The 72,089-nt window shown below is 43.8% G+C and overlaps 1 protein-coding gene across 2 annotated transcripts; it reads right to left on the reverse strand.

Annotated features, from left to right (window-relative positions):
• Positions 1 to 907: 907 nt before the first annotated feature.
• Positions 908 to 60,691, reverse strand: LOC309381255 (myocardin-like). Of its 2 annotated transcripts, XR_014173527.1 has the most exons (15): positions 60,413 to 60,691; positions 59,097 to 59,214; positions 44,095 to 44,160; positions 42,656 to 42,714; positions 40,005 to 40,080; positions 37,191 to 37,340; positions 36,281 to 36,420; positions 30,184 to 30,300; positions 27,867 to 28,138; positions 25,092 to 25,239; positions 19,663 to 20,058; positions 10,315 to 10,452; positions 9,231 to 9,285; positions 6,414 to 8,920; positions 908 to 6,298 (listed from the first exon to the last, which is right to left on the reverse strand). XR_014173527.1 is itself a non-coding variant. In XM_081932021.1 (14 exons), the coding sequence occupies exons 2-14, from the start codon at positions 59,149 to 59,151 to the stop codon at positions 8,475 to 8,477; spliced, it is 2,118 nt and encodes a 705-aa protein (XP_081788147.1). In that variant the 5' UTR covers positions 59,152 to 59,214; positions 60,413 to 60,691; the 3' UTR covers positions 908 to 8,474. The 2 variants fall into 2 exon arrangements, 1 of the variants encoding a protein (XP_081788147.1); XM_081932021.1 differs by having other exon boundaries at positions 908 to 8,920.
• Between the last annotated feature and the right edge of the window lie 11,398 nt (positions 60,692 to 72,089).

A 72,089-nucleotide genomic window follows, 5' to 3' on the forward strand; every position in this document is an offset into this window, starting at 1 on the left:
AATTAGTTTCTTCTATCCCAGGACTGACCACAGTCAAATCTTCTCATGTATTTGTAAAAATAAAGTTCGGGGGGGGGGGGTTGGGTGGGTGGGAGTGTGTTTCTGATTGATTGGTGATTTGTGTGTCGCCAAATTCAAGTCAAGTCTTAGCGACCTCATAAATAGATGCCCTTCAGGATGACCTGTCTCTAATCCTGGTCCTTTTCTGGGCATTCCCATTAATGCAAAAATGGTTCAAAGCAGGGATTTTCAAACCTGACAACTTTAAGTTGTATGCTGGCTGGGGAACTCTGGGAATCGAAGTCCACACGTCTTAAAATTATCAGGTTTGAAATCATTGGTTTCATCAGTTAAAGAAAGATAAGAAATGAGTATTTTCTGGGAAAATTGTATTGCAAAAATCTCTATAGAACCGTGATGGCGAACCTAAGGCAGGAGTGCCACAGGTGGCATGTGGAACCAACCCTCTCTGCGGCCACGTGAGCCATCACCCAGCTTAGCTCTACTGCGCATATGCGCACTGCGTGCGCCTCTCTCCAGACAGTTGATTTTTGAGGGAGGTCCGCTGTGCATGCAGGAGACACATGTGGATGCATGGGGGGAGTGGCGCCCCCCTGCAGCCCATTTTTGGTCCCAGGAGGCTACAGGGAGGCCTCCTAGGCCCAAAATGGGGGCCTGGGGTGGGAGGTCATGTGTGTATGGGGGTCGGGGAGTGGGGGGATATTGCACGCACATGTGCGGGGTGCACAGGGGGTGTTGCATGTATATTGCATTATGGGGGTGTCATGTGAGCATGCTTTTGGCACGCAAGGTTAGCCATCACTGGTATAGAACAAAGATTTCTCAAGGTTTTTTTTAAATTTATTTTCAAAACAAACACAATACATAAAATCTTTCTTTTTTGCATATTGTAGAAAGTGTATCAGTTGGTTACAAAAGGCTTTCATGCATCTCTTCCACAGCCATCAAGCATAATTCATATTAATTCAAGTGTTTTAACTCAGATATTTATATGTTACGATCATCATACCTCCATTTACATTTGACTATAATTGTTTAAACGTCCTTCATCATAAAATATACCAAAATTTAATACATAACCACATACTAGCATTTCATTTACTATTTCTAAAATCCTCCAATAACACTGAATCCTTATGTCCTATTCTAGCTAAACATCCATAATATTCAATAACAAAATTTTCTAATCCTTCTCTCCAAATCATTATTTGCAATTTACATTCAATTTCCTTATGTTGTACCCATGCCTATATATACCTTGTTATCATTATGCCTCCTTTATTTGACTATATCATATATCATTACATTTCCCCCTAATATTCAAAACTTAACTATATCTAACTTAGTTATTTTTATTTATTTATTTATTTATTAATCTTTATATATAATCCAAGACGGTTTCTAATCTTCCTTTCATGGGTACCATTCAATATTCATATCCCATTATTGCTTATCACAACACTACACATAGTATACATTATTATCATTATCAATTATTTAACTATATCTATTATCACTAAATTTCACTTAAGTTTAACTAGTTTTAAGTTATACTCTTCCATCTATCAACCTGTATCTTTCCAGTAACGAGACAATCTCATATATTTTGCTGTTTGTGGTATCAGTCCTCTTATCTTCTCTTTAATCAACTTTGTATGGACTCCTCTTAGCAGCTCTTTGCTTATACAGTCTCTCTTGTAATTTCGATGCCCTTCTTCTGGTTCCTTAATCAGCTTATCTTTGATTGTCAGTGGTGTTATCAAAACTATTGCTAAAAAAATTCTCTCTTTAGGACCATAAATTCTTTTATTTTTTCTTCTTCTGTATCTTGCCTTCTGGAGTAAGTTTCCCCTCCATTTAATTCCTCTTTCAATATTCCACTCTTTCCATTTTCAGAGATGAACCAATCACCATAAATACCAATCAGCAGTTTTAGTTTCTTTATATTCATTTTCCTCTTCAGTTTTTTAAATTTTAACTGCCACTTTCTCCAATTGATGAACATCTTCATCTTCCCGTCATATTTTGCTGTTAAATGGACTAAGTCATCCAACTTCTTCTCAATTCTCTCACATGTATTTGATAATTTCTGTATTTCTGAAAATACCTTTTGCAGACTTAAAGCCTCTTTCTCCTGCTGGGATAGCGCCATTGTTTTCAACTATGTAAACACTGTTATTCTAATTAGTAACTTTTAATCACCTCTCTCTGGTTAGGAATACCTCAAAGGAACATCTGTGTCTTCTTATCACTCTCTGTAAACAACCTTGAGGTGCCAGCCGAGATAATCCGTGAAAAAAAGTAAAAGTGTTTCGTTTCCAATACACAAAGCAGTGTTAGTTACAATCTTGCAAGTTTTTTTTTTAAAAAAATGTCTTTTTTGTATTTCAAGTTGAAAAGAAAATCCAATTCTTAAATGAGTTAGAAAAACACCCACAGTAATGACAGATGAGAGTTTTAGACCATAGGTTATGGAGAGTAATGAAAAAAAAAGAAAATAGAAGAAGAAAGCTTAGTCCGTTCATTTTAAAGGTCTTACATATATTCCGTCCGTGAAGATAGCATTGAAAAAAAATAAAAGATAACCCTGTCAAAAACCATTCTAGATTTAATTCCGCCACTTATTTCTTCTGTTCTCCAGTTTGAATTTATTTTAAGTTTTTTATAGGCAGTCACTCTTAAAACAAGAAAATTTCCTCACCAGCTGGAAATACTTTCTCTTTCCATATTCTTCCATTTTGGAGCCGCCCCGACTTCGTCAGCCTTGGCTGGATTTTTTGTCACCGGCTTGAAAACTTTCTCTTGGATCAATCAGGGACTTTGCAATGTCCCTGAGATCAGCAAGATGTATTCTTCCTGTTCACCATCTCTGCAGGACGTTTTAGGTCCATTTGGACCACCCAGTGGCAAAAGTGTCAACTGCGATCTCAGAGCACTTCGCCTCCCCCCTTCCAAAGATTTCTCAAGTTTTCTTCCCCTACTGAGGTTGTCCTTTTCTTCCTGTTGGTTAGATGCATCCATTGGATGTATGTGTCAAGAAAGTACAATTGTGCAATTGAAACATTGCTTTCTTTTATATGTATCACTTATAAATAAGGCAGTGTTGCTCAATCCTGGCAACTTTAAAATGCTTGGACTTCAATTCCCATAATTCTCCAGTCAGCTGGCTCGGGAATTCTGGAGTTGAAGTTCATGAAGTCCATGAAGCTGCCAAGGTTAAGAAACAGTGAAATAAGGTGTTGGCCTTTGATTTATGGTGATGGATGCTCTCCTCATTTTTCTGACTCCTTTCCCACTCCAAGTGTACTCCCATTCCCAAAGCTAATAATGAACAAATACAATTACAGAATTTTTGATTTCTTAAAAACTTTTTTTTAAATCATAAAATACCTATCGTCCTACTCTCATAGATGGTAAAGTGGGTTTGATTGACATGGATCTACACATTCCTACTAAAACAAAAAATCCCAAATGTCTGTTTAAATGATCTTTTGAAATGGCTTCCACACACGTTACAGAGAGAAAGAGAGAGAGAAAGCACAGTTGGTAGGACAATTTGGCACGTCTTAAAAAGATAAAAATAAAAAGATAATTTTCCAGAGAAGAGCAAACGGGGGGGGGGGGGGATTCAGCTGGCAGGCTGCTCCAATCGATCCTTCCCCAATCGATCCTTCTTTGGAGGGGGGTCCACAAAACATATTTAAAACTAGAGAGACTTTGATTTAGCCTCTGCAGCCGCCATCTTGAATCTTTTACCACATTATGCAGACACCCATTTTATACGGAAAAATAAAAGCAACCTAGAAGTAGTCCTCAACTTAAATGACCACAACTGAGCTCAAAATTTCTTTCCTAAGTGAAAAGTTTGTTAAGTGAGTTTTGCCCCATTTTACAACTTTTCTTGCCACAGCTGTTAAGTGAATCACTGCAGTTGCTAAATTACTAACATGGTTGTTAAGTAAAATTGGTTTCCCCCCATTGACTTTCCTTGTCAGAAGATGGGAAAAGATGGTCATGACTCCGGGACAATGCAACCGTCATAAATATGAGTCAGTTGCCAAACATCTGGATTTTAATCATATGACCATGGGGGTGCTGTAGTGGTCATGTGAAAAATAGCCATGTCATTTTTTAAAGTGCTGTTGTAACTTTGGATGGTCACTAAATGAACTGTTGTAAGTCGAGGACAAAATTCACACACATTTGTATTTGCAATCAGGCCTACTGCATTGCCCAGGGTACAGAGAGGAAGAAACTCAGCATCTCCTAAACACACGCACATACCTTTGATACAGGTAGTTCTCGACTTATGACAATTGGGAGCAGAATTTTTGTTGCTAAGCAAGGTGATTGTAAGTAGTTGTTCCCAGGGGTGAAATTCAGCAGGTTCTGACAAGTTCTGGAGAACCGGTAGCGGAAATTTTGAGTAGTTTGTAGAACCGGCAAATACCACTTCTGGCTGGCCCCAGAGTGGGGAGGGAAAAGAGATTTTGCAGTATCCTTCCCCTGCCACACCCACAGAACGGGTAGTAAAAAAAAATTGAATTTCACCACTGGTTGTTCCCAGTTTTACAATCTTTTTTGTCCTCACTTGATTGCAGTGAATCACATGGTCATTAAGCGAACCCAGTTTCCCCCATTGACTTTGCTTGTTGGAAACAAAGCTTGGAAGGTCGCAAATGGTGATCACATAATCCTCGAACGCTGCAACTGTTGTAAATACATGCTGGTTGCCAAGTGCCTAAATTTTGATCATGTGACTATAGAGATGCTGTAGCAATCCGAGTTAGGCTTATAGGCTGCCCCAGGGTGCTTTAAAACACTCTCTGGGCGGTTTACAACACAAGAGTTTTTTGCATATTGCTCCCACAATCTGGCTTCTCATTTTAACAACTTCGGAAAGATGGAAAGCGAACTCCAGGCTGTGGGCAGAGTTTGCCTGTAATATTGTACCTTAACCACCAGGGGCTCTTCCAGGGCTATGAGAGTGATAAGTATGAAAATGCCCTTATAATTTTGAACAGTCATTAAATGAATGGTTGGAAGACGAGCACCTGAAGGGATCTTCTATTGCTGCAATAATTTGGGGTGATTTTATGATCTTGCTCAAACATTAATTTCTCCTCCTGACCAGCAGCCTCCTGGGCTTCCCCTATTTTGCCAGCTTTTTGACTTCTTTGTGTGAGATCTGCAGTAAGAAAGCTCCATCAAATAGTAAAAACAAAGAACAAAACCCCGACAAATATCCACACATCACTCCGGCAGCAAGAAATGGTGTTTATTCAGAAAGTAACCGGGAAACAGGAGAGGGAGGGTTGAATTCTGACTCTCTGCGTTGTGTTGAAAGCACAAGAGACTACCTGATTTTTGAATTCATTTCCCAACAGGAAAGTTGGACTGGTCTGGCACCATTTTAAGCGAGCCACCCTCTTGCCTGCTGAGTTTTACTCCACTTCCCCAGCCTAAAACTGACCTCAATCAGGGTCTCATCAAAAACTGGGAAGGGAGGAAACGTCACAAGCAGATGGCTGGGCAAACAGCTATGAGCTGGGAGGTGGCCTATGTTTGTCCCATGCTTCTCCGTCCTGGTTCTTCCAGATGTGCTGGATCTGCAGCTTTCAGAATTGCCAGCCACTGGGCCCAAAGTTGGCAGTTGCAGTCCCAACCCATATGGCCTATTCAAGAGAGAGAGGCTGCTTTGCCCTGTCACTATCAAACGACATGAATAAATCATTTTATTTCTGCACAGCCCAGCTGGAGAACCCAATGGGGTATAAGCAGTGGATGAAATAAAGGATATTATCACTGGATTGATAGCTCTGCTGAATGAGTCTAAGGATTGGTGGGAAAGGCTAGAAAACCTGATGCAGCAGTTTTGTCTTTCGGAAATGGGTTTCGCTTCTCCCTGGATTATTCTTCCAAATGACAAACATGCCACAAACATAGGCAACACAGATTTTCTTGCTAGCTTCCTCCCCCAGGGCTGCTTGCTTTCTCTAATTAATTTGGGTAATTTTGCATTCATGCCTTATATAGTACCTAGTTAATGTCTCAAAAATAAAGCACCTTTCTTTGATCTCTTGCTGAAAAACGGCTCTGAAGAAACACAGATAATTCACAATGTCAAGGTGCTCATTTAATAGGTATTCATCTTCCTTTCTGCTACAAATTGAAAAATATAACCCCATAAGGTTGAATCTGCAAGACCAGAAGAAAAGGTCAAGACTATCAGAGAAGTTTTCTCAACCTTGGCCATTTGAAGATGTGTGGACTCCAACTCCCAGATTTCTGGGAGTTGAAGTCCATATATCTTCAAGTGGCCAAGACTGGGAAATACTATTCTAGAATAGCCTTGCTCGGTGTCACCATCTTTAAGATGTGTGGACTCCAACTCCCAGATTTCTGGGAGTTGAAGTCCATATATCCTCAAGTGGCCAAGGGTGGGAAATACTATTCTAGAATAGCCTTGCTCGGTGTCATCATCTTTAAGATGTGTGGACTTCAAATCTGGCTGGGGAATTCTGGAAGTTGGGCCTTAAGATTGCTGAAGTTGAAAAACTGTGATAGAGTAAATTATAACAATTGTTGTCCCAAAGGTGTTTGTTCAAGAGGCAATTGGACTTTCTTATTTTTGTTTGAAGACATTTTGCTTCTCATTCAAGAAGTTTTTTCAGCTCTTCTCTTCTGCAGAAGCTTCTTGTATAAGAAGCAAAACATCTTCAAAGAAAACCCCAAAAGTCCAACTGCCTCTTGAAAAAGCAACTTTGGGACACCATGACCTGGATGACTAAGAATCTCTATAACAATTGTTGTTACAGATCTCATTTCAATTCTTGTGCTCCCTCAGATAGTTGAGATTACAGTTGATAATCTCCAACCAAAGTAGTTAAATGAATGCTAGTTGGCAATTCTGGGAGTTATAGTTCCAACAAGGTCTGGAGGACACCCTGTAACTTTTGGGAATATAGTACAGGCACAAATATACCCGAAGCGAATACCTTTACAAAAAAAGTTTTTAGTCACTTTTCATTTGCCTACCTTTTATAGCATTCCGGACAAATAAGCTGGAGAAATGTAATTTGGTGGGTTCCATGTGAATTTTATGACAGTGTGCCCACGTACGTCCTCCCAGACCTGCAATTTATAGAAATTCTAGCAGAGATAATTCAACCAGATTAAACATTTGTTTTGATGTGCCCTATATTTTCACACAGCATGGCGAGCAATTGCCACAATTAACTGCTAATGTTTGGATAAACATATTGGCCTAAATCTCCCAGCAACCTTGGGCTACTGGGACAAAAGGCACCAATGCCATCCATCTCCATTAAAAAGTAGACATCTTCTTACATAACACCCTTAGGGTGCTGTTCCACCACCAGCCCAAAGAATGATTTTGAACCTGTGTAAATATGAATCTGTATGCATCTGTTCCTTTTGTTTCAAAACACCAAGTAAAAATGACAAAAAATAAGAATTAGAAAGGCACAATCCACTGAAGATGGCACCTCCTGTTCCAATGGCATCTTTTTATGACCAGCTATAAAAATAAGATATCATCCCTAAAAGAGATGCTGTTCTTCTCCTACCCCCCATGCCATATTTTCAAGAAACGGGAGGCTGCAGCTCCTGGTGCAGTCTCTTCTGATGGCCCCTGGAAATCAAAGCTTCTCCACCACATCAAGATGGAACAATCCCAATTTGTTTTTCAGAGTTGGCACTGAACAAAATAAGATAGCATGCCCAAGCAAGCTAGAATATGTGCATGTCATTCTCAGGTATATAGCATCTATATCAACATCACTGTCCAGATAGGTCTAGAAATGACATTATGCTTCAACTGATAAAACATGGCCTCTAGGAGAGGTCATGATTTCGAGAATTATTGGTTTCCAAAGTTGGCATCAGGCAAATAATCAAGGTTCAATGCAGCAAATACAACCAACAAGAGTGGTGCACAACATTTTAAATCCTAAAGTGGCACAGAAAGTTGTTAAGAACCTGAGTATCAACTGTTTCATGAAACCAGTTTCTAAAACATGTTTCATTATGTTGTGATGTTAGAAGTTGACATTACAGAAAACCAATACTTTTTTTTTTTACTTCACAGTAAGTTGAAGCCATAATGTCATGGATTTGAAGTGGCTGAATGGTGATTGATCTTCCAAACATTGGTTTTATCTGTCCAAAGTGAATGCTAGGATTTCTGGCATGTCTGGCCATACAAGATGAGTGTAGACCGATGCCATCCAGACAACAATGGCTTCATTCTTCCAAGGGAGCAATTGGACATGTCATTAACAGAAAGAAGACCATGCACGATGATGATTGATGTTAGTATTACTGCCCAATCTAGCTGGATTCTAGTGCCACGATGACCTTTTAAGGATAAAAATAAGATGCTTCCCCTTTTCCATCAAGCATTGGGGACCAGACTGCTGTTTGTGCCCTTACTACCACTGCTCCACCATTAAGTCTATCATGTGGTTGACACCCAAGTCAGAAGAATCAAAAAGGTCTGTACAGAAGATGCTGCTACCAACCGGACTGGTGGAGCCAAGACCTGATGCTGAACCCGAGGTCAAGGCTTCTAGCCAATCAACAGGGTCAAATCCGGCACGGGTCCCACTTCCTTGCCAGACATCTGGAGGAGATGGTGGCATCTCCAGAGAGTCAGGGGAGAAAACAGAGGACAGCGAATCCAGTGATGCAGATGAAGAGGAGGCTGTCGAAAGGAAATCGTAGGGTCCCGGAAAATCAAAGATGGCAGAGGGCACCAAAGGTGGCTCATTGCTGGAGCAGGTTTTCTTCGGTGGTGATACTTCTTGGTGGACCAATGGGGACAAGGAAACTTGATCAGAAACCTCTGAGGTCAAAGCAGGTGCTTGAAGAATGTCAGCTAGAAGCCACAAAACAAGAGGGCAAATTTTGACATAGTAGCACACCCCCACCCCAAACTTCCTAGCTCTAAAGCTAAAAAGCAAAGCTACAGATTATGTTTCCATACCAGGATTTTGCACTGGATCATGTGGTTGTGGCCATCTGAGGAGCAACTGTCTCTTTAACCCACCCTTTCCCAAACTTAGAACTCCTGTTTTCTCAAAACTTATATTGCTCCCTCTTTGTTCCTGACAGTTTTTTCTCTTATTAATTCCTCTATGAGCTAGTCCTGATTGCAGTTTGCAAACAAAACAGAGCCGTCATCTCACCTGTACACATCAGTGGTTCCTCTAAAATCTCTTCAATGGATTGGCTTGGCACCAGCTATAGAAAGGGGAGAAAAGAGAAGATGTCTCAAAAACAAAGCCAGAACATGTTCTGCTACAACTATAATTGCCGAGCTTCCAAACCAATGCTCAAACCAAGCAAATGTCTATGGAGATTCTCAGTCATGCAGGTCATGGTTGTCCCAAAGGTGCTTTTTTCAAGAGGCAACGTTTCGCTTCTCATCCAAGAAGCTTCTTCAGCTCTGACAATTCTTCAGAGCTGAAGAAGCTTCTTGGATGAGAAGCAAAACGTCTTCAAAGAAAAACCCAGAAAGTCCAGTTGCCTCTTGAAAAAGCACCTTTGGGAAAAGCCAATGCAAGCTTTACCCTTAAGCACAGCAGGAGAAGACTGTTCCTTCTCTCTATGGAAATGGAGGAACTCTGAAAAGAGTTGGAGGACTTCAGAAGGATTCATCCTTCCATAACTGTCCATACCATTGTTCCATATTGCTATTATTTAAACTGGAACAAGGAATTAACCTAACCATAGTACACAAAATTGTCTGCTACAACATCCTACATGTCAACGACTTCTTCAGCTTCAACCACAATAATACAAAGGCAAACCATCGATACAAACTCATAAACCGCTCCAAACTTGATTGCAGAAAATACAACTTCAGCAGCAGAGTGATCAACGCCTGGAATGCTCTACCTTACTCCGTTGTTACAGTCACAAACCCTCACAGCTTCAACTTTAACTGTCTACCATGGACCTCACTAAGAGGTCTGTAAAGGGGGTGTGCATAAGCGCACCAGGGTGCCTTCCGTCCCTGTCCTGCTGTCCCCATTTATTCATACCCATTTTCTTTGTTCATGTCCATGTTTATATTTATACTTGCTCTCTTGTACATGTTTGACAAACAAACAAACAAACAAACAAACAAACAAACAAACAGAAGAGCCTGGAGAACTTTGGCAAACAAAAGTAGCCATTTTCTCTAGGACAACCTGTGTGCAAAGCAAAATCAGATCATCTGCAAGAAAGACTGAAAGAGATGCCCCCCCCCCCCCCCCCCAATAGTACCTGAGCCTTTTGAATGGCCTCTTGGAGTTCTTCCTCAAGGGAGCGAGTGGCTGGGGCTGGATCAGGAGGGCTGGCTGTAATCTCAAGGGGCAGCTCCATATCAGAATGGATTGGCTCGCATGAGGTGGGGCATAAAACCTAGTAAGAAAGTGGAAGAAATGTTAAGATTTCTATTTGATTTCTTCTGGCAAAATGCCCTACTGGCTTAATATTACCCATAAAAAACAAACAAACCCTGGTTTCAAGCTAATTGTTTCGTAAGGACTCTGATAAGTGCTAGACAGAAATGCCTGACATTGAGTGAGTGGCCAAGCAGGAGGGTCCTAGAGTTCTATGTATGGATGGGGGTCTTGGGCTGGAAACAGAGATGACAGAGATCAGGGAGGGTGGAGGATTGTGGGGATGAGGGGCAGGTGAAAATACCGAGGTGGGGATAGGCAGGGGGAGATATGGCAGTGGACAGGCCATTCTCAAATACCCTGGTTTTGCAGTTTTCTACAAATCCTGCATTCCAGTTGGCTGTGCTGTTCCTATCTCTGACCATGGAGTCTTGGAAGGCCTGGACATCAGCTATTGTTACTTAGTCAATACTAAGTCCTTCTGTAATAAAGCCAATCTTACGCATGAGTCAATAACGGATGAGAGGATCAACCGGACACGTGTAACAGAAACCTGGCTAGGCAAGGCAGTTCCCTTTATGCAAATGTACCCACTTGGGTTTCAGTTGTGCCATGGCTTCAAGGCAGGGACAGAAATGACCACTGTAAATACAAAAGGCTTGGATTTCAGATGCACTGCCCTATAGATAGCTGGGTATGAGACCTTTTTGTGAAGTTGGGCACCTGGGATCAGATGGTTGGTACTATACCAACATCCCTGTTGTCAGGGGTGGGCTTTGGCTGCCGCTACTGCCAGTTTGCTCAAGGACGCGCTCCGTGTGCATGCACAATATAACAAAAATTGCTCTGCGTGAAGTAGGCGCCAACGTTGCGATGATACGGATATGCGGTCTCGATGCTCTGAGACCGTAGCAGATACCTTTGCCGCTGGGTGGTCCAATCGGACCTAAACCGTCCCACAGAGACGGTGAACAGGAAGAATACGTCTTACTGATCTCAGGGACATCGCAAAGTCCCTGATGAATCCAAGAGAAGTTCTTCAAGCCGGCGACAAAAAATCCAGCCATTAGACTGATTAAGTTGGGGCGGCTCCAAAACGGAAGGATATGGAAAGAGAAAGTGTTTCCAGCTGGTGAGGAATTTTTGCTGTTTTAAAAGAGACTGCCTATAAAAAACTTAAAGTTAATTTAAATTTGAGAACAGAAGAAATAAGTGGCGAAATTAAGCTTTGAATGGTTTTGGACAGTGAGTTATCTTTTTAAATGCTATGTTCATGGATGGAATTTATGCAAGCCTTTTAAAACAAATGGATTAAGTTTTCTTCTTCTATTTTTTTCTTTTATTATTATTCTTTGTAACCTATGGACTAAAATTCTCCTTTTTCACTACTGCGGGTGTTTTTCCCCTTTCTTCGCTAACTCATTCAAGATTTTTTTTTAACTTGGAATATAAAAAAGATACAAAAGGAAACAGAGAAAATTATAACAACAGAGGGAAAGACACTGCTACTCGGAGGCTGGAGGTTTGTGTATTGGAAACAAAACACTCTTACTTTCTTCACTAATTATTCTGGCTTGGCACGTCAAGGTCTCACTGTTTGTTTATAGAGAGTAATAAGAAGAAAAGCATACAGATGTTCCTTTGAAGTATATCTTTAACCAGAGAAAAATGAAAATAAGACATTGTGAATTTATGCTTAATCATGTAAAAACCTTCCAAGCCAGAGTAGCAGTTTGTCAGTTGGAAATAATGGCACAATTTCAACAGCAGAAAGAAATTTTAAGCCTGCAAAAGATATTGTTAGAAATTCAGAAATTATCAAATACATTTGAGAGAACGGAGAAGTAGTTGGAAAACCTAGAGCATCTAACAGTAAAATATGATGAAGAAGTTGGAGATGTTTATCAAGTGGAAAAAGTGGAGGTTAGAGTCTTAAAAACCGAAGAGGAAAATGACCATAAAGAAATTAAATCTGCTGATATCCATGGTGATTGGTCTGTGTCTGGAAATGGAAAGAGTGAAACACTGAAAGAGGAATTAAATGGAGGGGATCTCTACCCCAGATGGCAAGATACAGAAGAAGAAAAAACAAAAGAATTTATGGATTTAAAGAAAAAAAATTTATTAGCAACATCATTGATAACACCACTGGCAATTAAGCTGATTAAGGAAAGAGAAGAAGGGCATCGAAATTACATGAGAGACTTAATAAGCAATGAGTTGCTAAGAAGAGTCCATACAAATTTGATTAAGGAGATGATTAGAGGACTGATACCACAAATGGCAGAAGACATGAGACTGTTTTGCTATTGGAAAGATATAGGTTGATAGATGGAAGTGTATAATTTAAAACTAATTAAACTTAGTGAAATTTAGTGACAATAGATATAGTCTAATAAATAATTGATAATGATAATAATACATACATATGTATTGTTATGATAAGTAATAATTGGATATGAATATCTGAATGGTACCCATGAAAGGAAGATTAGAAATCTTTTGGGTCATATATACAGGCTAATAAAAAAGAACTAAGTTAAATTTAGTTAAGTTTTGATTATTAGGGGGGGAAATGTTATGATACAGGATACAGTCAAATAAAGGAGGGATAATGATAACAATGTATATATATGTATTGGTACAACATAAGGAAACTGGATGTAAATTGTAAACAGTGATTTGGAAAGGAGGATTAGAAATTTTTGTTACTAAATATTATGGATGTTTAGCTAGAATAAGGATTCAGTGTTATTGGAGGATCTTAGAAATAGCAAATGAAATGCCAGTATGTGGTTATGTTTTAAATCTTGATATATTTTATGATGAAGGGCGTTTAAACAATTGTAGTCAAATGAAAATGGGGGTATGATGATGGTAATATGTTTAAATATCTGAGTTAAAATACTTGAGTTAATATGAATTATGGTTGATGACTGTGGAAGAGATGAACAAAGGTTTTTTGTAACCAACTGATACATTTTCTACAGTATGTAAAGGAGGATATTTTGTGTTGTGTTTGTTTTGAAAATTTAAAAAATATATTTTTAAAAAATTGCTCTGAGTATGCGCAGAAGGCAAAACCAAGATGGTGGTGCCTATGGCTCCGCGGAGAGAACCATTCAGGGGTGTGGCAGGTTTGGATTGCTGCCAGTTCCAGCGACCCAGGCCGCCAAGTTACTACTGGTTCGGCTGAACCACTAGGAACCCACCTCTGCCTGCTGTGTTGCAGACTACCTGTTTGTGCTAAATCTGCTGCCATTCTTGCATTGAGAGATCCTGCTCATGTCACTCATGCATTAGTCAACTCTTTGTTGGACTTCTGCAACTCACTTTTGCCCCTGAGGACCTTCAATTGGTTTAACAAACAGCAGCTTGTAGTAGTTATGGATGTGTCACAATCCTTCCATGTAACATTTCTGGTTCACAAGTTTCTAATGGGCTTCCAGATGCAATCCAAGGTGCTGATTGTAAAGCTTTGAATGGCAGAAGAGCAGACTATTTATGGTAGCACTAGGTTATCTCTGGTTATGATGACCCATCTCATGCTCTCCCAGACTGCATAAGCTTTAGGTGCCTTCCTGGTGACAGTAATATTTGATGGGTCCTAGGAGGTATACCTTTTCGTACTGTCCATGGGGTTTTCATGGCAAAGAAAAACCATGGCTATGGTTTTTTCACTTGCAATGTATGACTGTGAAAGCTGGACCATAAGAAAGATTGAGCGCCGAAGAATTGAGGCCTTTGAACTATGGTGCTGGAGAAGACTCCTGCGAGTCCCTTGGACTGCAAGGCGATCCGATCGGTCAGTCTTAGAGGTGATCAACCCTGACTGCTCTTTAGAAGGGCAGATCCTGAAGATGAAACTCAAATACTTTGGCCACCTATTGAGAAGGAAGGAGTCACTGGAGAAGAGCCTAATGCGGAAAAGATTGAGGGCAAAAGAAGAAGGGGATGACAAAGAATGAGGTGGCTGGATGGAGTCACTGAAGCAGTAGGCGTGAGCTTAAATGGACACCAGAGGATGGTAGAGGACAGGAAGCCCTGGAGGAACATTGTCCATGGGGTTGCGATGGGTTGAACACGACTTCGCAACTAACAACAGGAAGGAGGTATACCTTATCTCTGGCAGCCCCCACCCTTTGGATTGATCTCTCTCCTGAAATTCAATTAGTCTTGATTCTGTTCGCCAATTTTTCCTTTGGGCATTTGGGTTGGGCTGTTAAATCTCTCTCATCTAGCTGGAGCATGGTGGATTTGATGGCCCAGGAAATATGTTCTACCTTATCTGTGTTATTATTAATTATTGCTTTTCATTGCTTTCATTTTATGTTAGCTGCCAGGGTCTCTTTGGAGAGTTGGGTGGTGTCAGAAAATTATTCTGAAAGGCTCACCAGCATGTGAACTTTTAAACGATCAAGTTAACCTCTCCTTGCCACTTTTCCTCAAGGAAATTGCATTTTTCCTCTCTGTCTTGTGAAGCTCTGAAAACAATCTGGCATTTTAACTCTTTCTAGCTTTTCTATTCCACAATGGTGCTATAGATTTGAGATTTGGGGATCATATTTAACCATCCAAGTCAGATAGAGGAGGAGTGAAAAGATGTATGACAGGTTAGTGAGCCAAACACAGGTCCAAAGGGATACAAAACAGGGGTGGGCTTCAAAAATTTCAGCAACGGGTTCTCTGCCCGGTTGCTGGGAAGCTGTGGCCTAGTCCGCCTCCTGCACCATGGTGAGGGGGCCGTTTTCACATTCCCCAGGCTTGGGAGGCTTTGCTCGAGAGTCTGGAAGGTCGAAACTGCCTCCCCAAGGGTTCCAAGGCCCTCCGGAGGCCAGAAATGGAACTTCTGAGAGGCCCGGAACTTCCCCCCACTCCGAGCCTCTGTGTGTTTACTTCACATCCAAAATGGATGTGTGGAAACTCCGGTGGAGGGGTGGGAGGGGTAGGCAGGGCCAGCCAGGGGTGGGATTTGGAGGTTCTCCGAACTGGCCATAACGTTAGCTACCGGTTCTTCCTAACCCAGGCGAACCTGTAGCAACCCCGAGCAATCGGAAGAAGGCAGATATAGATTGATCTCATTCGTCCTGGCATCCAAAGAGGAGACCAACAAGCAACCATTTCCAGAAGTCAGAAGACCCTACAAAGTTGGGTCCCACCGTGGTAACCACCAAATGTAAGCCACCATCACCCTAAGAATAGACTAATACAGTAGTTCCCCGGCTGTGATCTGCGAACCTTGGGAGCTCCAATGTCATTACAGGGTGTGCGTGAAGGCCTGAATAAATGATTTAAAAATTCAGTTAAGTCTTGGAGGTCCGTGGCCACAAAAGGTATTTAGTGGTGAAGAAAAGGTTGAGAATCATTAGATAATAGATACGGGAGCAGAATCCCATTTAATAGATGACCTAAAGAGATTTTCCAGTCTCTTTTATTGATGGGTATGGATCTCTCAAATAGCAGATCTGACTCCTCTTGGGACCTGTCCTTAAAGGGGTGGAGACCACTCTTGAATGAGGTCATCTTAACATTGAACAAGGGTTTTTGGGGACCTCAATGCTGAATAACTGGAACCTAGAGCTTTCTTGTCTATGCTGACTACAAGAGTGGAACTAAGGATGTCATCTTGGGTCTCTGGGAAGATGACATTGTGTCACTGAAACTGGGAGCCCAGGTGCCTTGGGGATTTATTGGCAGATACACCTGTGGGGCAGTTTAACTGCTGTCATAAATATTAATATGACTGGATATTAAAGCAAAGTGAAGATGCTCCTCCTGCATTTTAATCCTGAAAAGGCCAAACTACACCTGGGGTGAGTCAGAGAATGGCCCAACTGATCTCCTACAAAATTGTCCATACTTTAAAGTTACCCAGGTTGATTAACACTGGTAGTTGGTAGAACTTACAGCTGTTTATTTGATGTATAGTAGTTATAGATTTGTTTTCAGGTCTTCAGTGTTTTTCCTGCTGTACTGCAAAGCCTCGGTAATGACTTAGCGTGTCCCTTTTCTAACCTTTCTAACTCTCTAACCATGTAGCTGTTCTCAACCTATCCGGTTAATTGCCCTGACCTCTTTCCTGCTAGGGAAGCAGTGGCTCAGTGGCTAAGACGCTGAGCTTGTTGATCAGAAAGGTCGGCAGTTCGACAATTCGAATCCCTAGGGCCACATAACGGAGTGAGCTGCCGTTACTTGCCCCAGCTTTTGCCAACCTAGCAGTTCGAAAGCACGTAAAAATGCAAGTAGAAAAATAGGAACCACCTTTGGTGGGAAAGGAACAGCTTTCCGTGCCCTTCGCATGAGTCATGTCGGCCACATGACCACGGAGACATCTTCAGAAAGGGCTGGCCCTTCGGCTTTGAAACAGAGATGAGCATCGCCCCCTAGAATCTGGAACGACTAGCACATACCCTTTCCCTTTCCTGCTAACGAAGAAATTAATCTCCTTGCCTTAGAGAACTAAAAAGTTAACCTTTTGCTCTCACTAGCCACATTGCTAGTTTCTCCGTGTCCATGAATTGACTTCTCACACAATGTGGGGACCAGGAAGTACCTCTCACACATACTTTTACTGATATGAATACACAAATGTTAATTCTATGATTGATTGATCTGGCACTGTCTCCTTTCATTGGATGAAGGGGAAGGGGACTTTGAACTAAGAGAAGGGCATTAAAGGACTACTCAGTATAGACAAAAGTCATGATGAATGGCCTCTCCTGTCAAAATTGTCGCTGAGTGGAATGGGAGCTTCCCTATGTAAGTACATTAGCGACCACAATGGGTTTCAACAGCTTGGTCCTTAAATGAAATGATGTCTAATTGAAACTGCAACTGCACTGACCACACTTTGGGCACACGGCAAGTGGCCCTCGTGTATGGTTGTTTTCAGCATACCGCCATCCCGACTGCATTTTATGATGGTTTTCTGAAAACTGGCATTTACTTCTGATTTTGAGCAAAAATGACCCGTTATAAAAAAAACCGTTGGTTTGGTTAATGACTGCCATAGTCACTTAACAACAACACCACAAAAGGTTGCAAAATCAGGTTGGTCACGTGGATGACCAAAGTTATGAGCGTCACAACTTATGATCATAATGGGCAGGTTCTATTATGGCCATAACTCAAGAACTATCTATATAGCTAGAAGATCGCTAAAATAATTAAGGGACTTAACTATCTTAAATTAATTAAGATAATTAATTAATATAATTAGGGACTAATTATCTACCTTTGTTCCAACCCTTGCTTGGAAGTAAGAAATAGCCCAAGGTGTAATTTCATCTACTTGGAGATCAGGTACAGTGGGGGAAATCACATGGGTATCTTTGGGGGATGGGGAAAGTAATGACAGACCCATCATGATGTCATCACACACAAGTGTTGTGACTTATGTGATCTGCATCATTTGCACACTGATGTCCCAGCACACAAGGCACTAGCATAGCTTCTTATCAATATCTACGAGATTTCCACAACTTGATTCTGTTAAGGATAATTTATTTAGTAATAAGTGAAAATGGAATAGCTTCCCCCAGTTAGGAGCCTCTTGGAATCTATGGAGCTACTTGGAAGTAAAATTTACTTTGAGAAAATAGTTTTATTTGAGAGGACAGAAATGGCAACATCTGCAAACTGAAATTCACCTAGTCTGCTGACTTAGACATACAACATATTTTGTGTTACATTGCTTACGTTATTTAATTTTCTTACGTTTCTTATGAAATAACAAACACAAGAGTTCCCCCAGAAATGTTTAATCAACACTTTAATTCCTGGGGTGTGCTGGCCAGCAGCCAAAATATTTTTTTTTGGGGGGGGGGCACCAAACCAAGGAAAGGTGTTACAGAAGGCTGCATTTCCTGGATTTAGAGTGAAAGATTAGTCAGTCAAAGGATTTTCATACAGGAAATCAAAAAGCATCTGTCATTTCTCAGCTCAGAGGGAAGATGAGTACTTCCGGGATTGGGTGGGGGGGGGGATCATGGAGGAATCAAACAAGTCAAGACTGCATGGTTCCCGGTCCCCAGTCCCTTTTGACATGCACATATCAAAAAGGGTCGAGGGTTCAGTTACTGTCATCTTATTATTTATTGATTGTATTAAATGTAGAAGCTTTGGTGGCACAGTGGTTAGAATGCAGTATTGCAGGCTAACTCTGCATTCCACTGCTAAGAGTTTGATCCTGACCGGCTCAAGGTTGACTCATCCTTCCATGGGAATTATGATGAGGATTGTTGGGGGCAATATGCTGACTCTGCAAACCGCTTAGAGAGGGCTGTAATGCATCATGAAGCAGTATATAAGTCTAAGTGCTACTGTATTGCTAGAAGGTCTGTCAGGCTCCCAAATAAACTTGGGCAGTTTACCTAATGAAAAGAAAGGATAACCCTTAAAAACCAAATAATCTGGATTTTGTGATGCCTCTGGGTTCCTCTCTTTGATGTATCCAGGCATGAATAAGCGAGCAGACTAAATAAACGAATGGATTTTAAAACGCTTGGAAAGTCTTTGCTGCAAGATAGGCTTCTGGTTGGTTTTGAAGAGGATTAGATAGATTGATGATCTTTGCTCCCCATAACTACATGAAATTTTCATATTGAGTATTGTGTGCAGGGTTGGGAAGGGTTAATGTCATACTCTGATTTTGGGATCTCAGGAAGCTTCTGGTGGACCCTCATTAGAAGCAGGCTGCTGATCTGCAGACTCCCGCTGATATTCGTCGACTCTTACAACCCTTCATTCTATCAGAATTGTTTTCCAAGATTTTCTTCGATCCATTAGATTGCTATCCCTTTTACAAGCAAAGCCCTATTACTGTGAGGGCGAACCTACAGCATGCGTGCCAAATGTGGCATGCAGAGCCTTCTCTGCTGGCACATGTGCCAGCGCCCCAGGTCAGATCTCCATGACGTTTCTTTCATGAGCTTCTGTTTACCTGCAAACGAAACAAAAGCTCACAAAAGATCTTACCTCTTGCTGGTGTTGGGATTCCCCGCCTCCTGCCGGCCAGCTGGTCTTTGGGGCTCTGCTGTGCATGCGCCAATGTCCATGCATGTGTGCATGTCCGCACAAGCATGCCTGCGCATGCGCACATTCTCACACACCTTTCAATTTGGGCATGCACACATGCACAGTTTGGGCACTTTGTGTCTAAAAGGTTCATCATCATTGTCCTATCACGTGGTTCCTTTTCAGTCTAGTCAAGGAAAGATGGCTTGCTTACCATGAACCTGTCTTCGGTGCCTCCTCCCTCCTTGGCGCACTCTCTCTTGGGGATGTAAGGAGGGGGTGGAGCCTCCTGCCGGCCAGGTGACTGCAGTGCTCCCTTCCGGCGATTCTTGATCTGCTTGTGCACCTCCAGTTCCTCTCGTGGGTCGCTGTCGTGATGCTTCAGCTCTCGATGGAGCTTCAGCGCCAGATTCTCCACCACCCGCTGCTTCTCCTGCAGGGCCTGCGGTTCTTCTTCCAACTCAGGAGGTGCTAAGCGGGCACTGGGGAGTGGCGCAGGTGGGGGCTTCACCCGTGCCACCTGGTAAGGCTTGAGACGTTCCAGCAGGGCTGGCTTGGTGCCCGAAACAGGGAGGCCCCGTTTACGGAGCTGCTGGCGGAGTTCAGAAACCTGAGAAGCAAAATCATGGGCACAAATAATGGAAGAGCTGGTAGATTGCAGCTATTCCTCGACTCACCATTCACTTAGTGACAATTTGAAGTTATGACAGCACTGAAAAGGTGACTTATGACAGGTGGTCACACTTATAACCGTTGCACATGATCAAAACTCAGGTAGCTGGCAACTGGCATGTAATTTATGATAGTTGTAGTCTCCTGGGATCATATGATCACCATAAGTAACCTTCCAAGCAGGCTTCTGTCAAAGTTAATGAGGGAAACCAGCTTTGCTTAATGACCACATGATTCACTTAACAACTGCAGTGATTTATTTATCCACAATGGCAAAAAGGTCACAAAATGTGGCATGTCTCACTTAACAGCTGTCTTGCTTAGCAACTGAAATGTTGGGCTCAAATTGTGGTCTTAAGTTGAGGACTATATTAATCAAATGCACAGAGAACAGGTTAAAGGTGGTCCTTATGACTGGTTGCTTAGCAACTGTTAAAATTACAGAGGACCCCTCCCCCCCCAAAGATAGTCATGACCTAGTTCCAATGGCTGCACCCCCTTGCATTCTCTTTTGGGGAGCTCGGAAACCATCCCGCACTTATGGTTCAGGGGTGGGTTCCTGCCAGTTCTAACCTCTTCTACAGAAGAGGCTCCACAAATCTACTGTGCCGTTTAGAACCGGTTCCAGCTCCCTCCCCCCACCCGTTCACACCACGCTTGCCCCACCCACCGCTCACTGATTGGCTGGCTCACCAATCACTCCGCCCGCCTCTAAGAGTCTTATCTAAACCTTAAAGTCTTAAAGCTGTCAAGTTTGAACACCCCTGGGTTTTTTTTTTCCTAAAGGGTTTGGAGTGCAAGGGTCTTGTAACTTGACAGCTTTAAGACTTGCGTGCTTCAAATGTCAGAGTTTCTGAGCCAACACTTTGGTTGCTAAGCAAGAGCGTTGTTAAGTGAGTTTCACCACATTTTACAAGTTCGCCATGCCCACACAGTCACATGACTGCCAAACCACTCCCACCCGGTCACATGGCTGGCAAGCCACTCCCACCCAATCACATGGCCGGCAAGCCACTCCCACAAAGCAGGCCATACCTATAGAAGAGGTTCTAAAAAAATTTGAAACCCACCACTGTTATGGTTGCTTGCAGTGTCTTTATAGCATTTTTTTTGCTGGAAATCAATGTTTATTTCCGGTTTCTGGCAAAAAATGCCTATTGGGGAAATGGGTTCACTTAACAACTCTGGCAGTCAGTTAATGAACATGATAAACATTTTAAAATTGGGCGTGGTAAGGTCCACTTAATAACTAGTATGACTTTCATAATTCTGAGCCCAATTACAGAAAGGTCACCCTCGACTTACGACCATAATTGAGCCCCAAATTATGGCCACAAAGTGAAAAAAAAACATTTGATAAGTGAGTTTTGCCCCATTTTACGATCTTTCTTGCCACAGTTGTTAAAGGGATCACTGCAGTCAATAAGTCAGTAACCTAGTTGTTAAATGAATCTGGCTTGTCCATTTACAGTCAGAAGGTCCCAAAAGTGACCTTGGGATGACCTGGGGATACAAAGCAATAGTGATGAAGTTGAACCAGTGGCTTAAATGTCTGGATTTTCATCACATGATTGTGGGGATGCTGCAAAGGTCGTAACTGTGAAAAACACTTGTCACATTTTTTGGTGTCGGTGTAACTTTGAAGGGTGACAAAATGAACCGTTGTAAGTCGAGGACTACCTGTACCTCTATTTATGATTTGTTTCATGCATTTTTATTCTGCTTTTCAGTGAAAAACCTTCCGCAGAGCAAAACTAAACATCCTGGCACAGGAAACAAAAAGGTATTAGAGGAGTGGGAAGCCAAAGGAAGGGCTGGATGGTAGAGTTGTGGATTCATTGTGCTCCCTATTTCCACGAGCAGTGAAAAAAATATCCTGGATTGAAGGCCACATCAGGGAATTGTCTTTGACCTCGGCGGAGGGTGGGGGTGGAATGCGGTCAGCTTGACATCACTCATCGAAACTCCGTTTTCAGCCACGACAGCTTCCTGGAGTTGCCAGCGAAAATGGAGTGGCCTCCCTAGGCTTTATTTTCGCTGGCAGAGGGCTCCATAAGGCCGCCGCGACAAAAACAGAGCATCGGCTGGCCGTGTGTGGCCTCCCTGAGTCCCATTTTCACTGGCAGAGGGTTCCAGGAGGCCATTATAGCCGAAAAGAGAGCTCCATTTTCACTGGCAAAGGCACTGGGGGCTGTTTCCATGGTGGGCCTGCAGACCAGATCTAAGCACCCCATGGACCGGATCTGGCCTTGAGTTTGACACCCTAGTTTAACTGATTTCCCTCCACATGGTTGAAGTTTGGAATACAGGACTCCTGTGGCTCTTCCCAACTCCACAATTCTACAATTAAGGGGCCTCTAACAAAGCAAGCAGAGCAAAAGTGATCAGGCGGGGCCATTTTGACGGGGACAGGCAGAGGGAAGTGTGATAGAAATCTGCAGGCAAACTGCACTCAGGGACACCATGCCCCATGTTTGAAAGTGCTCCTGCTGTCGCATTCTTGGTTTCCACCTTCAGTGTCTGGCTGTCAGATTCTCAACAGTCCTGGATTTCAGCTGTTGTTATAGAATAGCAGGTCGGCATGTCACAAAGCCTCCATTGTTCACAAACTTATCTTGGGAGGAGGTTGTGCATCCCAGGGGAGGGGAGGAGTGATGGATGTTGTCATTCATGAATTGTTAGAGCCTTTCAGAGGCTTCTCTTAGCAGATAACCAGGTGTGACGTGCTCTGGCTGAAGGGAAGAGTTGGGATGATTGCTGGGGTACCAGCCTCCTCGTTGCTCAGCAGCATTCTGTGGCTGGGTTAGTAGTCCTCGACTTACAACCATTCATTTACTGAGCATTTGAAGTTACGACAGCGCTGAAAAAAAAAAGGCTGGTCCTCGCACTTATGTCTTTTGCACCCACCACTCTCACAGTCACATGATTGCAACTCGAGTGCCTGGCAACCAGCTTGAATTTACGACTGGCGGCAGTGTTCTGCAGTCACGCAATCACAATTTGCAATTTTTTTCTGTCAGTTCCCAGAATCAAATGCTCATTTGGAAGATTGCCGGGTTCAAATATTTCACAACTTAACAACTGTGGATTTGTTTAATAATTGTGGTGATTCACTTAACGGCTGTTGTAAAAATGGTTATAAAATCAGGCTCGACTCAACGTACAATTTAGGACAGATATTCTGATCCCAATTGTGATTGTTACACGGCCTGTATTCTGCTTCTGGGTTTCCATGGTAACCAAGGCAACCATCAAAGTATCTCGAGCCGTTGATGACCTGAGATATGTTGGAGATTGCCGGACAGGCCACCAGCACTTCCACATTGCTGCCTGCAAACTAGCTGTGGTCTCCAGTAAGCACATGCATGCACAACTGATACACAGTAACACACCACAAATGTGGATCCTGATCTTTCACAGAGAACTGGGGCTTGGGTTCTCTCTCACGGCAAACGGAGCTGGAATACCCATTTTGGTATATTTCCCAATCTCTTCCCAATTGTGTCTTTTTTTTCCCTGGGAAGAAAAAGAGGGGAAATACTGAAGCCACAGGTCTTGTCATGGATGAGGGGTCCCCAACCTTGGCAACTTTAAGCCTGGCGGACTTCAACTCCCAAAATTCCCCAGCCAGCTTTGCTTAAAGTTGCTAAGGTTGGAGACCTGTCATGGATTCTCTTTCCTTCCCCAGACGGTCCTGAGAAGGTCAAATTCACTCCCTGGCTTGCTTTTTCTCAGAAATCAGGCAGGAAATGATATGATAACCGTCATATCCTCGATGCAGAGAAAAGACAGACTGACTGTACAACGTCAACTTAAACATGACTAAGCAAATTCTATTGGTTGTATTGATTTACTTATTAGTTCCCTATTACCTCTTCTCCTCATAAACGGTAAAGCTAAAGGTTCCTCATGCATATATGTGCTAGTCGTTCCTGACTCTACGGGACAGCGCTCATCTCCGTTTCAAAGCCAAAGAGCCAGCGCTGTCTGAAGACATCTCCATGGTCATGTGGCCAGCATGACTAAACACCAAAGGCGCACGGAACGCTGTTACCTTCCCACCAAAGGTGGTCCCTATGTTTCTACTTGCATTTTTGCATGCTTTCGAACTGCTAGGTTGGCAAAAGCTGGGACAAGTAACGGGAGCTCACTCCGTTATGTGGCATTAGGGATTTGAACCGCTAAACTGCCAACTTCTGATCGACAAGCTCAGCGTCTTAGCCACTGAGCCACCGCGTCCCATTTTTCTTCTCCCCATAGGACATATTTAGTTATTATATTTTGATCCCACCTTTATTATTGTTATAAATAACTCGAGGCAGAAAACATATCTAATACATCTTCTCCTCCTATTTTTCCCTCACAACCACCACCCTGTGAGGTAGGTTGGGCTGAAAGTGACTGGTTCAAAGTCACCCAACTGGCTTTCATGCTAAGGTGGGACTGAAACTCATAGTCTCCTGTTGATTGGTCCAAAGTCACCCAATCGATTTTCATACCTAAGGAGGGACCAGAACTCACAGACTCCTAGTGATTGGCCGCAAGCCACCCAAACTGACTTTCATGGCTAGATGGGACTAGAACTACGTTTTTTAGACCAGGAACTTTAGGCCACCAGATGGAACTGGCTCTCACATCTGCCCACTTACAGCATTTCCCTTGTGTATTTGTCATATAATATATGTGGGCATATGCAAAATTTTGTATTTATTTATTTATTTTGTCATGTTTATGTAGTGTATATCGGAGATGGTAACCCTTTGAGCACTGTATGTAACGAAATTTCATTTTAATGTATTCCGATTAGCGTATATTCAAAGTGACAATAAAGTTATTCTATTCTCTATTCTATTTGTGAATGGGGTGAGGGTTCTTCCATGTCGATAGCTCCTGAGCCTTTTATCAATACTTTGCCTGTAATTTGCTTAACACCAAGTTAGGAGATTTGCGTTGATAAACACCCAAACCTACCGTGAGCTCTTCTAAGTTGGCAGGCAAGAGTTCCGGTTTTGGTGGCAAAGGTGAGATTGGGGTGGCCGGAGAAGGAAGAGGGAGTGTTGGAGGCCCACTTGTGGGAGCCGGAGTCCCAGGGAAATTCAAAAGTTGCTCTGGACCATTGCTGGGTTAAAGAGAGAGAGAGAGAAGCAGAGAAAGAAAATAAGCAAGGGTTCTATTGCCTCTAGACAATTTTACCTCAGACTATAAGAACAAAATGATATTTGTTCACCTAGCAAATGTCTAAATATGTTCAAAATTGGGCAGCATACAAATTTAATTGAATATTATTATTATTATTATTAGGGTTAGCATAAACTGGAAGCCGTAGGTTTAAATTTCCACTTAGTAAAGAAACTGAAAGGCTGCTTTTAAACCGATCAGTGGCTCCCCACCAAAGTCCCTCACAAGATTATTGAGAAGAACAAATGTGGAGGAAGGGAGCCATCCATTCTTTCCAAGGTTGTTTGAAGGAGGAATAAAAGAGGGTTCTGTAAAGACAAATAAAACAATTCACCAAAGCAACTCTAAGCCAGCCTTCAACAGTTCTCAAGGCAGAGGAGAAACTTCCTAACATTAAGGATGATGTGGCATTCCCATCTGAAAAGCTCCAGAATAAGGAGTGAAGGATAAGATTTCAGCAAAATGAAATATTGTCTTACATGTGTCCAAATGGGAACAGAAATTTATTACAATACATGTACAGGTAGACCTTGGCTTATAACCTTTTGTATAACGACAGTTTGGAATTACAACAGCATTAGAAATGGTGCTTTATGGTCTGTAAAGCACTCCCGAGACGCCACTACAAAATCTTGCTGCACCATCGTTGGGGTCATGTGATCACAATCTGGATGCTTGCTATCTGTTGCAATCTGGATGCTTGGCAACATACAGCTTGGTTGCCAAGCGTCCTGAGATCATGGGATTACCATTTCCAATCTTCTCTGCCAGCTTCCCCAGAAAATCAATGGGGAAGCTGGCAGGGAAGTTTGCAAATTCAAGAGCACTCTACCTCATCTCTGGGGGTTGAAACAGCTGCCTTCCGAGGGGAGCTGAATTCCTTCAATGAGGGGCACATGAGGTAGATTTTGTAACTTGTGTACTAACATATATAGATGTTAGGTTTGTATTTTAATTTGACTTATTTTCTATGTTCAGGTTCATTGCAGAACTGGAATGTAGGAGAACTTTTATCCCTTAGTTGTATGGATTGATTAGATAGCTTTTAACATTCCAAAATTGAAAAGGTAATTTACAGAAGGATATCTGGAGACTATCTCCTGATAAGAAAAATGTTTCTTTGTGTCAACTGGCATCTGGTTATCTAACTTCTAACAAGCTTTGTCGTTGATTTACTGTGCAAGGAGGGGGGTTACTCTTATCTTGATTAACTAACTTTCCTGTTTCATTTTTCTTTGTTGTGTTAATTATAAAAAGGAATGTAAGATGGGCCTTGAGGTTCTTTCTAGTTGTTTCTAGAATTGGTGGATAGGTATTCAGGTTATGCTAATCACAATTAAGTCCAACTGCAATTATTGAGACTTGTGTGAATTCACCATGACTAATTTCAGCAGATGCTTCTCTTGAGTAACTAACTAATTCTGAATTCTGGTACTTAATAAAAATGGTCAGTTAATTTAACACTGCTTTTTGCACTTCTGGGGCATCTTTCCCCAAAGCCAAAAGTCAAAGAAATAAAAATAGCGGTATGTTCCTTGCTTAATTGGAAAGCAACACACACTTTAATCTTAATTGGAGAGCAATTCCTTGAAGTAGAGAATAAGTGGTGAGTCTCTGGGGGAACTTAGCAAAAGAAATATACATGCTTTAGCAGCACCCAACAGCAAGCTGTGTGCCATGAATCAAGAGTGAACCCATGGCAAACAGGGCACCATCTGCAAGATGGTAAGCATGGTCAAAAAAGTCAAGAGAAGTACAGGTAATAATTGCATAGGAATTTGGCCAGCCTCTTTATTTCTTTATTTTGTATAGCTGCCCATCTACTCTGGCAGCACACAATCATAAAACATTTTACCAGTTAACCATGATATAAAAAGAAAAATTAAAAATTAAAGACCAAAAAAATTCCTCAACTTACAACCATTCATTTAGCGCCTGTTGCAGGCCTGGCCCCCTCCCCCCCCCGCCTCTATGCCATCCCATTTAGGCACTTTGTTTAACCAAAGCATGTGCACAGACTGCTGAGTGCATGTGTCGACAGGGCCCGCTCACATTTGTGAACCAATAGGAAAGGTAAGTGAATACCACCCCTAGGAAACTGGCATATATTTACAACAGTTGCCATGTTCTGGGATCATAGGATCACCATTTTCAACCTTCCCAGCTGGCTTCCGGCAAGCAAAGTCAGTTGGGAAAACCAGATTTGCTTGATGACTGTGTGGATTCTGCAGTGATTTGCTTAACAACTGTGGCCACAAAGGTCATAAAATTGGATGTGACTCAGTGAACAACTACCTTGCTCAGCAACAGAAATTCTGGTCCCAATTGTGGCATAAGTTGAGGACTACCTTTAGCCAGGTAAGGGCCCCCTCACCCGCTCACGACACATAACTATGCCTTCTGAAAGGCCAACAAGGGGAGATCCTAATTTCAGGAGGAAAAAAATTCTGGAGGACAGGCATGAGGGCAGAAAAGGAATGTCTCCTCTCCACTTTTTGGATCGTCCTTGCAGATGAACCTGCTTGCAAACCATACCTGTGGAATTCTCAGGGCAAAACGAAGACTTACCTGGCGGGAACGGCGTGGAGAGCCTGAACGCAGAAGGTTGCTGGAGAGGTGGGCATGGGCTGCTGCTGCTGATTCAATATCTGGAGCTGCAGAAAAACCTGCTGTTGCTGCAGGAGATGAGCGTAGGCGGCATCCATGGGCAAGGGAGCCTGCTCCCCCTTCTGATCGGGAGGCATGTACTGGTGGTACTTCAGCTTCTTGACTTTGGGCCGGGGCTCCTTGGCCTTTTTGGGTCGAGGTGCCTTTCTGGCCTCAGGAACTTTGTGTAAGGCCTAGAGAGCGGGATTGAAAAAGGAAGGAAAGTAAAGATGGCTCAGGATGTCGGTGGACCAGAGCAGGGAGAGAAACTAGGGCTTCTAACTAAGATACCTTTAAGGTGTGCGGACCTCAACTCCCAGAATTCCCCTTGCTGGCTGGGGAATTCTGGGAGTTGAAGTGCACATGGGGAATTGTAGGAATTGAAGTCCACACACCTTAAAGGTATCACAGTTGAGAAACGTTGGTCTGGAATCTGGATGAAGGGTAGAAATTACATCTTCCTTTTTTATATATAATAGTTAATAGGTTTGTGTTTATGCCTTCTGTGCTTTTCTTGCTAAGCTTTGATAATGTCTTTGTTTTCCCTTTTTGGCTCCCTAATAATGTAGCCACTCCCACTCCATTCAATTGCCCAGATCTCTTTCGGTCATACGTTGAGGACTATCTATACTGAAGATAATTCAGGCACACCTTTTCCTGAGGCCCAGCATCCTTAAGTAGGTTTCTCCTCATATCATAAAGTAGTAACCTCTCTGGTACACACACCTACTACTTAGTGAAATTGGAGATACTGAGAAAATAAATTGGGGGAAATTTGACTCAATTAGTGCTTAAAATTAAGTAGAATGCCAGGGGGAAGTTCTTAGGGCATTTACAATATTGTAACAGCCCATATGGATGAGCCTCAATTTTTTAATGTCTGGACTTCTCCATTTGCTTCCCGGAGTGTGGAAAGCCAGGATGTACTTTGAAATAAATAAATAATACACGTGCCTAATGCAAACAGGCAAACTTTAGCAAACTAAGTCTCAGCATCTCTCCTTGACTGTCCTTGCCTGCCAGGGGAGGCTTCGGATGCTGAATGTGTGACTCTTGTGCAGCAGGGCCGAGAGGAGGGAAGGGGATGGAAATATAACAACTTCCTAGCAGGAGCGTGAATCCTGAGGCACCCCAGATGTTGTTTTCATCCTCCCTGAAAATTGATCATGCTGCTTGGAATTGCCGGAAACTGTAGCCCAGCAGTATCTATGACTTATTCAACAAACTATAATTTTTACAAAACGGAAGGGAGAATTCAGGACAAAACTGGCCTATAGAGGCTGGAGAAATTTTAGTTAATGTAGTGTTTTGCAATTTGGAATGAACACCAGGTTACCTTTTATTTTCTGACTACATTCAGCTGACAAGAGAGGGAAGTTTGGACAAAATCAGCACAAAATCCTCTCCTCTTCTCAACTCTCCTCTCTCCCTTTTTCCTTTCCTTTCCTCTCCTCTCCTCCCCTTTCCTTTCCTGTCCTGTCCTTTTCCTGTCCTGTCCTGTTCTTTCCTGTCTGTCCTATAACTGATTTGCAGAGGTTGTCAGAATTAATGGTATTCTTCCTTGTGGCTACTCATAGCCAGCAGCTGCTGTGCTTCCCTTTACAGAAACGCCTTCTCAACAATAATCCATGCAGAGTGGAGTAAAAAAACACATTGTGCCAGTTAAAAATCAGAACATGCCCTGCCATCATGAACTAAAATTAGTTAAATTTTACCCACAAATGAAGCAGGAACACCAGGGGAAGGAGAACAGCTTCCCCTCCATAGAGAGACTAAAAAAATTAAGATGGAACAGTTTTGATGAAGCAGCTGCAGCCAGCATTTTGACATGTATCCATCCTTCTGTCTATCTCTCTGTCTTCAATTATCTCCCTCTTTCTCTCTCTCTCTCCCCCATCCACCCACCCATCCTTCCATCCTCTATTTTCTTTCATTTATCTATGTATCTAATATGCTTACCCCGGGGACTGTTACAATACAAGAAGAACGAAACCATAAAAAATATTAAAATAAGTATTTTTTAAACGAAATCAGATAAAATGTGATCCCTTCCTGCAGATATCCATGGTTGCAACAACCCCATAACTCCTGGAGGGACCCTACAGCACATCCACTGCAGAGCCTTGCAAAATCATGCCAGCAGGCCATGACTGATCACTTTCACTGTGAAAAATGGTGGAAAAGACTTTATCCAGCAATATTCCCACTGGGCTCCTCTCTGCCAATGACCCATGCCTACCTTCGGGAGTGAAATTGTGGGCTTGAGGAGGCTTCCCCCTTGGAGAGAGAACTCAGCATCAGAGGTAGATGAAGTGACAGCAGGCTGTTGATCCACCAGGACTGGGGGCAGGTCCAGCTGCAGGAAGAAAGATAAAACTCAAAAATGCTGGCTCTTACACATACAGTACTGAATTGAATTTATGTTTTACTGACAAAGAAATAAAGGGAGACTAGTATAGATCTATTTCAAGCTATTTAGCTCTATTTAGAACCTGAATCCCAGAAGGGTATGGCTAGCTGATGAGAGCTAAGTAGCTTGAAATAGATCTATACTAGTCTCCCTTTATTTCTTTGCAGGTAAAACATAAATTCAACACACAAACACTGTATTTTTCAGAGTACAAGATGCTTCAGAGTATAAGATGCATATTAGCTTTTGGAGAGGAAAACAAGAAAAAAATTGTTTTGCCCTGCCTACCAGCATCCATCAGTATTCATCTGGTGCATTTTATACTGCGAAAAGTATGGTAATTTGTTGCGAAAGTGACTGCCTGTGAAGGCTCCTGGATTGGGGCTGAAAGATGAAAATGGAAGCCATATGCTGGGTCCCTTAATTGGGTAGACCAGGTTGCCCTGACAAAAAACACTTATACAGTACTGAGTTTTGCACAATAACCTTGTTCTTTAACTGTGGTTTGGTGAATAAACCAGAGTAGTGGGTTCATATAAAGTAAGAACCCAACAGACCCCATGTTGGAACCCATTACCCATGGTTCCTAAATTCCCTAATTGCTATTATTTCATGCCAAGGATATATGACAGTTTAAGATGGTAAGCATTGTGGATGCTCAAAAAAAATGGCTGCCATGGGGTGAATGCATATTCACAGAATATGCCTATGGGTATCATGATGGCTAACACTTATTTTTATTTTGTAAAACATTTGCACATAGAATCCAAAAATATTCCTGGAAAGCAAGTTGATTTTCATCACCAATACTTTCTTTTGTAGCCTGCCAATTTTTTATAACTTGTCTTAAAATTAAAATATGTTAAATATGAAGATTACAGGTAGTGTTTGACCTGTAATCCTCTTACAACTGTTATAGAGCCCGGCAAGCATAAATCATACTTGTCATTAAGCAAGCCATCATGTGACTGACCCAATTTTATGACTTTTGTTAAGCAATTGTTAAGCAAATATGCAATCATCAAGTCAACGGCAGGGTCATTAGGCAAGTAAGATGGAGCAGCTTTGATGGAGAAGTTGCAACCAGCATTGTTCTCTCTCTTTCTCTCTTTCTTTCTTTCTTTCTTTCTTTCTTTCTTTCTTTCTTCTTTCTCTTTCTTTTCTTCTTTCTTCCCCTCCTTCCCTCCCCCCTCTCTCCTGAAATGGGTGGGGTTTTTTGCTGAAAACCAGAAGTAAACACCTATTTCTCAGAAAAAATATAGTAAATATGTGGTCACATCACCTCAGGATGTTGCAAATGGCTGTAAATGCAGATTGCTGATCCCATCATGGTGTGTGTGTGTGTGTGTGTGTGTGTGTGTGTGTGTGTGTGTGTAAGCTTAGCTGTTGAAAGTGAATCCGGGATGGAAGTACCTTTTGGGGCAGTCCATTATAAATTCCATAGTCGCTAGGCAACTGGTTGTAAGTTAAGGACTATCTATATAAATGAGACAGGAAATATCAAAGAGGTATTTGCCACATTGGGGATCTCAGCTCCGAGTTCAACAATATTTCAAAGTGTCCTGCAGAGGGCAGCAGTTTACCACACAGACAGACAGACAGACAGACAGACATATATATACACTCAAATATACATACATATGGGCACACATGTGTGCGCATACACACACATACACATACAAAACCTTAATGTATACTTCAATGCCACAGGCCTCTTTCCTGGCTTTTAATAAAACTTGATTTCCATTATTTAAGTTGAGGAAAGGAGTAAATTGACCTACTTGAGACAATCTCTCCTCCCAATACTTTCTGCCTGAGCTGTCTAATTAGACAGTTGGCCTGCTCTAGATTCCACCAATTAAACAATATCATTTGATGGGATCCTTGAAATGGGTCTCCTCTATTGCAGGGCCTGCCCTTTGGGACAGACATCCATTTGTCCCCTCGCTTACCCTGTTTGAAAGGTTTTAATAAACCGGCTTTGTCTCCAGGTTTAGGCTCTTATTTAATTCTACACAACAGTATGAAACACAAACACCCCTCTTTTCTTTGTTATTTTTGGTTTTTTCTTCTTGCTTTTAATATTGGATGCTGCCCAGAGTCTTCATTTGAGCCAAGAAAATAAAGCAAGACTTCTTTAATTTAACAAAACCACAAAGGGCTTCCTGTTAACTGAGCCCGGCCACTGCATTTTTATGCTCATTAGAGCCACAGCCCCAAGATTAAAAAAATATGAGTAAATAAAAAATGTTGAGGAATTAATATTGTGGTACTTGGAAGTGAGCCATGAACTTTAGCAGTCATTTTTTTTCATGATGTGTGGAAAGCAGTGGCATAACCAACTGACCCTAGACATTTTAATAGTTTACACTATTTTCTTTTATTCATACAGTATAGGTAGCCCTCAACTTGCAACCATTCTTTTAGCAACCGTTTGAAGTTACAATGGCACTGAAATAAATGTCTGGTCTCACACTTACTATTGTCACAGCATCCTCAAAGTCACGTGATCAAACTTTGGATGCTTGGCAACCAGCACATTGACAATTGTTGCAGCATCCCAGGGTCATGTGATCACCGTTTGCGACCTTCCTTGTCTGCTTCTGACAAGCAAAGTCAATGGGGGAACCTGGATTTGCTTAACGACAGCTTCATTTATTCATTTGTTGCTTGTATCCTTACGATTTATATTGTTTCCTGATTGCTTATATGACTATCATTAAGTGTTGTACCTTATGATGCTTGATGAATGTATCTTGTCTTTTTATGTACACTGAGAGCATATGCACCAAAGGCAAATCCCTTGTGTGTCCAATCACACTTGGCCAGTAAAGAATTCTATTCTCTGTCCTGTCCTGTCCTATCCTATTCTGTTAACACCTTCCGTGTGATTCGCTTAACAACCACGGCAAAAAAAAAAAACCAGTCTTCAAATTGGGCACAACTCACTTAACAATTGCATTGCATAGCAACAGAAATCCTGGTCCAATTGTGGCCATAAGTTATGGACTGCCTGTAATTCAATAAAACTTCATGAGAAACTGCAGCTGAATAGAGAATTTTCACCAGGATGTTCGATTAATCTATTTCCATCCTTCAGACTGTCAGTGTCTTTGCTTATAGGCATTAAAAGCAACAGCAGCACAGCGCATAAAAGATGTTAGGCCAGCTAGAGAAGAATGCAATGTTCACTTCTTCTTCTTTTTTAATGGTGAAAAAAAAAACCCCATGGTAAACAGCAGGATTATTCCAATTCATAGGATGCAGAGTCTGAAGTGGTGCTGGGAAACCTCCACAAAAAATTATTAGAAGTGGAATGAATGCCACAGCCCAAATAGAAAGCCTTACATACTGCAACATTTTGTGGTAGAGACCCACCTGCGCTGCTCCATCTGGACTTCAATCATTTGTATTAATGCTAGAGGCCACAAAGGCTATCACTCAGTTTGTCTTCTCCCCATATCACACTGCATTTACCTTCTTCCCCATAATTTGAACCCGGCTGTTTAATAAAGGTGAAGGTCAGAAAAGCCCACCCATGACTCACAGTTGTTAAAGTGAGCTGTACAAGTTACACTATCACTATTTTGGTTCATTGAGGGGGGAGGGAAAGAAGTGGTAAAGGAAGGAGGGAGAGAAAGAGAGAGGAAGCTAGGAAAAGTGGAGTTCTAGTCTTGCCTTAGACTTGAAAGAGCCAGTTGGATGACTTTGGGCCAATCACCAGTAGACTGTGAGTTCTAGTCCCTACTTAGGCCTGAAACCCAGTTGGGTGACTTCGGCTCTGTCCCCCTCTCTCAGCCCAACTCACCTCACTGTTGTGGGAAAAATAGGAGATGGAAAGTGTATTAAGTCTGTTTGTGACCTTGAATTATTTATAAAAATAATAAAGGGGGGGGGGGGAATTAAATAAATTTGAAAACAAATAATATATTTGGGGGGGATATGGAGCAACAATTCTCACTGGAGGCAGAAATAAAGACCTTTCTCTGTGCTCTCTAAATGAACAAGTCACATATAAGGAAATCATATATGTCAGGATATTCTAGGAACCAGTCAGAGCAAAGTGTCTTTGTTTATGGAAGAAAATATAATGGTTAGTCACATAAGGCAAACACTTCCACTAGTGTTCCTCAATCTCAGAGCTCTTAAGATGTGTGGACTTCAAGTCCCAGAATTCCCTAGCCAGTGTGTTGGTAACTGTTCCTATGGGTCAAATTTAATGATTATTGCTGAAAAAACTTTTCTTTTAGGTGTTGACCTCCTCTGTTTGCTGAACACAGAATTGCTATTCTGCAGCAGTTTCTATTCTGTGAAAATCTTGCCGTTTGTACCTGGCACTTCTCTATTGATATTCTGCAGAGCTATTAAAATGGTGTAATTTAATTGATTCTGAATGTGATTAAGGGATTTTTACAGTGACCAGCCTGTAGCTTTATTTTTGTTAGAAATTGTTGCTGCCTGTGGTTTTCATTATTAAATTTTGGTTATCTAATTGGAAATGGAATGGATGCAATCCTATTAGCACAAACTATTTGGAGCATCAGGCGATATATATATGTATGTATGCATGCATGCATGCAGGGGTGGGCTTCAAAAATTTTAGTAAAGTGTTCTCTGCCTGGTTGCTGGGTGGGAATGGCCTAGTCAGCCTCATACACCACGGCAGGGGGCCTCCTCAGGCTCTGGAGGCCTTTTTCCTGAACTTCCGCTAGGCCCGTTTTTCACCCTCCTCGAGCCTCCCTGCGCGCCCTGCACTTACCTACATTCAAAATGGGCCGCATGGGGGCTCTTGGGAGGGGCAGGCAGTGCCAGCCAGGAATAGGATTTGGGGGTTCTCCAAACTGCACAGAATCTTAGCTAGAGTGTCACTGCGTTAATTGGTTTGCTAGCCGAACTGAACTGAATAGCTGAACTGAAAGAGTTATTGCGCAGGTCATAAGCTTATCAGCAATGATTTATTGTGCATGCTCATCACACATTCCAGAGACTTCTTTCTTTTTGATCTTTGTTCGTCTGCCAGGAAGCTGGGTGACAAACTGCTTCTGCCAAAATGTAACAATTAGATAGATTTGTTTTATTTCTTATTTTTGTATTAAAAGTTTGTTTTTCATTAGAACACGTTTTCGGGTTTTATTTATATTTTCGCTTTCTTGAAGAATATGCCTGTTTGGAAAAGCCACAGTCTAAGCCTCATTTAGTTCAGGGTGAAATATTTCCCCTGACATAGAGGTTCTGCCAAACCCCTGCAAACCCCCAGCAGCCCCGCTCTGCATGTATGTATGAGTGTAGCTCTGTTTGTGTTATATTTTATTACACTGCCTCTTTTATAGAGATATTAGAAATAGTTATCGTGCACACCTTTTAATGGACATCCCAGGATATGCAAGTCATTTTTATCTTCAAGTATTGCTAGCTGATTTAGGAAACTCTATTTCCTTAGCTATGGCTCTGTTACATTGCATCAAGATCCAAAGTAGATTCTGTTCCAAAAACATCAATTCTTGTTCCTGGACAAGAATTTTAAACTTGGGGGTTTAGGGTTTATGGAGTAAGACACAATATGGATTCTTAATTCTATTAGCCACAGACAGCATGGAAGATACAAGTTGGGGTCCCATAAAGGCATCATCCTAGCTTTAAGTAGTTTCATGTTAGCATACTTCACCCAGCGTTTCACAACCTCAGCAACTTTAAAACATGTGGACTTCAACTCCCAGAATTCCCCAGCTGGCTATGGGATTCTGGGATTTGAAGTCCATATGTCTTAAAGTCACCAAAGTTGAAAAACACTACTTTTAGTCAGTTCCTCCAAATAGCAAGGAGCTTCCCACTGTATCCTGGAGCTTTTCAACTTTCATCAAACAATACTTCAACAAACCACACAAAGACACACAGAGAGATATGTCTATATATAGAAGTTGCTTACTTGAAAAACTGCTTCTGAAGTGGAAGGATTTCCTTGACCACTTCCTGGAGACAATGCGAAACATGGGGAGGAGGAGGAAGAGGAACTACTAAGATCTTCTTCAAAGTTGAAGGACTCTGGGGTTCTACAATGGGCTGCATCTGAAGATGGTGTTGGGGGGAAAAAAGAGGTAGAAAGGCAGGACGAATTACTTGGGACTCACAGTAGAGGGAAAGGAAAATGCTATCCTGTTTCTTTATTATCTACAAAATATAATTTTATATTGAGCTTGATGAACGATTTATCTACGTCATAAATGTCTAATCGTTCTGTTCTTGGAGATCTCACAGTCATCAAAACTTATTCTGGGCCATAGTACAAGAAGTTCTTGACTTACGACCACAATTGGGACCTGGATTTCTATTGCTATACAATGCAATTTTTAAGTGAATTGCGCCCAATTTTATGATTTTTTTTTTTTGCCATGGTCGATAAGTTGTAAAGTGAATCATGTGGTTGTTAAACAAATTCAGCTTCCTATATTGTTTTGGATGGTTGTAAGCCAGCTGGGAAGGTCACTAATGAGGATCCCATGATCCTGAGATGCTACAACTCTTGTAGTTGCCAGCCACCCAAATTTTGATCACATGATCCTAGGGATACTATGAGTTGTAAGTGCAAGGATTAGTCATAAATATCTTTTTTCAGTGTTGTTCCAACTTCAAACTGTTGCTAAATGAATGGTGGGTACATTTGAAGCTTTCTTCAATCACAAGATTATAATTCCAGTCATCTCACCCCATTACACCCACTCTTTTCAATCTTTTAAATATGCTTCCTCCCATACAATTGGGAGTAGCTATGAAAGAATGAAGCTTGCATGAGGCTGTGTTCTCTCCTTCTTCTGAAGTACTATTAACAATGCCATTACCTGCCACCACATCCGTGATACCAGGCTCCAGGGGGAGAATGTTTTTCTTCACCAACTCAAGTGGCCCAGGACGATGCAAGATCTTCTCGCTCAAGTCTTCGGCCAAGCGAGCCTTCTTTTCCTGCAACTCGGAACGGTCCTCTTGAGACGCTGAAATGGAGGAACAGAGGGAATTCAGTGTTCATGGAAAGCAGATGAGGTAAAATCAGAACAACCTGGCTAGATCTGAGGGAAATTTTACCTCATGTAGAAGCCTGAATCTAAAACAAGATGATCGCAAATAATTACAAAGGATTTTATCATCCCCTGGGGATTATTCAGAGTACATGTAGTCCTCGACTTATAACCATTCATTTAGTGACCAAAGTGACAATGGAGGGAAAAAAGTGACCTACTTTTACAACCATCCCTGCATTCCCAGTCACATGATTAAAATGTGGGTGTTGGCACCCAACATGTATTTACGACAGTTGCGGCATCCCAGGGTTGTGTCAGATTGTCATTTGCGACCTTTCCAATTGGTTTCTGACAAATAAAGCCAATGAGGGAAGCTAGATTTGCTTAATGTTTGTTTGTTTATTTGTTTGTTTATTTGGATTTATATGCCGCCCTTCTCCAAAAGGACTCAGGGCGGCGTACAACATTAAAAAACACACATCCCAAAAGTTTTTTTTTTTTTAAATTAAATCCACATCCAAAAAACAAACCGAATTTAAAAGACAATACATTTAAAATAACTTAAAATTAACAGCTTGATTTACTTAACTGTAGCAATTCACTTAATGACTGTGGCAAAAAGGGTCATAAAATGCACAACTCACTTAAAAATTGCCTTGCTTAGCAACAGAAATTTTGGGCTCAATTGTAGTCGTAAGTCAAGGGCTACCTGTAGCTAGAAACACTGATGGGATTGTTAGGTGGATATTCTATTCTGACTTTCATTTAGGAATTCAAGATTGTGCACAAAGTAGTTTCTTCTCCAATTTTTCCCCTCAACAATAACCAGGTGGCCTTTAAAAAAGGCTGGCTCAAAGTGAACATTCATGGCCTAAATCTGGATTTTGGTTTAAAGGGGGGCAAAAAACTTGTTTTTCTCCAGAAAAGTGAGTTAAATTCTCCCTAAGTGATTTCCAGACGTCTAAGCTAGTTCAAATTAGAAAGTAAAAGAGAGTGAAAGGCAGAGCTTCAGATAGGCAGGGGGAAAGAGGCACTGAAAAGGATGGGAGGGTTACCTATTGGTGAACCTTTTCAGCACCGAGTGCCAAAATGAGCATGCATGCATGCTGGAAACTGGAAGAACAGCCGCCTGATGTGCATGCATGCGCCGGGAAGATGATCTTCTAGTTTCCGGTGTGCGCATGTGCGCTGGCCACTTAATATTCTGGTTTCTGGCATGCATGCATGCAAAGACCCGCTGGCTGGTATGCATGCATGCGCCAGGAACATGATCTTCTGGTTTCTGGTCTTCATGCATGCCAGAAACCAGAAGACCAGGTGGCCAGTGTGCATGCGTGCACCAGAAACTGGAAGATCATCTTCCCAGCATGTGCCTGATGAAGACCAGGTGGCCGGCACGTCAGAATCTGGAAGGGCAACGAGCGTCAGCTCACATGCCCAGAGAGATGGCTCTGCATGCCACTTCTGGCACACGTGCCATAGTTTTACCATCATGGCTATAGGACTTATCATCCACCCCTTAAGGCCGAGCATTTTTTCCTCTTGGGGGAAGAAGGATTCCTGATATCAGAATATATCACTGAGCCTGAAGAATGGGAACTCCTTTCACTGTTACCATTAGGGAGTCAGGAGTGGAAAAAAATGAAGATCTAAAGTTCCTTCTCATCATCTTAACCTCATTCTTTGAAGGAGCAACACCTGAAGTTGTTGGAAGAGAGTATAGAGAAAACTGGTGGAAGAAGAGGTTTTTTCTTTTTCCCCTACAAAATTTAAGAGCAAAACTCATTCTAAATCTCTCCCCTTGTTATTTATTTATAATGGTGCATGTATTCATTTGATCAGGGCTGTGCTGAGAAATGTTCTCACTGCCTAAGCGCTTCCCAGAGCTATGATATTCAGCAGCGCAGCAAGTGGAAGCTGGAAAGATGGGGCACTATTAAAAAAAATCTTTCTTGCCAGCAAAGAGAATTGGGACAACCTGACCCTACCCCTTGCCGCCGCCCCCACACCCATATCACTAATTGCAAAAAGGGTTTGCAAACAGAAATAAAAGTATGAAAGTACTTTTATGAAAGGAGGTTGCCCACCCTCTGAGTTTTATAAATGTTGCCAATGCACCTCAAAATTTGCTACAAGAATGTCCTAATTTTTATTCCCATACTTGCTAATCAAACACAAATGTTCCGCTTAGAACTATGGAGAAATCTGAAAGACCAAAACCGCGATTCTCTCCTGGAAATAGATTTTTTTTTAAAAAAAAGGAAAAGAAGGATCTGGCAGGACTCTGAAGATAAGTAGGTGAAAAATGGGTTCCACAAAAAAGATTTGGATTTTGTCTCAGAGTTTAAAAGCTATTTGCCTGCGTTTACACAACTCTGTATTGACAAAACATTAGTGTCTTGCTCACATAATATATTACGCCTAAAAAAATCCAGTATCATGGCTTAAGGTGCTAGCCTGAGTCATACAACATGCTAAGATAATGGTTGTATTCTCACAACACAATTCCACAAACTACTCAACCCATGCTGAACCTTGTCTAATATGTTATACAAACCCAACATCTTGATTTTCAGATTATGATGTGGGATTGGCAGAGAGGTTTGCAATCTGGACAGAAACTGTGTTTTTCCCTACCTTCAGCCTGCTGGCCCTTAACAGAGCTGGTCTTGTGAGGCCGGGGTGAAACTTTGAGCTTGGCAGTCTCATTGGCCTGAGAGAAGCAAAGGAAAAAACTTCGTGACACAGCCAATATGCCCTGACAATTTATATATTACTAAAACCAGTGACGTGCTGTGAGGTTAATGGCTGGTGAGGCCGGTGACATCATCAGGAAGGCGGGGAATGGGACCACGTGTGCTGGAGGCACACATTTCTGCCTCCGCCCTCCGCAGCTCCCGGGCGCGCACGGACGGAGATAGGCAGAATGGCGCCGATCCGATCCGGCGGGCGAGCGACCGAGGATCGGGCTGCCTCGCTCGCTCTTTCGTCCGCCCGGATCGCCTCGGTGTTGCTGTGGCTACCACCGTGCGTGCGCGCCTGGCAGAATGTCGGCGTTTCCGGATGACGAAGGCACAAAAGCCGACATTCTGCCGGGCGCGCACGCACGGAGGTAGCCACAGCGACACCAAGGCGATCCGGGCGGACGAAAGAGCGAGCGAGGCAGCCCGATCCTCGGTCGCTCGCCCGCCGGATCGGATCGGTGCCATTCTGCCTACCTCCGTCCATGCGCGCCCGGCAGAATGTCGGCGTTTCCGGATGACAAAGGCACAAAAGCGACAGTCGACAGTCGCTTTTGTGCCTTCGTCATCCGGAAACCGCCCTCCGCAGCTCCCGGGCGCGGCCGGACGGATGTATAATATTATAATATTATTATAATATTATATACTATTATTTCATGAAGAGAGGTGAGGCTCTGCCTCCCTTGCCTCCCCTGACCGCACGTCACTGACTAAAACTGTCTTGCCTGTAAACTTTAATCAAGTAAAACAGTGCATTGTAGGGCAACGATGTTTGAATCAAGGTACTTAAATGGGCTAACTTACAGAATTCATCCAAAATCTTTGATTCCCGTAGAATTAAAATTTGCCAAATTTTATAAAACATTTCATGACATAATATAAATATCATAAAACACTTCCTGTGGTCAACTCCAGGTGTTTGATTGTGCTATAATGTTGAACATGGGCTGCTTTCAAGGCAGACGCATGTCTGAATATTTCCCTGATTTTTAAAGAATATTTCCAGAAGTTTTGCCATTGAAGATATTAAGGAATCGGGTAAGGAAATATATCTGAAATGATGATCCAACATCTCATGGGATTGTCTAGTCACCACTAGAACTGCTTCTTCAGTCTCTCTGTAATATATCTCAATCAATCATGGAGTTTTGAGTTGAAGCAATTGTTTAGCCTGAAGGGTTCATTGTGCCTGTGATTGACACTCTACAATACACTCCCAAACTTGGCAACTTCCAAAACGGTAGATATTAACTCCCAGAATTCTCTTTAACAATAATGTTAGCTGGGAAATTGTGGGAATAGAAGCCTCAGCATTTGGAAATTGCCAAGGCTTTGGAAAAACTGTACTAGGACAATCAAAAGAAGAGAATGAAAAAGTCAAGTATAAGGTCTCCCCAACAGAGTGCTAACCATGTTTAGACAAGCATTTCCCATTTCAGTAAGCCATGTTATGAATGAACGTGCCAGCCATGTTGCTCCATCAGACATCTCAAGTGGTCTAATTTATTTCTATAGCTATCATAAGTAGAATTAATGGGATTCTGCATAGAGTTTTAAATCTGGGTGATGTCATTTAATGCTTTTAAAAGAAGGAGATTTAGATTACCTTTGGTGTTCAGTTCTAATATCAAAGGTGGTAGAAACACACCTGGAAACTTAATGAGAAACGTTTTGGATATAGGAGACTACATGTATTTCCAATCCATAGATACGATATGCCACCTCCCTCTGTCCTAAACTTTGGAAATGCACTGTTGATCACAATAGCAATTTAGAGTAGTGATACTACAGGACAATCGTCTTCGCTTGGAAGGCCTCGGCTTGTTCCACGTTAAGTGGGAATTGCGGATGCATATTCATTGCATTTGTAAAACATTCTATTGGGAAAGTGGGAAATAAGCATATTTAGCAAGATGGGCCAATGGACTAAATCCAGGAGTCGGCTTCAAAAATTTCAGCAACGGGTTCTCTGCCCAATTGCTGGGTAGGCGTGGCCATGGTGGGCGTGGTCTGGTCGGCCTCCTGCACCACGGTGTGTGGGGGCATGTTCATCTTCCCCAGGCTCTGGAGGCTTTCCTTGAGCCTCTAAGAGGGTGAAAACTGCCTCCACTTCTGGGAGGTTTGTTTTCCCTCCTCCCCGAGCCTCCGTGCACTTACCTCGCATCCAAAACGGACCACGTGGAGACTCCTGGGAGGGGAGGGGCGAGATAGGGGGGGGGCAGCCAAGGGTGGGATTTGGAGGTTCTCCAAACTGGCCACAGCTAGGGGTTCTCCTGAACGTTGGAGAACTCGTAGCAGCCCACCCCTGCCTAAATCAGTATATATCAGTTTCTGTCTGCCTGTCCTATCCGTTGGTGGGAAAGGGGACAGAGCTTGAGAAACTTATATGCATTTTGGGGCAAGCCAGCAGTTATGGATGATGGATGGTGCAGAACATGGATCTCTATTTAGCTGCCGTTCTTATTGACAGACAGCCCAACTCTTGAAAGTGGACTGTCCAAATAGCATGTTAGTGACATAATCCTCTCAAATCCCATTTTTACTCACCCTGGTCTGCCCTTGTGTCCCACTAGGCTGCGAGAAAGTTGGGAGGGATTTGCTGAGCCCTGGAGGGTAAAAAGGAAAAAAAAATCAGATGAGCACTAGAGGAAGCGTTCTGCCATCCATCACTACGCTTCCCCCTAGTTTAGGAGCATATATAGGGTAGTCCAATCCTTCTAGAAAATGGAGAGACTTGGACGCAACCCTTAACTGAGTCTTTTGACATGTGATCAGTCCACTTTTGTATTCTCAGCTATGAAATTGTTTGAACTAGCTATGTTATTTAGGCTTGGTATTTTATTCGATTACGAAATCTGGACCAGAAATGATTGTTTTGGAGATTCTCTTTTAAAATGTCATTTAAAAAAACCCCTTCCATATTATACAGTGTTTCTCCAAAAATAAGATCATGCGCTTATTTTTTTTTGACACCCCCCCCAAAATAAGCGCATGGTCTTATTTATGGGGAAGTCTTATTATTGTTGAGGTGCAGGAGGCAGTGAGCATGGTCACCTCATTGCTGCTGCTTTGTTGCAATACTTTCAGGGAGGGCTTATTTTTGGGGGAGGGCTTATTTTAGCACATGCCCTCAAAAGCCCGTTTGGGCTTATTATTCAGGGAGATCTTATTTTGGGGGAAATGGGTATGCATGGCAAAAAGGAGATCCTTCCATCTATTTAGCATTTATGCCTTTAGCCATTTTGGCTCAAGCTGTTGTTATGGCTCTTGATAGGAGAGATACACTTCGGTGTTTCCATTGCAGAAATCAAAGCAAATGTTGAATTTTAACTTTTCAAAGCTTGCATTGTCTGAACATTCTCCTGATTGCGTTAATTGAAGTCCTCGCTTGGGTGTACCCCAAAAATCAAGGAATTCAAGCAGTGGTGTTACTGTTTGCCCATTATGGATTTAATTCGCGATGGTTGTAAAACAGATTGATCATGAGATCGACCTGATTTTTACAACCTTTTTTGTGGCAGTTGCTAAGGAAATGCCATGACCGTTAAGCAAGCCAATAGTTCACTATGGGTGCAGTTTAGCCAAAAAATTGGAAGGAACTTCAGTTTTCAGCAAAACAACGTAAAACATGTTCACATAATTATCGATAGTTGCAAATGATTGTAAATGCAGGCTGGCAGCCGAATGTCTGAAATTCAATCCTTTGATCCAGGAAAGTGGGCCTGGCTGTTGTAACTTTGAACACTGGTCCTAAGTAGCCCCCAGGTAGATCACTCATAACTTTGAAGAGTCACTAAGTGACCAATCGTAAGCTGAGGATTACATACAGTGTACAGAAATTCAAAGGGTGCAGCTTTCTCTTTATGGCAGGAAAGCTTTCTCCATTAATATTCTGATGTTGGTGCCAACTCTTTTCCTGGGCATCCACTCCTCTCCCCCTGCCTCTTTTTTGCCATCTGATTTTCTTGGCTTTTTACAAGACTCACCTGGAATTAAGTGTCGTTCAGAGAGCTGTTCTTGGGACCTCCGATGCTGCATTCGCATTTGGAGCACTGAAGAGAGAATGATGGGTTTCATCAGCCAAGGGGCACATGGAAGCATAAAGTGAAATGCACATTCTAAAATTAAACTCGCTGAAAACTCGCCCCACAAAACCCCACAGCAACAGTGCCACAAGCCCCCACAGCAACAGATTCGAGATTAGGACGCAATGTGTCAAATGAGTGTTATAAATTATATTGGCAGCGTTTAAAACAAGAGGACCCAACCGGGGCAACTTTAAGACTTGTGGCAAGCTAGGGGATTCTGGGAATTGAAGTCCAGAGGCATTTAAGTTGCCAAGGTCAGACACACCTGCTTTAATAGAACAAGCTATTCCTCCTGGCGAATACTCGGCTGCATTACCAAATTGATGATTATTTTCCCCCAAAGTTCAGCTTAGAATGTAAAACAGAGATTTTTTCCGCTATTGTGCATACATGTATCCAGCCTTCTCCCCACATCTGCTGCCTGATAAGAGTCTGGCTGGCAGAGAAGATTCTTTTAAATAAATTATGCTGAATGGAACTCAATTGGGCCGTTGTGGCTTCCCTCCAGGGCAAAAGCTAGAGATATTATGCAAAGGTGTCCGGGCACAGCACCTTCAGGATGCATGCATCAAACTAACAAGGTGGGAGGCAATTTTTTCCCCTCCCCAAGGCTCACATGGCAGGCTTGTAATAATCCCCTTCTAAATGGAGCTGAAGTGAGGTTACTCAGCACTACTTAATATTTTAAAAGCAAAAATTAAACAGACAAATCAAAAGGAGCGAGTGGAAACAAGTTCACGATGAGAGCCGTATTTAATCTCCTTCGACAGCTGTCCAAGTGGGGCGAAGATGTAATTGAGGCATCCATCTGCCAGCCAGCAGAGAGAGTTCGACCCTGGCAGGGATGGGGGTGGGTGGGAGGTAATACTCCAGGGGCCCTGTTTTGCTTGCACCATGTTCCTCTGGTATAAATTTTCCATGGTAATGCTTCTGCTAGCGCTAAGCTTTAAAATAGGGCGCGTGGGAGGACAAGGACAATGGAGACCTGCAGATCCAAGGTCTTTCCGTTTAACAGAGAGATTAAACTAGCCCCCATAATCGTACAGATCTTCATTGCGCTGGTTTCCACTGATTCTCCACCACAAATGCCCTTCTAATTGTGGCTGTCTGTTCCTTATGCTCTTTTCAAATTAAACAAATTCAGAGAGGTCTATGAGAACTCTAAGGGATCTCCAGCATTTGCCTTGTTGCTCCCTTAAGCCCTGTTCCGGTTAGACACTCCTTTCTTCCCCACTCCCTTCATTATCTTTTATGTCCAAGGAACATGGGGAAGACATAGGAAAGCATAGCCCTTGATTAACACTTAAGCAAAGACAACTGACTTTTCTTAAAAAACTTGGAAATGGTTTATCACTTGATTCCACTCAGTCTGCGCCTAGATTAGATTAGATTAGATTTATTAGATTTGTTAGCCGCTCCCTCTCCACGAAGGGACTCGGGGCGGCGTACAATAAATAAAAAACACATATTATACAATGAAACATTACACGGAGGAGGTATAAAAATCACACACAATCATTACAATACATAGAAATAGTAAAATAGGTTAAAATTAAAATACCCTACTAGAAAAATTACAAGTTTAAAAGATTGCCAGGAGGATTAAATGGAACTATGGTTGAGCCAGGCCGGCTAGTTGAAAAAGGTGGGTCTTGAGTTTTGAACGGAAGGAGCGGAGGTCGGTAGTAATCCTAATGTCGGGGGGGAGGTCATTCCAGAGGGCTGGGCCCTCTAGTTGAATGTATTCCGAACTCTGCCTAGTAGACAGATGGAAGTATTTTCTGGGCTAGAAGCAGTGGTGGGTTCTGGATTCCGTTCCAACTGGTACGGTTAGAACAGCCCCGGAGTTATCCACATGCATGTGCGCGGCGCGCGCACACGGTCTAGCATCCAATGGCGCTCCCGCAAGCCTCCGCAACGCTCCAGGTGCTCGGCAGAGCATCGCGCAGGCACCATACGCGTCAAGCACATGCACGGAAGCGCCAACAGCATAAAGCACCGGTAAGGAGCGCAGGCGGGTGGGTGCTCCGGGAGAGAGGTCAGTGTATTGTAGTGGTAAAGATATAAGGGTCAAGAGTAGGGAAATGCAGGATCTAGTCCCCTCTCAGTCATAGAAGCTTCCTGGATTATTTTAGATCAAGCGCTCTTTCTCGGCTCAGCCTATCTTGCAGGGTTATTGGGAAGATAAGTAGATTTTATCTACTTAAGTACAGATTATCCTCAACAGTCACCTAGCGACTGTTCAAAATTATGACAGACCTACTTTGGGGCAACTTATGACCTGAAGTTCTAATGGTTGCCCACCACCCCTCCACTGGTCACTTAAGCAACTCATTTTACAACCATCACGACTTATCACTGAAGGTCAGGCTCCATTCTGGTTGTAATTCAAGGACTACCAGTGTGCTTAGTCATAAGCATATACCTAATTAAAATATTAGGCTCAAACCACTCCTTCCACTTACACCTCAAAAGTTCCCATTTCCTCTTTCTTCTATAATGACTACTTTGATTAGCTATTCCAGTCTTCAATGATCACATCCCCAAAGACCCTCATGGAATGAGTAGGTTTAATAAGGAAGACATGTCCCTTCCTCTAACAGGAAATAGGAATAACCTTGAGGAATAGGGAGAAGAGGTACAAAGAAGACAACAGACAAATAAGAGAAATTTGAGTCTCAGGCAGAAATGTAATTTGAGAAAACTAACCCTCCCTAATTTTCATGGATGACTAAAACAGGGAGGGGGGAAAAGCATATCCACACATACAAGATTCTATTACTATAAACTCATAATAAAGATATTAGCATTCATAACTTTTGGTGTTCTGTCATCTCTTGTACCTCTTGTTCTCAAACCACAAACTAGCAAGGAACAAAGCACATTACCGGAAATATGGGATGTTGCTGTGCTTTTTCTAGGGATTTGTTTTATTTATATCTATTGTGCCACAGTAAAAGTGAAGGTGGAGACCCAGACTATGTGAACAAGGGCCCACTCTTTTTGTGTGCATCCTAAGTTCGGTCATGCAGTCCAGATTGCCATCTTGATATTTTTGGACATATCTGGTTGGCCTTTCTAAAAGACAGAAAGGGAGAGAACAGGTCGGAGAATGAATATGAGCAATACAGAATGGGGATCTGGTAAAAGAGAACAGGCAAAGCTGCTATTTGATAATGGGCGAGAAGTGACACCACAAATTGATCCATTGAATTCAGTGTTGCCTGCAACTATCAGTTTAGCTTTCTATAATATGGATTCAAAGTGATCCCAGGGATCTCAAAACCACTGAACCACATCTTTCAAAGATCCTGAAGCACCAGAGAATGACCAGAGGACTGGAACAGGGCTGATGCAATTCCCGTCTTCAAAAAAGGGAGAAACAATGGAACCAGGAAACTACAGACCTATCAGTCTGACATCAATGCCTGGGAAGATTCTGGAAAAGATAATCAAGCAATGAATCTACAAACACCTAGAGGCAAACAAAGTCGTAACCAAAAGCCAACATTAGTTTGTCAAAAACAGATCATGCCAAATAAATCTTACTGTCTTCTTTGACAGTGACAAAATTAATGGACCAGTGAAACACTGCTGCAGATATACTTTGTTTGGCATTTAATAAGTAGGCCACAACCTACTACTTGATAATATTTTAAAAATGTGAGTTAGGCAGCATCACCACCAAATGGATTTGTAATAGGCTGACCAATTGACACCCAATGTGTGGTCCTTAATGAAATTGCATCTATCTGGTAGAAAGTACACAATGGGGAACCCACAAGGCCCTGTCTTAGGCTCAGTACTCTTCAATATCTTCATCAATGATTTAGATGTGGGGATCGAAGGGGAACTCATCAAATTTGCAGATGACACCAAGCTAGTGGGAATAGCCAATACTTTGGAAGATAGGCCCAAGATACAAAAGGATCTTGACAGACTTGAACTGGGTCCTTTCTAAGAAAATGAAATTCAGTGGTGAGAAAAGTAAGGTTTTAGTTTAGATAAGAAAAACTAATGCACAGGTATAAAATAGGTGGTATCTGGCTCACTAGTACTAATTGTGAGAGGGATCTTAGAATCCTAGTAGACAATCAAATATCATTTAAACAGTGTGCTGCAGCTGCCAAAAAATGCTAATGCAGTCCTAGGCTGCATTAACAGGGGTATAGAATCCAGACGTTTCTTTGGTAAAATCTTTGGTAAAATCACATTTGGAATATTGCATCGAGTTTTGGTTGCTACAATATAAAAAAGGTTTTAAGACTAGAGTCTAGAAAGAGTGCAGAGAAGAGCAGCAAATATGATTGAGGGACTGGAGGCTAAAACATATGAATATTTGCAAGAATTGGGTATGTCTAGTTTAATGAAAAGAAGGACTAGGGGTGACATTATAGCAGTGTTTCAATATCTCAGGGGCTGCCAAAAAGAAGAATGGGTCAACCCAGGGGCTACTGCCGGTTCGCTCAGGGATGCGTACATACATGTTCGCTTGATGCACCCTGCGTGTGCATGCGCAGTACAACTAAAATTGCTCTGCTCATGTGAAGAAGCAAAAAACAAGATGGCGTCGCCTATGGCGCTGCCAGGAGAACGGGTTCAGGGGCGTGGAGGTCTGGGACGCTGCCAATTCCAGCAAGACAGGCTGCCAAGCTACTATCGGTTTCGCCGAACCGGTCTGAACTGGTAGGAACCCACCATTGGGTCAACCTATTCTCCAAAGCACCTGAGGGTAGGACAAGAAGCATCGGATGGAAACTAATCAAAGAGATTAGTTAGACAGTTAGAACAATGAATCAATGAAATAACTTGCCTTTAGAAGTTGAGTGCTCCAAAACTGGAAGTTTTAAAGAGATTGGACTGTTCTGTTATGCTGTTAAAACCTTTTAACTTGCCTAGCATTTCCCAACCTTGGCAAATTCAAGGCGAGTGGACTTCAACTCCCCAAATTCTCAGCAACGGCTATGCTGGCTTTGAAATTCTGGGAGCTGAGGTCCACATACTAGGAAACAGTTAATCCTGGGAAACAAGATAGCCAAAGTTGGAAGCAGGAACCCTTCTTTAAGAAATCAAGAAATACTGTATTACAGCAAGCATGCTATTGGGCATTGTAAGCTATATCTGGGTTTGTGATGCTTAAAAACTACTCCATCAACTCCTTGAATTTTACCATGCTTTTTTTAAAAGCATGGAAACAGATATAGAATTGTTTTAAATAAATAAAATTTGGATGATAAAGGAACACAGTTCCTCTGAAACTATTTCTTTGGGTTCTAGGATTGTTGCCATTAAATATAATAAGACTGGTTGGAATACTGGCAAATGCCATCAACGATCATGTTATATGTATTCATGTAATATTTGTCAATGATACAGAAAGGAAAAGTGCAACAGCTTAGGCAAAACATGGACACAAGTGCGTGCACACCTTCACCTTCACACAAACACGCACTCCCTCTTTCAAGCACACCCAGTAAATGGAACTGAAATGGAAAATCTCAAAGTGCTACTAGATGATTAGATTAAAATCAGTATTTAAGAAATTAAGAATTATAGTAGTGTGCTTTGCCTAATAAATTGCCATAATTGAATGAATCTTATGGAGCTGAGTCTGCAATATCAACCCCCTACAAAATAAATGCATGATTGCTTGAGAATGACCTTCCTAATGAAAAACTAGAGGAGAGTTTTAGAATTGCACAATAAATTCTGCTCATATACTCTATGCCAGGGGTATCAAATTTGTGGCCCACAGGCCAGATACGTCACACGCAGGCCACGCCCACCCCAGCTCCATGAATGGGGAAATTGTCACGAAATGTCACGTGATGGCATCGTGTCGCAGTGTGTTTGACATCCATAGTCTATACTATAGTATAGAGAAAGTGTATTCAACCTTACATTTTGTGGACTTCAATTCCCAGAATTCCTCAGCCAACCAGTTGAAGTCCACAAGTCTTAAAGTTGCCAAGGTTGGACACCCCTGCTGTAGAGGATTGGATAGGCAATTGAGTTTGCTAACAAGATAATCTTCGTTCATGTAAACAAGCTGATGAATAATGGATGCACAAAATTGTTCCTTATGGTCATTCCCCAAGAAAAGAAATATGTCAGCCTAAGGGGGCAATGGCGAGATCATTTAAGACACCTGCATGGATGGGCCAGCCATATGGTGCACCTCAAAGACAACAGATGGACTTCCCGCCTTCCAGATTGAATTCCCAGGGATCAAGTGCATCTCCTTGGCATACCTAAAATATGTGAAGATGATCCAATGACACAACTTTTTAGTCGCTGCTGAAAATCACTTGCTTAAGATAGAATGGAATGGTGTATTGTTGGTTTGCGCTTACATTAAGAAAAGCTGAGTAGCAATGAAAATCACTAGAACAAATTTTGGATATTTTTTTGTTCTTTCTGCATTTATCTCTTTCATCCTCTACCATTAAGAGAAGACCTGTGTTTCTCAACATACACTACAGCAGCAACATATGGGTTTTCCACATGACCCAAATATCCACATGCAAATATTAAATGAATGAAAAATCAGGAAAAACTCACAATCCTACCAGTTCCACAAATATATACAACAGTGCTTATCTTTCACAAGCCAATGTTATAATTTTTTTTCAAAAAGGCAATTTTATTTATATGCCATCCATCGCGCTGTCCAATGTGATTCAGACCATTTGTAATGTAACAAAAATAGAAATATATTAAAAAATTATAAATACAACAACAGTTCAAAATACAAGGATTAAATAATGTTAGATGAAGATTGCTATATCAGTACATGCAAATGCTGCTAACTTAGGAAATGGAGCTGAAGTGGAGACACTTGTAAGACTTAGCATCTTCCACGGGTGGACTGGGAATTAACTCTAGCTCAAAAATAATGTTCTGTTCCTCACAACACAACACCACTGATGGATCAAGACGACATGAAGCATTTGGCATTTCTCTAATCCAAATCATTTGAGATTTCAGCCTCTAAAGAGATTTAAGTTGAAATTTCAGCCAGAATTCTTAATACAGTATATGCAGTAGTGGGATCCTGTCAGTTTTAACAACCGGTTCGGTGATAATGTGTTTTGCAATCTCCTGACATGTGCTGTGCACGCGTGCACAGTTCTACCAAAACTTACCTTCCACGTTACTTCTTGGGGAGTAACACAGCTGGAGGCATGGCAATCCGCTCTGCCGCGCTAATCAGCTGAGAGGATATAGGTAAGTAAAGCGCAGGCGTGTGTGTGCGGGCCAACCTGATCATTGGAGCAAACCGGTTTGTTCTCAGCTGATTGTTGGAGCTATCGGTTCGCCAGAACCACTCTGAACCGACTGAATCCAACCCTTGAGAATTGTACAGAGTTACAATTCCTGTCATCAACAATGAAGACAGAATCGTGACTGTCATTTCCAATTCAAATATCTCTCTAGCTGTCTTCAGTTTCTTGATTTGAACTCTGACCCTGGAAAAAAAAGGCCATGAGTTGTTCTAAACTCAGGAAGGAAAACCGACCATCAATGGCCTTTTTTGCTTATCATATTTCTGGCAGAGAGATGACCTGAAGGCAAATTCAGATGGAAGAACATTTTGGAGATCACCTAAGCCAGTATGGCGAACCTATGGCACGCGGAGCCATTTGTCAGGACACGTGAGGCGCTGCCCTGTCAGCTGAGTTCACCTTTTTAAAAGCTATTTTTCGCCTTCCCCAGGCTCCAGAGGCTTTATAGGAGCCCGGGGAGGGCGAAAAGAGCCTCCCCCGCCCCCCCGGAGGCCCTCCGGAGGCTTCAGGGACCGTCCAGAGGCTTCCCTGAAGCCTTCGGAACGCTTAAAACCACCCTCCGAGCAAACTGGAAGTCACTTCCGGTTTGCTTGGAGGGTGGTTTTAAGCGCTCTGAAGGCTTCAGGGACGGTCCCTGAAGACTCTGGGGGGGCAGGGGAGGCTCTTTTCGCCCTCCCCAGGCTCCTATAAAGCCCCTGGAGCCTGGGGAGGGCGAAAAAAGCATGTAAAAATGGGGGGTTGCGTGTTGTGTGCGCATGCGCACTGGGGGGGGGTCGCACGTTGCATTATGGGGGCGGCACGCCCGCACTCTACCCCCCTGCGCTCCCCCCACTTGTGGCACGCGAGCCAAAAAAGGTTCGCCATCACTGACCTAAGCCAATATTTCCCAACCTTGGGAACTTTTAAGGTATTCAGACCAACTCCCAGAATTCTCCAGCCTCCATGGCTGGCTGGAGAATTCTGGTATTGAAACTCAGACACATCTTAAAATGCCATCCCCCACCCGCTGAGGTTGGGAAACACAGGTTTAGATTATCTTTAAGATGACCTGAACTAATTCTTGCTCGCTGCTGGGAAGTGGTTGCTAAGGCATTCTGGCCAGATGGCGTCCACTTTCTGCTGAACTAGCTCCAGAGTAGGAAACTTCTACCTCCCCGAGAAAGTCTGTTCTATTACGGAACAGCTTTCGTCTTTAGAGTTTTTCCTAAAGGTTAGCCAACCTCTGCTTCCCTGCATGTCTCACTCTGCCTATTGAGGCTAGTCTTACCCTCTGGTGCGACAGAATGCTGCTGCTCCACATTCTGGTTGGCAATCCTTCAGAAATTCAATGGCTGACCTGGCATGGAAACCTGAACTCAACTCGCTAGGTATGAAATCAAAAGGCATTCGAGAACTCTTCTTTTGAAAAGTCGCTCTGTGCATTGAAATCTGCATACTGTACCCTCCTTCTGGGAACAATGGCTCCCTGTCCTGGCAAGGGTAATCCTTGGGCAAAGGAAGAACCCACAGGGGTGGGTGAGATAGGTGAGCCCCCTTTGCCCAACCTCCAAGAGCAGGCACGTCATATCTCTGGAGAGTGGGATTGCTCTAAGCGTTTCTATTCCTGTGCCCCCTGCTTGGCTGGCATTTCTCCTGTTGTCAGCAACAGCTGGGGTGACGCCACTAGCTATTTATTTAAAAGGATGGAAATACAAGATGCCCCTGATTCCCAGGCCAGAGGCTGTAAGGGCTGGGGTGGTGGGTGATACCCACAGAATATGCAGTATGAGAGCCCCTTCATATAGGACACAGGTGCACCTTGGTGGGGATTAATTTCAGAGTTCCAGGTATCTGACCAAAGAAGCATTCAATTGCACCCTACATTCTCATTTTCACGACGTTTGTCAAGCCATGGAAGAAAATTTAGAGAAGCAATCATCTAGCTTCTCATCTTGTTTGCATCAAAATTAGCTGTACGTGTGTTTCTGGGATTCTGGAAGTAGAATAGTCCTGTGCAATTGAAAGGTGTGGTTTCTTCTTTGGTGGTTCCTTGACTGGAGTATTGTTTTCTGCCTGATGTTTTGTCTGATGTTGATCATTCCTTATCTGAATGTGGTTTGCTGGAGGGCATGTGCTCTAATCTGTTTTCTTCAAAGTTTTTTTTAAATAGTCTCTTTTAGATTTTTTTTTAATTGTCTCTTTTGAACAACTAACTACACACTCTCTTGCACTGATGACGTTGCCTAGTTGGGTAATGAAAGGTCTGTAAACAAACAACCAGGCTCAGGGACTGCCAAGAATTCCACAATTCAACCCTGAGCTGAAGATATTCTCTTCTATTGGAATAATGCTACAGTGCCATTACGTTTTATAATCCAGAGTACCCAAAAGCTTGCAAGTGGTCTGACTTTGCATTTAAACAACATATTTTCATGGAGACATGTCAGAAGCAATACCACGGCAATACCGTAAAAATAAAATGTGTGGAATAATTCTGAAGAATATTTTACCATAAATGAGAAGGCACACAAGATTCAATACATTGCTACTTTACAGTAAGCAAGAAAAATCCAGAAATAGGTTGAGTTTTTAGGAGTTTGGTCCTAACGATAGAGACTGGTAGAGACCAGGTATCATTCATGAGGAGCGCTGGGCCATAAAACGTCTTGCAACTAGAATGATATTAAGGTAAAGGTTCCCCTCTCACATGCATGCTAGTCGTTTCCGACTCTAGGGGGGGCAGTGCTCATCTCGGTCTTTGACAGCCGAAGAGACAGCGGTGTCATTTCGGTGGTCATGTGGCCGGCATGACTAAATGGCGAAGGTGCACGGAACACTGTTACCTTCCGACCAAAGGTGGTTCCTATTTTTCTACTTGCATTTTTACATGCTTTGAATTGGTAGATAGGCAGAAGCTGGGACAAGTAGCGGGAGCTCACTCCGTTATGCGGCACTAGGGATTCAAACCACCAAACTGCCAACCTTTCTGATCGACAAGCTCAGCATCTTAGCCCCTGAGCCATGGCGTCCTTTAAGGAAGATATTATATTGGTCTAAATGTGTATGTTCTGCTTCTTTTGTTTTGTTACGCAGTTGGAATACTTGCTTGATTATCCTAATTAAAGGGAGTCCTCAATGTATGACCAGTTGTTTTAGACTGTGTGAAGGTATGACTACCCTGTTTATGGCCCTTTGTGGTCCTTGGTAGATTGACCAACCCTTAAAGCACCATTTGCTGTGCTAAATAGACACAATGCCCCTTCCCCCATGGTCACATGACCATATATCAGGCAAATCAGCTTTACTATCAGTTACGGTATTCCATAGTCATGTGACCTTAATTTGCCATTTTTTTGCCAGTTCTGGCGCTTTTTTGGGTCAAATTTTGTTTTAAAACATCCATTCAAATAATTGGGTTTGCTTGATGACTATGGCATTTGCTTAATGACTGCTTAATTAATCAGTGGAACATCTTGCCTCCAGAAGTTGTGAATGCCCCAACACTGGAAGTCTTTAAGAAGATGTTGGTTAGCCATCTGTCTGAAACGGTATAGGGTTTCCTGCCTAGGCAGGGGGTTGGACTAGAAGACCTCCAAGGTCCCTTCCAACTCTACTATTGTATTGTATTGCTGTGAAAAGGCTGGAAAATTATTCCTGATCTTGTGGGGTGTTTTGATTTACCACCATGACATATGACTGGATTTCCAGTTCCAATTAGAGTAATAAATTGAGGACTATCTATACAGTATGTTCTATCCTGGATGATCTGCTCCTTATATCCCTTAATTCTTCTTTTGCTACTCCTATCTGATTTATTACTGTTGTCCATGTTCCAGTCATTACTACAGAGAAGGACAATGTAATTCTACAACAGGACATCTAAATTGTAATGGTTAAAGTACCAGGCTAGACATTAGGAGACCTAGTCCTACTTTAAGTTCAAAGCCATCTGGGTAACCTTGAACCAGCCATTCTCTCTCAGCTGTAGGAAGCAGGCAAGGGCAAACTACTTCCAAAAATCTCGCCAAGAAAACTGAAGGGACATGTCCAGGCGGATGCCAAGTTAATACTGACTTGAAGACACAAAAAGAAAAGTGACGATATTAGTAATAATAACTTATTACACCAATATGCTGCTTAACTGTCAACGACCCTGGGTGGCTCATAACGATCAAAGAAATTACAATAAAATTAATAAAACCTAATAATAGAAAAGTACAGGGTGTCAGTCTCTCTCCCTGAAAGCCTGGGTGAAGAGCCAGATCTTCATAGGTCTTCTAAACCAGGGGTCTCCAACTGTGGCAACTTTAAGCCTGGAAGACTTCAACTCCCAGAATTCCCCAGTGAGCTGACTGGGGAATTCTGGGAGTTGAAGTCCACCAGGCTTAAACTTACCAAGGTTGGAGAGCCCTGTTCTAAACAGCAGCAGAGTGGGCACCATCAATGAAGACCATCCAGTGTTTATGCAGAAACCATGCTCTTGGAGGCATCATATTTCTTATCAGTAGAGATTGACCAACCCAACAGGAAAGTTAGACCTCCCTAACTAAAACAGATAGGAATCATGATTAAATGAGCTAAATCTATTTTATTGTAAGATTCTAATTACAGGCTCTTGCAAATCTGAAAGTACAAATTCCATTTAACTGCTTGCTCTGTTAGGGACTCTTTCCTTAGTTTCATTCATTTTGGCCATTTAGTGACAATGGGCTCCTTCCCCTCTTTCTCTGATTGTTTCCTACCTCTTTCTCCCCTTTTCTCAAGGTCACCTATGCGTTCCATTACAGCTAGTAAAGGGGGCTTAAAAAGTCATTGTGAATATTTTTTAAAAAATCTTAAGAACTGAAGGAAATCCTTAGGTTTGAGAACCAAGGCGGACCCCTGCTTGAGGCATGCCAGGTGCCAATTGCCAAATTAAACTCGAAACCAGTATTTTTCAATCCTGGCCACTTTAAGATGTCTGGACTTCAATTCCCAGCATCCCCCAGCCAGCATGCTGGTTGGAGAACGCTGGGAGTTAAAGAGTTTAAAATGGCCATGATTGAAAAAAACACTGATGTAGAGCAATTATTAGAGGTGAGATCTTTGAAAATGAAAGATGGTGGGTCTTTTCCCTTTCCCAGCCTACCCTCCACCCTCCATGTTCAAAGGTCTCTTATGTGCAATCCATAAATACATGGGTTGCTCTTTTTTTCCCCTCCACCCCCATTTTCATTAAATGCAACTCATGATGGCTCAATGTGGCTTAACTCATGATGGAAGAGTGTCCTAACACACGTAATAAACAGAGGTGCAGTTATGCACCATCAACATAATCAAATTCATGGCCAGCCTGTGCTTTAAGTAGGCAACTGATTGACAGAAGTGAGTTACCATTTTCTTAGTACTTTTTGCTCTGTGCCCTATTACAAGTAATCAGTCAGGGAAGGACATGTGCAGTCTTGATTCCTGGATTGTCTATGAGATGTCATTTTGACTTTTTAATTGAAACATGAACAGGCATAAATCCATAATAATGTATGCCTTATGTATATGTATGCGCATGGTGGTGGATGAGTGGGTTGGGGTATCTTTGGATCAAAAACATAAACATCATTACTGTCAAGGATCCCCAGACTTGGGATATGAGTGCGAATCTTCAATCCTTAACTTTGCAGGGCTGCTAGAATCAAACTCAGTCAAAATCTCTCGCACATTTATCAGGGTGAAGTTCAATAACAATCTTTATTGCAAGCTAGCTGAAGTCATATTAAACACTTGACTACACTTTATTGGCATTTGATTTCCTATTATGGTTATTTATTAAATGAAAGCAGTCTAAACCAATCACTTCTTCTTCCCATCTTTCCCATATTTTAACAGATTATTTTCCCTTCACTTCATGGTTTTGGAGAAGCTCAGTGGTTATTGGTGGTTGACATGGAGCTCCTGGTACTTTGCTTCTCTCTTACAACCACTGACTTTTCTACAGTATTCCTATAGCAACATTACAACACAGGCATTACCATATTTTTCAGAGCATTAGATGCACCCTTTTCCCTAAAAAAAAACACTGAAAATCTGGGTGCATCTTATACACTGAATACAGCATTTTTGGCCTCCCAAAACCTTGCCCCCCTTCACAAAAATGGCCCTGCATAACCTTTAGGAGGTTTGTAGAGTGTCCCTGAGGGCTAGGGAGGGCAGAAATGAGTGAAAAGGGGGCCGTTTATTGCTCAATTTTGCCTCCCCCCAGGAGCACTCTGTAAGCCTCCTAAATGCTATGCATGCCATTTTTTTTGACAAAAAATGGGCTTGTGTTCACGAAAAATGGGCCATTTTTTGCTCATCTTTGCCCCCCCCCCCGCCAGCACTCTACAAGCCTCCTAAAGGCTGTTCATGCTATTGGGGGGGGGGCTTTTTCATAAAAAATGGACCATTTTTGGGATGTCTGCAGAGTGCAAAAACTTTTTTTTATTCGCCTCTTCAAAATCTTGGTGTGTCTTATACTCCAGTGCATCTTATACTCTGAAAAATATAGTATATTGCAATTCTGTTGGAAGATCTTAATCTTGTCATCCATGGAATGGTTAAATTGTATGAACATATTACTCCACACTTATTAGAATACTTCTAAATATGCTACAAGGCAAAAGTTGGCTCTAATTAAGTGTTGGGGGATGGAGATTTTAAATCATTAAGAAGCCGCTTTAGGTCAGATGAAACCACTGACCTTTCTAGATCAATTTTTTAAAATCCAGACTGGAATTGCAACTTTGCAGAATTTGGGAGAGAACTTTGTCCATCCCTACCTGGAGATGCCACAAATTGGTCCTCTGACCTTTTGCTACTGAGCTCTACAGTGCATTTCCCGGTGTAATAAAATATAAAGTATATTTATAACATAAATTTTGCAACATAAAAGCAGCAGGAAACAACCAAGAAAACAGCAGGCAGAAATAACTAATAGATGGGTCTGACTTACACTGCTTTTCTTGTATCTTGCATAGGTATAAGAGTTTGGGTATAAGGGTTTGAGCCAATGTTTCTCAACCCTGCCAACTTTAAGATGTATGGACTTCAACTCCCAGAATTTCCCAGCCAGCATGCTGGAGGATGAAATCCATACATCTTAAAGTTGCAAGGTTGAGCAATATTGATTTAAATCAACTAGCCATCAATAGTTGGATATACAGTAGCGAGTGTGTACTAGTTGGGAATTCTGAGAAGTGGATCATCAGTCAATTTGGAGAATATATAATTTGCAGCATTATTGTAATGGTATCAGGATGCTGATTATATCATTTGCTCTTCCTGCAGACCCCCACCATATCAGGTTGAGGAAGCTGGGATAAATTGTTCTCTTATAGAGCAGGAGATGCCTGGGGAAGGGGAAAAGTAAAACTAAGGCTTAAATACTAGGGACATTGTGACCCCCAAATCCTCAGAATGTAAGGCACAAAGACGAGCAAACTCCAAAAGTCAGACAAAAGCATAGTTTCATCATCTGGTGACATGAAGATGCAAAGAATAATAATTTTTAAAAAGGCCTATGGGTCCTATTAAGGAAGGGATTGGGGTAGCTGAGCCTTCAACCCAAAAGTACAAAACGCTTCCTGTCTTTTGAAATGACACACCAATGCTGGTCCTACCTACCAGAACGAAATCTTCTTCGAATGAGCATGGATTGTTCAGATGCCAGAAGCGTCATCTTTGGCTGCTTTCGGAGCTACAGATCCCAACGTGAAGTAGGCCTTACTGATGTTTGGCAACACTGGCAGGGGGGGAAAAAAAGAAGGTGAGAAGATGGTAGCAGTAGAAGGTGGCGTGGTGGTGGTGGTGGTGGTGGTGGTGGAGGAGGAGGAGGAGGAGGAGGAGGAGGAGGAGAAGGAGGAGGAGATGGTGACAGGAGGTAAAGGGGGAGGAGAATCATCTAAAAGAAAAAAAATGACAATAGGTTTTTTAATCTCAGAAATTTTGGTAGGATCTTTTTTAGCAGAGGTCACGTACCTGTAGTTTTTATTGTTGGGCAGATTATTTGGATTTAGGATGGGTGATGGGCATTTAAATCTCCACAAAGCTGGACGTCCAAGGGAGAACTCCGAATTTTAAAATGTTTTATGATTATTATTCTCGATTGCCCTAGAAATGTTGAATTGAGACCTGCTGTAGAAATATTTTCAGTTGGTTGCCTACCTCTTGAGATTGTTGTTCAGATCCAACAAGGAAAGGGGAAAGAATCAGAAATGCACCGTTACAAATGCAATGGCAAAGAAGCAAAGGTTGCTGTAAGGATACGGCGGTGGCGGCAAGGACAAAACCACAATTGAGCAGCTGCGCAACTGGCAGAAAAGCAGCAGGTGGAGCAAGGCCTCATTTAGGAGATGGCAATGGGGCCAATGGCCTGGCACACCCCACCCACCCCCATGGAAGGGGGGCTGCTACATCAAAAGAATGGTACAAGATTCCCCCCATCAGTTGAATCAGCACTTCACTCAAACGGAATCCCCATCTCCCCCCCCCCCCCAGCTTTGGGGTATTAGAGTTCCCGTCCCCCCCAATACATTTCCCTTAACTGGTCTATTGGTTTCACTGGGCAAAACAAGGGAAGAAGTAGCAAGAAGAGGCATTCAGAGGAAAGTGGGGAGGAATTATGCCAGACGAAGTAGTGGGCTTCACCCAGTAAGTTCCTGCCTGCCCTAGTGGAAACTTAGCAGGATATGGGCTTTTACCTGTTGAGGTTTTTTTTTTTGTCTGAGCTGATAGAAGCTTAGGAGATGGGCTCCACCGGGTGAGTTTCTGCCTGCCCTGCTGGAAAGCTTAGTGGGAAGCAACGACGCTGCCAGTTTTGGGCGCTGGCAGCCTCTCCGCTGGCTTTCGGGAAAGTCCAGCGGGGAGTAGAGAGCCCGAGGAGTGCCCGCCGGGCGCCCCCTTCCCTGCAGCCCCTGCCCCGAGAAAGCGCCCCGGCTCACCGGAATGATCGACGAGAGAGCGCGGCCCTCCTTCTCCTGTGGCTGCCGCTGGCTCAAGGGGCGCCCCGACGGCTTCTCGGGGAGGGGCGGGCGGGAGGAGGGGGCGAGCGCGCTCCTGCCTCTGCTCGCTGCCCAGGTGAGGCTGGCAGCACCCGGCGAGCCCGGCGGCGCGGAGGGAGGCTGGCCCGAGCGCTCTGCTCCCACCCTCCGCGCCCCCCTCCGTGCCCGGGGTCGGACGGACGCCACCGAGCCCCCCTCCCCGGCCCCGGGCAGCTGAGATGGCCCCGCGCCTCCGCCCCTCCCCGCCGGTGCCACCTGCCGCGACACTCGACACCCGGAACGCGCTGCTGGCTCAGCGGGACGGCCCCCTTTCCTCCTCCTCCGAGTCTCCCTCGTCCTTCGCTGGGCCTGAGGAGCCCCGCCGCTTCCCGAATCTGCCCTGGCCGTTCTCTGGACAGGTTCCGCGAGCAGAGCTGGCCCGAGGGGAGCCCCGCGGAGTGGGACGCATCTCTCCCGCAAGGTCCACCCTCCCCCAATGGCTCAATGCAGGCTTGGGACCTCCAAAGATTCTGGGCCTTCGATCCTCAGGTGGGAGTGATGGGAGATGGGTGCCAATGTATTGGCAGAGCACAAGATGTGGGAAAGGATTCCTATCCTCCCTTCTGCACTGTTTTCCCAGGGAGCCCAGAAAAGTTTGTCTCTAGTGTGCCTGATAGGGAGATATTTACTGGTCTTTTATAACAACCACAATATCACACTCATGGATATTTCCCGCCATTTGGTAGGGCGATACTTACTGGTCTTTATAATAATCACAATAGCACACTCACTGACATTTCCCTCACTTCCTTGAGTATGGCAGTTCTGAACTAACTTAGCATCTGATGTTGTCTTTTGCCAAGCCTTTCTTATGAAATCCAAAACTCCCAGTAACCATCTCTCTCTCCTTAATGCTTCTGGTCCTTTCCCAGAGAACCAATATGGCTGTAGTGGTTAAGGTGCTGGCTTAGAAACCAAGAGAAGTGAGTTCTAGTTCATGCCTTTGGTGTGAAAGTTGGCTGGGTGACTTTGAACCAATCACCAGGAGACTGTAAATTCTAGTCCTGTGATAGCGAACCTATGGCACTTGTGCCATAGATGGCACATGAAGCCATATCTGAGAGCAGGCGAGGTGTTGCCCTATGTCAGCTCCAGAGCGATGCATGTGCTGGCCAGCTGATTTTGGGCCTTCCAGAGGGCTATCACACGCGTGCGTGCCCACACCCGTCATTAAATCCCCCCCCATGTTGAAAAAGGTCTCCCCCACCCAACCCTCCTCAGGCAGGACGTTTCCCAACTTCCAGTGGGCCTGTTTTTCGGCCTTACCAGGCTCCAGAGGCTTTCCTGGAGCCTGGGGAGGGCGAAAAACGGTCCACCGGGCCCACCAGAAGTTTGTTTTTGGGTGAGGGGAGGCCTTTTTCAACATGGGGGGATTTAATCATGGGTATGGGCATGCATGCGTGCGCAATACCGTGCGCCCACTCTTTTGACACCTGAGGGAAAAAAGGTTCGCCATCACGGTTCTAGTCCCTCCCTTTTTATACAACGTTTGCATGCTGTGGAGGAATGGTCATTGCTCAGAGTCCACATGCTGCTAGCGCAAAAGTTAAATTTCCTCCCCTCTCTCTCACCACCACTTTCCTTTTCTTCCTCCCCCCCAACCTCTCTCCCTCTTTCCCTCTCTGTTCCATCCATCTCACAAGGTTGTTGTCGGGGTGGGGTGGGGGTGGAGGAAGGAGAATGATATATGTTTATTGCCTTGAATTATTTGTAAAGTCATAAGGGGTGGGTGGGTGATAAAAATCAAATAAAAAGTAATAAACCCATTCAAAGTCAGGTTTATCTCTTTCCAGATTCAGTCCAGAGCAAGTTGGACTGTTTTGTGTTGTCTTTAACCCCCCCCCCCAAAAAAAAACAGTGATAACTTTTCTGGGGTCCTTGGAAGAAGTAAAAGACTCAAATTCCCTCCCCCCAACCCCTATCCAAGGCAATCAAGTACCTAGAGATGCCTTTTTCTTCCACAGCCCTTTCTTAAACTTCTTCTCCAAAGGCTCGGAGGTCACAAGCAGAGGTCCAGTGGTCACTGCTCAGAAATGGTTCGGATTTACATCCTTAGACATGTAGAGCCAGCTGAGTTCCTTACAAAATTCTTCAGAGGTGAAGGGCTTTCCTGTGGAGGAACTTACAAATCAGCAAAGAAGTGTGTGGTGTTATCCTGGGGGTGTTTAATTGCATAATTCTTCATCTAAGTTAAGAGTTTTTTTGGAAGATTTGCTAATAGCTGCTTAGGAGAAACAATTTTGGAATGAAAAAGCTTGGGATATTTCATCTCTGAGTCAAAAAGATTCTGCTTGTCCTTGGGGAGGTTTAGATCTTCATTGAATATTCAAAGACCAGAATTCATTGTCAGGAAAGCAAAAGCTTTTCTTTAAGACATTTTCAGGGATTCTCCCCCCCCTCCCTCCCCCCCCACCTCTTTTTATACAACGTTTGCATCCTTTGGGTCATCTCTCAGAGCCCACATCCCATCAGCGCAAAGTCTAATTTCTCCCTTTTTGCCTAATTGTGTCATAAAAGTTCTCATAGCTTCTTCCATGCCATTAGTACCGAACTAATTCCCCATTAAATTATAAAGCTTTTCGCGGTGCCTCTGGCCACAATGTGCCTCACCAAAGTGGCTGGCGCACCCTCAGAATCATCTCTGGCCTTTGAACGGCTTGCCAGGGGCTACCCTTCAAAAGCAGGAGGCCAGACTATCACACAAAAAAATGAAAGGTGACTTTGATTTCATTTCATTTCTAAGGGTAGTTAATCTTGATGAGATCATTATTAATAGTTGGGCTTTTAATCGTTTCCTTATTTGGGCAGAGAGGTTGGAGGCACCTCTGAAGCCTCAGATGACTAGCCTCAGCAGGTTCACTTTATTCTCCCTTAATTGTCTTTTCCAAAAAATATGTTAAATGGAGTTTCTATAAATCTGAACTGATGGCTTCCAAACCTTTGCAAGTTTCCTTGCTCCGTTAGCCTCATTTTTGCCTATTCTTCCTTTCCTTTCCTTTCCTTTCCTTTCCTTTCCTTTCCTTTCCTTTCCTTTCCTTTCCTTCCTTCCTCCCACCCATTTCCCTCCCTCCTCTGGATTCCCCATTTGTTGCCTAAAAGACAGGTCCACATGCAGCCACAGCTTTTGGGACATCACCCACTGATGTATGCATCTCAACCTAGTGGAAACGGGTGGGGGGAGACTTGGTGAAATCTGGCTGGACCGTGCTAAGCTTCTGACTTGCACATATGGTCATATGCAGGGGACAGAGGTAGTATCTCAGAAAGTGGGGATGATATAAGGAGATAGGAAGAAACACTGGTACCGTGTTTCCCCAAAAATAAGACAAGGTATTATTTTCTTTTGACCCCTGAAATAAGCACTTGGTCTTATTTTCGGGGAGATATTATTTTTGAGGTGCAGGAAGCCGTGAGTATGGTCACCTCATGACTGCCGCTGTGTTGCAATATTTTCGGGTAGGTCTTATTTTAGCAGATTCGTTCAAAAGCCCAATTGGGCTTATTATGCGGGGAGTCTTATTTTCAGGGAAACAGGGTAGTCCTTGATCTACCATCATAGTTGAGCCTTCAATTTCAGTCATAAGTCATGGTAATCATTAAATGAGTCACCACATGATTGTGACCGATTTTGCAATCTTTTTTGTGGTGGTAGTTAAGTGAATCTGGCGGTCGTAAAATGAACACTGATCATTCAAACCTATCATTCGCTATGGCATTCATTGGTGTTTACTGGTGTTTATTTTCAGTTCCTGGCAAAAACGTTATAAATTGTGATCAGGTGAGTGCAAGGGGTCCCGGACATCATGATTTTGAATACAGGACACAAGCATAGTTAGTCCTCGACTTACAACAGTCCATTTAGTTCAAAGTTTCAACGGCACTGAAAAAAATGACTTATGACCATATTTCACACTGTAGCATCCCCGTGGTCACATGAATCACATTCGGGCTCTTGACATCTGGTTCATATTTATGATGGTGGCAGCATCCTGGGGTCATGTGATCCCCTTTTTTGCGACCTTCTGACAAGCAAAGTCAATGGGGAAGCCAGATTCATTTAACAACCTTGTTACCAACTTAACCACAGGAATTCTCTTAACAACTATGACAGGAAAGGGGCACAACTCATTTATTTATTTATTTATTTATTTATTTATTTATTTATTTATTTATTTATTTATTTATTTATTTATTTATTTATTTATTTATTTATTTATTTATTTATTTATTTATTTATTTATTTATTTATTTATTTATTTATTTATTTATTTATTTATTTATTTATTTATTTATTTATTTATTTATTTATTCGAGTTATCAGTCGCCCCCTCTCCGCAAAGGGACTCGGGGCGACGTACAATCAAATCAAATATACAAGTGTGGCATGGAGGAGGTAACATCAATGTTTAACAATACAGATGCAAGTGCAAGCCACTAAGTTAAAATAAATAGCCATAAGTTAAGACAGTTAAAACAATTTAAAAACCCAAAATTTACATTTACAGTATTAAAATTGCCAGGGAGGTTAGAGGTTCTAGTTAAGCCAGGCCGGCTAGTTGGAACAGGTGGGTCTTGAGTTTCGTGCGGAAGGAGCGGAGATCGGTCGTTATCCTGATATCTGGGGGGAGGTTATTCCAGAGGGCTGGGCCCATCACAGAGAAGGCCCTACTCCTGGGCGCCACCCTCTGACACTGCCTGGTGGATGGCATCCGGAGGAGTCCCTCTCTGTGAGAGCGAATTGGTCGCAGGGATGTATGGGGCAGAATGCGATCCCGCAAGTAACTAGGTCCTGTGCCATGGAGCGCTTTAAAGATGGTAACTAACACCTTGAAGCGCACCCGGTAGACCACAGGGAGCCAGTGCAGCTCGCGCAGGAGTGGTGTTACATGGGAGAACCTCGTTCTCCCCATGATTGCCCGCGCGGCTGCATTCTGGACCAGTTGCAGTCTCCGGGTGCATCTCAAGGGGAGCCCCATGTAGAGAGCATTACAGTAGTCCAGGCTCCCTTAGCAACGTAAATTTTGGGCTCAGTTGTGGTCGTAAGTCAACGACTAACTCTGCCTTTATCTGGGTCCGTCATAACTCCGTATGGTTGCTGAGCAACCAGTCATAACCTGAGGACTAACTAAGTAGATTGGCATCCAGTGAAAATCTGTAGGTGGAAGGGAGAGAACGCTGCACATCAGTGGCATGACACGAGGGACGTTTGTGCTCGCAGGAGCAAAGCGCCTCGTTTGCAGGCAACCTGAGCTTGACTTGCAGCCCAGTGGAAAAGCCGGTTCTTGCTGCTGAGGCAATGCCATTCATCACCTGTCCCCTGTGTGTGACATGAGCACCATCCTTCACTGCAGGGAAGGGCAGGCCTCTGGTTGTGAACCCACAGCCACCACCGGGCCAACAGAAGGAGCCAAACGGCCTGTAGCAGGGAGGCAGCTGCTGCATTGTGGGAAGCAGGAGTCTTATAAGTTATAACAACCCTGGGGGTGGGGTGGGGTGTTCCCTGACCCAAATGTCCCCCCAATGGTAGCCACATAAAAGAAGGAGCATCAGCTGAAGAACAAAATTAAAAACGAAGCAGGGAGGAAGTCGGAACCTCTCCCTCAGGATTCTAAAACAGGTGATAATACAGGAAATATTTGACTTCTCCTGTGCGCTGCTTGGGGAATCCAAGCATGGGTTAACTTTGTCCATTAGCCTAGAGACTGAGTTATGTAATTGTTGACCACGCCTCCTCTGACTGGGGTAGTTCAGTTTTTTAACTCAGTCCAACCTTAAAGAGACGCAAATTTTTTTCTCCTCTAGTTTAATAGACAAAATTAATTCATTAGCTTGGATTCCCTCTGGGACTGGGATTATTTTCAGGATTGGGACTTCAACTAGGATCTCTGGTTCCTCGCGGCTCTAGCAGCTGCTGGAACGTGCCTTCAGTAGCTGCCTCTTGGTTCCTCGCGACTCTAGTAGTTGCTGGAACCCATGCCGAAGTGTTTGACAGCGAGGCGCCGGGACGGAGTGATCAGCAGAGGGTCGGTTTGCCGCTCTCCCTTTTCCTGACATGAGGCCGGGGTGAGAGTCGGTTCACCATTCCCGAGTCGGCGCAGACGGCAGCGGTTCGCCGCTAGCGCGTTCCGCTTGTTTGCTTTTGTCGCTACCACTGGGGGGGGAGCTTCGTGCTCTGGCCGCCAGCGAGTTACATGAGAAGCATATTTGAATCTAGCGATTGGTGAGTTGCCGCGGCGGTTCGAGATCGCCGCTGTTCTCTTCCTCAGATTGACACCATTTTCTCTGTCGCTGTTTCTTCCTCAGGTCGGCACCATTTTCTTTGCAATTTGCGCCATTTCGGGAGGTAGCATCGGCCATTTTGGGCCGTTAGCCTCTTCGCACCAATTGCCTACTGGAAGGGGCGGAGCCCACCATTGCACGCTCTGTTGCCAGCGAGGTCGGAGCGAAGTCTGAGCTACAGAGGTCGGTTCGCCGCCAGCGTTTAACTCCACAAGGTTCCAGCTCTCCAATTATCAGTGGTTCGCCCTGGTTTCAGTGAGCATGAGCATTTCAAATCTATTCCCCTCTTCTCCTATCCACTGGCCGATATTTCCCCTTCGGGAGGCAGCACAGGGACCTCCGGTTCCCCCCCGTCGCAGCCGGAACTCCTGGGGCCTAGTACCAGGGCCAGTAGATCTACTACTAGAGCCTCTAAGCACAAGGCGCGAATACCATCCACAGCCCCAGACAGGGCTGTAAAGCGCAAGGAAAAGGGCAGGACACCGGCCTCTACTTCTGGGCCCACTCCTAGGTCTCCTCCTATGCTGGTGGCCGAACGCCATTCACCTGTTCCCCTTGTTCTGACAGTGGGGGTCCAGGGCTGGTCACCTGATCTCCCCACTCCACTGGGAAGGGGTTCGATTGAAGGGGACCTAGGGCCCCGATCTACCCCAGACCTGTCTGCAGTAGGCCCGACCACGAGTCATGCCTCCCCACATTCAGAGCCAACAGCCACATTTACCCATACGGCCGCAGGCCTTAGAGCAAGGGAGGCCCCTGAATTTAATCTGCCCCCAGAACTTCATAGCATGATTTCTGCCGCTATTTCTCAGGGGGTGGATGCAGAGTTACAATGCAGGGCCCAATGCCCTGTTGCTACCCACATGACCAGAGACCCTTCCATCTCTCAGGCTGATCCTCCTTCACCACCACCTTCAGCTTACAGTGAAGGCTCCATTCTTGGTGAGGAGGAGGATGGGGCGGCCCTAGAGTTGTCCGACGATGATGGCCCAGGTGAAGATATTCAGACCTTTTCTGGCTTATTCCGGCCCACCTTGTTCAAGTTGCTTCTATACAAGGCTAAGGCAACAACCAACATGGGGGAGCCACTACCCAGGCAAGCACAGCTGTGGGCCTGGATTCCACTGACCGTTTTTTTTGCAGAACACGTACAGGAGCAGGAGGTCATGCCTGTCCCTAAGCTGTTCCTGGACGTGGTCCAGAAGCTGTGGGCCCAACCAATGGCTGTTCCCCCTCCCAGTAATGGGGACAGGAAGCTCTACACTTCCACACCTGAATTGGACAAACTCCTACAATTTCCCACAGTGGATCCGCCTGTAGCGGCCTTAGCCTCTCCGGCATTGATACCCTCTGAGATTTCAGAAGGCCTTAAAGCCGAGGACCGCAAGACCAAACTGGTCCTTCGTAAAATGCACCAGGCGGCCGCCTGGGCGTTGCGTGCGGCCACAGCAGCTTCTTTCATAAATAGAACCTCTCTGGTTTGGTTGCAACAAATGCAGTCTAGGATCCCACCTGAGGACCTACGACTGCAGCAGGATGTAAACAAACTAGAGTTTTCCTCAGACGCTACACTTAACGCGGCCAAGTTCGTGTCCCGTGCAGTTTGTCTAACATGGCATCCCGCAGGCTCCTTTGGCTTCGCCATTGGCAAGCTGATCTCCGCTCCAAATGGCAGCTTGCCTCTACTCCCTTCAAGTGAGGGCCGCTGTTTGGAGCCGCACTAGATCCGATTCTAATCGAAAATAGAGAGAAACGTAAGGTACTCCCCTCAACCATTAGACGCGGGGACAGGAGACAGCAGCCATATCACAGAAGGCAGTCCTTTCGGACTGGAGACTCCAGTTACAGCACTGCCCCATACATCCCACCCTATTCCAGACCATTCTTTCAGGCGCAGGACAGGAATCAGGACCGTCCAGGTAATAGGGACAGGGGCCGGCAGCAGGGCCAACAACAGCAGGCTCGGCGGCCATTTCGTGGGAACAATAACCGGTCCTTTCGAAGGTTCCGGTGACTCTCACGAGGGGGGTCCAATTGGCGGGCGCCTCTCATCGTTCGCCCCCCAATGGGCAGAAACCACCTCGGACGCGTGGGCGCTCCAGACGGTGAGGCTGGGCCTCACCCTGGAATTCCTCGCATTTCCTCTGAGGCACTTCATCAGGTGTCCTGTACTAAGATGCCAGATAAAGAGACACCTGATGAACTCCGAAATTGACCATCTGTTCTCTATCAACACAATAGAATGTGTGCCCCAGGGACAGGAAGGGCTAGGCTTCTACTCAATCCTTTTCCTGGTTCCCAAAAACTCAGGGGGATGGTGGGCCAGCCTAGATTTGAAATGCCTCAACCTCTTCTTGAAATACCAGAGGTTCAAAATGCAGTCTCTCAAGAGCATTCTAACCAGTATCTGGCAGGGCGATCTGATGACCTCCATAGACATCAAAGAAGCCTACCTCCACGTGTCTATCCACCCGTTGCACCGAAGGTTCCTGCATTTCCAGTTTGCGGGGCGGCACTACCAATACCGCGCCCTACCATTTGGCCTCTCATCGGCTCCGCGAACCTTCACCAAGCTTCTGGCAGTGGTTGTGGCCTCTCTCGGGTCCATCCCGATCAGAGTCAACTGTTATTTAGATGATATTTTGATCCTGTCATCTGCCCCGGATATGGCGAGGCAAGACTTGCAGACCACAATCGAGGCACTGCAGCTTCGCGGTTTCGTCTTGAATCTCCCAAAGAGCCACCTGCATCCAACCACGTCCCTCCTACATCTCGGGACTGTCATCGACTCCGAGCAATGCATAGTGTCGCATAGTGAGCCTGCAGACCCTGGTGAGTCAAGTGCACACTCAGCAGTCTCTTCCCCTCGCAGTCCTCTCCCGACTGTTGGGGAAGATGATCTCATGCATAGACGTTGTTCCGTGGTCGAGGTTTCACAACCGCCCCCTCCAGTGGTTTTTGCTCCCCTTTCAGAGGGCTCACACCAGTACTCGCAGACCAAGGTCCGGTTGCCTCCCAAGGTCCGGTTGCCTCCCAAGGTGCTGCGTTCACTTGGATGGTCGACCTCTTCCAAGGTCCTCAAAGTGTGCCTGTTCAAGGAGCCGGAACGCGTTGTAGTAACAACAGATGCGAGCCTATTCGGTTGGGGAGCCCATGCTTTGGACAGAGCGGTTCAAGGTCGTTGGAGCAACCAGGAGCTGCAAAACAGTATCAATTGGCTGGAGCTCCAGGTGATCTGTCTAGCCCTCCGAGACTTTCGGGACCTGGTGACAGCCAACCACGTGTTGATTCTCACGGACAATGTAGCCTCCAAGGCGCATGTCAACCGCCAGGACGGCACCAGGTCTCGGGCCTTGATGTTGGAAATGGAACGTCTTCACCATTGGGCAGAGACCCACCTATTATCCCTATGGGCGGATCACCTTTCAGGCACAGCCAATGTGCAAGCAGACTGGCTGAGCAGGACCACGGTGGACCATTCGGAGTGGTAGCTCCACCTGACCCTGTTCCAGGAACTAACACACCGGTTCAGACGACCACAACTGGACCTCTTTGCTCAGCAGCACAATGCACACCTGGACAGATTCTTTACCAAGTACTACGTCCCGGGAGCGGAAGGCACCGACGCTCTGCGGAGCCCTTGGCCAGAGGGCCTCCTATATGCCTTCCCGCCTCTCCCGCTCGTACCACTGATAATAATAATAATAATAATAATAATAATAATAATAATAATAATAATAATAATAAATTTATTTCTAGACCGCACCCTTTCCTTGGCAGGACTCGGGGCAGTGTACAGTCATGTTAAAACCATATACAAATACATAGACAGAAACGTAGACGTAGACATAGACGTAGACGTAGACGTAGACGGAGGAGGTAAAAAATATACTGTACAATTCTTAATTAAAATACAAATACAATTAAAATTCCCTAAAAAATTCCCCAATAAAATGTTTAAAATGTTTGCCAGGAGGTGGAAGATGGAACTATCAATCGGCTAAGCCAGCTAGTCGGAACAGGTGAGTCTTGAGCTTCTGTCGGAAGGAGCGGAGGTCATTAGTAGTTCTAATATCGGGAGGGAGGTCATTCCAGAGGGTTGGGCCCATCACAGAGAAGGCTCTACTCCTAGGCGCCACCCGCTGGCACTGCTTGGTGGATGGCACCTGGAGGAGTCCCTCTCTGTGAGAGCGGATAGGTCGTAGAGATGTATGAGGTGAGATGCGGTCCCGCAGGTAACTAGGTCCCATGCCATGGAGCGCTTTGAAGATAGTAACCAACACCTTGAAACGCACCCGAAAAACCACAGGCAGCCAGTGCAGCTCGCGCAGGAATGGTGTTACATGGGGGTATCTTGATCCTCCCATGATAACCCGCGCGGCCGCATTCTGAACTAGCTGTAGTCTTCGGGTGCATCTCAAGGGGAGCCCCATGTAGAGAGCATTACAGTAGTCCAGGCGAGACGTCACCAGCGCATGAGTGACTGTGCGTAGGGTGTCCTGATCCAATAGGGGGCGCAATTGATGCACCAGGCGAACCTGGTGGAACGCCCCCCTCGCCACGGCTGTCAGATGGTCATCCATTGACAGCCTGGCATCAAGGAGGATGCCCAGATTGCGCGCCCGTTCCACGGGGGGCAATAATTCGCCCCCTATGGCCAGTGATGGCGTCAACTGGTTAAATCGGGGCGCCGGTAGCCACAGCCACTCAGTCTTGGAAGGGTTGACCTTAAGTCTGTTGTCCCCCATCCAGACCCGCACAGCTTCCAAACACCAGGACAACATTTCGACGGCCTCGTTGGGGTGGTTTGGGGTGGAAATGTACAGCTGTGTATCATCAGCGTACAGATGGTATCCCACCCCAAAACCACGGATGATCTCACCCAGCGGCTTCATGTATGTGTTGAACAGGAGGGGCGAGAGGACCGAACCCTGAGGCACCCCACAAGTGAGTGGCCTCAGGATCGACCTCTGCTCCTCTGCCAACACACACTGCGTCCAGTCGGAGAGATAGGAGCGGAACCACCGTAGAACGGTGCCCCCCACGCCCATCTCTACCAGCCGGCGCAATAAGATACCATGGTCGATGGTATCGAAAGCCGCTGATAGATCTAATAGGACCAGGATAGAGGAACAACCCCTATCTCTGGCCCTCCATAGATCATCTACCAACGTGACCAAGGCCGTCTCCGTGCTGTGACCGGGTCGAAAGCCGGACTGGCGCGGGTCAAGATAGACTGCTTTCTCCAGGTGACGTGAGAACTGCTGCGCCACCACACTCTCTACAACCTTTGCTAAAA

The sequence above is a fragment of the Natrix helvetica genome (genome assembly GCF_964273705.1).
Source record: "Natrix helvetica genome assembly, chromosome: Z".
NCBI classification, from domain to species: Eukaryota; Metazoa; Chordata; class Lepidosauria; order Squamata; family Natricidae; genus Natrix; species Natrix helvetica.

Excerpts from the sequence above, each read along its gene's own strand:
- LOC309381255 (XM_081932021.1), bottom strand. The coding sequence starts at position 59,151 with ATGACGCTTCTGGCATCTGAACAATCCATGCTCATTCGAAGAAGATTT. Across the intron at positions 37,341-40,004 it reads TAAGGGCCAGCAGGCTGAAG|CGTCTCAAGAGGACCGTTCC; the intron begins GTAGGGAAAAAC and ends CCTCCATTTCAG. Across the intron at positions 25,240-27,866 it reads CTCCACGCCGTTCCCGCCAG|CAATGGTCCAGAGCAACTTT; the intron begins GTAAGTCTTCGT and ends TCTTTAACCCAG.